The sequence below is a fragment of the Arachis ipaensis genome, chromosome B10 (genome assembly GCF_059453495.1).
Source record: "Arachis ipaensis isolate K30076 ecotype BB chromosome B10, ASM5945349v1, whole genome shotgun sequence".
NCBI lineage: Eukaryota > Viridiplantae > Streptophyta > Magnoliopsida > Fabales > Fabaceae > Arachis > Arachis ipaensis.
In genome coordinates this window covers 6,549,510-6,621,598 of record NC_142435.1, presented here as the reverse complement: position 1 = coordinate 6,621,598, position 72,089 = coordinate 6,549,510, and the positions used below count along the sequence as shown (strand labels likewise).

At 34.4% G+C, this 72,089-nt stretch overlaps 3 protein-coding genes, 1 non-coding gene and 1 pseudogene across 4 annotated transcripts; 4 read left to right on the top strand and 1 right to left on the bottom strand.

Moving 5' to 3' along the window:
• Nucleotides 1–12,155: 12,155 nt before the first annotated feature.
• Nucleotides 12,156–12,263, top strand: LOC148579050 (small nucleolar RNA R71). The gene has a single exon (XR_015894816.1). It is a non-coding gene; the product is annotated as a small nucleolar RNA R71 (small nucleolar RNA).
• A 9,048-nt stretch (nt 12,264–21,311) lies between these two features.
• On the bottom strand, nt 21,312–22,502 carry LOC148579049 (uncharacterized; annotated as a pseudogene).
• Nucleotides 22,503–31,569: 9,067 nt separating this feature from the next.
• Nucleotides 31,570–32,076, top strand: LOC107622100 (pathogenesis-related protein 1-like). Its single transcript, XM_016324021.3, has one exon. It carries the CDS (start codon nt 31,576–31,578, stop codon nt 32,074–32,076), a length of 501 nt encoding a protein of 166 aa, XP_016179507.1. The 5' UTR covers nt 31,570–31,575.
• Nucleotides 32,077–43,299: 11,223 nt separating this feature from the next.
• LOC107622336 (neryl diphosphate diphosphatase, chloroplastic) lies at nt 43,300–46,477 on the top strand. The gene is made up of 7 exons (XM_016324200.3): nt 43,300–43,509; nt 43,599–43,875; nt 44,128–44,506; nt 44,697–44,915; nt 45,385–45,523; nt 45,671–45,919; nt 46,027–46,477. The coding sequence occupies exons 1-7, from the start codon at nt 43,507–43,509 to the stop codon at nt 46,312–46,314; spliced, it is 1,554 nt and encodes a 517-aa protein (XP_016179686.2). The 5' UTR covers nt 43,300–43,506; the 3' UTR covers nt 46,315–46,477.
• Nucleotides 46,478–60,400: 13,923 nt separating this feature from the next.
• LOC107622335 (neryl diphosphate diphosphatase, chloroplastic) lies at nt 60,401–63,527 on the top strand. The gene is made up of 7 exons (XM_016324199.3): nt 60,401–60,581; nt 60,675–60,951; nt 61,204–61,585; nt 61,776–61,994; nt 62,348–62,486; nt 62,673–62,921; nt 63,029–63,527. The coding sequence occupies exons 1-7, from the start codon at nt 60,579–60,581 to the stop codon at nt 63,314–63,316; spliced, it is 1,557 nt and encodes a 518-aa protein (XP_016179685.2). The 5' UTR covers nt 60,401–60,578; the 3' UTR covers nt 63,317–63,527.
• The last annotated feature ends 8,562 nt before the right edge of the window (nt 63,528–72,089 follow it).

The window sequence follows — 72,089 nt, the reverse complement described above, 5'->3', positions numbered from 1 at the left end:
AAAATAAACAAAAACTAAGAAAGAAAAAAAACAAAAAACTGCTTAAGAAAGGCAGTCCCGCTGAATACTACTCTTAAACTCCTTCCAAGGCAATGGAAGCTCCACTTGGGGAGAAATAGTCCTCATCGCAGTCTTTGCCATGATGTTTGCTACTGTATTTGCATCTCTCAAGATCAACCGAAGATCAGCACGCCATTTTCAAGACATGGTATCTCGGATTTTTAACACCAAAGGATCAATAAACCCAGAGCAATTTTGTAAATTATTGACAATAATAAAAGCTTCCACACAGTCTGTCTCACATATAATGTCTCTTTGTCCCGAGTCCCATGCTAAAAGAAAGCCTCTCCAAATAGCGAACAACTCTTCTTGCAAAATGCTACGACTCTCAATTGTTCCCAAACAGCCTCGTTGCCACCTTCCCTTCCAATCTCTACTAACACAAGCAAAACCAACTCGAGCACCACTGCTAGGATAGCTAGCATCACAATTAATCTTAAAGGTACCCACTAAGGGGGGAATCCAAGAGCCACTAATGGTTGAGGGGATAGATAGTCGTTGCAACTCAAAAATATTTCGGAGCTCTTTTTCTAAGGACAAAGCCATACCAATCACCTTGTCTGTGGTCCAATGCTCGTGAGGATGAAAGATCTCGTTATTTCTCGAACACCAAATCCACCAGAGACCAGAAAAGAATCTAAAGGGACGCTGTTTGCTATTATGTAAGAACCAACTCATCAAATCCACTGGTTGATCGGAGATCCCTAAAGCTTGCCAAACAAGTTGGGCTTTTGGACAATCCCAAATACAATGTAAAACCGATTCCTGACCTGAGAAACATCGTGGACAGCTATCCGTGTGCGAAATGCCCCTCCTAAAATGAAATACAGCAGTAGGAAGAGCCTCCCGAAGACATAGCCAGGCCAAAAATTTGTGCTTTTCCGGAACATGTTGATGCCAAAGCCAAAGCCAATTACCCCTATCCTCCCAACTAAACATCTTACTGAGCCACAAATAACCACTATGAGCATCATAAACCTTTGAGGCCGCACCAGTCCAACACCAACCGACCTCTGAACCAGCTTGAACATCTGGGTTGTAAGAGTTAATGTTGCTCTGCAGAGACTGATTCAGAGGAGAATAGATATTCTCAAGGTTCCACTGTCCAGATGACCAAAGGTCCAAGATCCTGAGATCCGAATCAGAAATGTGAACATAATCCATCTCCTGACACAGTCGCCCCTCTCTTCTCCATTTAGAAAACCAAAAGTTCTGTTCCAAATCCCAATGCACCAACTAAAACCTTCCTTCAGGATATTCCAAGCTCAACATATACTCTTCCAAACATAAGATCCCCTTCCTCGAGATCGACTAAAACAATCATCCTTAGAAGAATGGTATTTCTCCGTCAACAGTTGAACCCATAGCTTGTCGGGATGGTAAAAAAGTTGCCAAAATAGTTTTTCAAGAAGAGCAATATTGGCACAAAAAGGATCTCTAATTCCCAGACCTCCAAACTTCTTAGGAGTGACCAATACTTTCCAGTTAACTAGATTCAGGCCTCTACCATCAGCTTGATCCTTCCATAGAAAGTTTCGCATCATGGATTCTATCTTATTAGTTACCCCTTTAGGGAAGAGAGATACTTGCATGCGATAAGTAGGAATCGCAGTCACTACCGAGATGAGCAAACAGAGTCTGTCTGCCTTATTAAGCAATCTCCCTTTCCAGCTGGCTAGCCTTCCCCGAATCTTCTCCAAAACATCGTTGAAACTTGCCCAAGTTTTGGACGAATCTGATGGAGGAGACTCCAGTGAAAATCTCTTTTCTTGTCGCTGAAACATTCTTGGAGCATAGCGCTTTAGATTTTTCCACATTAACCTTCATCCCAGAGGCTCTGCAGAAATTTTCCAAAGCTACCATTACAGTTTGAACTTGCTGTTTTTCAGCTTTACAGAAAAGAAGCAAATCATCGGCAAACATCAAATGAGAAATTCTTGGACCCCCTCTAGAAACCGCAACCGGCTTCCACAAGCCCTTATCAACTTGTTGATTAATAGAACAGGACAATCTCTCCATACACAACACAAACAGATACAGTGATATAGGATCTCCTTGCCTAAGACCCCTGCTCGGAGTAAAGCTATTTAATCTATCCCCATTCCAGAGGATAGACAGTGAGGAAGCAATGACACAACGCATAATCAGATTGACTGTCGGAGGAGGAAAGCCAAAACTCACCAGGGTTTGTTTCAGAAATCCCCAATCCACTCTATCGTATGCTTTCTCCAAATCAATCTTAAAGGCCAGAGTGCCTTTCTTTGACTTTGTCTTCTTCATGAAATGGAGAACCTCTTGTGCTACAATGATGTTGTCTGGGGTTCCTCTCCCCGGGATAAACCCTCCTTGAAGGGGCCCAATAATCTCTTTGAGATGGGGACGAAGTCTATTGATCAGGACCTTCGTTATAACTTTGTAAACCACATTACATAGACTAATTGGTCGGAAATCCTTCATGGAAACCGGGTTTTCTACCTTCGGAATAAGAACCACAAGAGTTTCCATCATCCTTGGATCCATATCCAAACCAGAGAACGCATGACGAACCATAGTTCAAACATCAAAACCAACAATCTTCCAGTATTCTTTAAAGAAGAAAGCCTGAAACCCATCAGGGCCCGGCGCCTTAAAAGAATGCATACTAAAAACAGCCGACTTAACTTCTTCCAGAGTAACTGGCGCTGTGAGGCTACAACAGGCTTCATCATTCAGGGAAGGCAGCGGCACATCACCAAGACAACCTAAGTCTACATCCTCCGACTGGCAGAATAGGCGTTTATAGAAGGATTCAGCTTCCCTTCTAAGGAGAGGAGATTATATATATCTACACAATTAAATTATTCTATATTTATTTAATTTTATTTTATTTTTATACTTTTTTTTTAGTTTACAATTTTTCAGAATTTATACAATTATTAAAATAAATATAAAATATTTTAAATATTTACATAAAATTTTATTTTGATGTATTAACCGTATAAAATATTTTAAATTCACTTATTTTTTCTTTTCATAATTATATAATATCTATTAATATTATTTTTTAATAATTATTTATAGTATATAATAGTATAATAAATATAAATTAATTAATAAATTATTAAAATTTAAAAATAATAGTTATTTTAATATAAAAATAAAATAAAATATTTATGATAGAGTAAAATTAACAAAATACTTATCGTTTCTGTTCCATATTATTTTAAAATAGTTAGATATTCTTAAAATGTTAGTGAAAATATGTATTTTAAATTTTAATTTTAAATTTTTGACTTTTTTTTATTTATATGGGACCGGATTAACCGATTCGGTGATCCACGGTTGAATCAATAATCCAATAACCCATTAACTTGACCGATTCGATCACTGGTTCGATTCTGACAACTATGGGTGGTGCCTCCTGCAGTGTGAGGAAAAATAATAAAACAAAGTTTATGTGAAAGCTGATTACCACTACCAAACCTCTAATCATCCAATCCAAGCTCCTCTGTTTTTCTCTGTTATACCTCTTCACAACTCTTTCTCGCTCTCTACACCATTCTCTCTCAATCCAAATGCATATTCAGATCTTCACCTTTGGATCCAATTTATTAATTTTAGTTAGTCTATTTATTTATTAATTTATTTATTAATTTATTCATTGTAAGTGTAATCTATTTATTTATTAATTTATTCATTGTCTATTAGTTGCAATGTTAGCTAAGTCCATCTAAATCCTTTTTTTTCCTACTTTCCCTCAAACTATGCTGAAGGGACAAAAGAAAAGGTATGCTTCTCTAGTGTCGTGTTTTTAGGCCTCTCCTTAATTATCTAACTCTTTTAACATTTTTGTGTGACTCATTATTACAATCTGGTGGGTGGATCTAAACTTTTTAAGCACCTTTTTTTTATATTATCAACCTCTTTGAAACACAAATTAACATATATACTTCGTCGACTCTATTGATGATTTGATAATTAAAAATATCAATCTTCTCTTACCCTTCCTCCTATGGGGAGCACAAGTATGCTGTCTCAACCACATGTTCTACGTGCACTTCTCCTATTTTCTTTTCAGGTGCTCTACGTCAATTCCTCTGTTCTGTGTGATTCTCTCCCAATGTAGAGAATACTGAATTTGTGTTGTTGTGATAAAGCTGAAGAATTTCCACTAATGGATTGTGATTATCGGATTCAGATTACTTGGATGTTGTGAAAGAGATCAAGATTTTGATCAAGGACTCTTCATCAGCTGAGGAGTCGAATGCTCTGCGCTACATGCAGGGGAATGCAGAGAGTTTTGGTGGGAACTTGAGCACCAAGGTGAGGTTCTCTTATTTCGATCATCAAATTGATAACACTCAAGTACCCTGTGGATTTCTCAAGAAATTTCCAATCAGTGATTCTGGTGAGTTCCGAATTTTCAATTAATTTAAGTGACAATACACAACTCATGCCTGTAAACAATCTGTATCTCAGTCAAAGGACTACTTAAGAGGCTTAGAGGACAAAATAAACACAATTCTATAGGAATCAGTATACTGAGAAATACACATGATGATGCCCAAATCAGAGCACAAATTTACATGAGAATTCCCATTTTCTGAACCAACTAGTGTTTCTTTCCAAATGTCAACATTTAAAGCAGAAGATAAAATTCCATAATATTTGTCAGTCACAAAGAGAAACGAGTCTTGACAAGGGTCTGTACCTTGCATCTCCCAGTTAGATTTGAAAGAAATTTGTGAGTATAACTAGTTCCAATTGAAGCTTAGTGGAAATACGAAGCCCAATCATTTTCACTCTAAGTTTGGCTAAGAGATGACAGAGAAAATTTCTCCCTCAAGATGGAAACATGTATTACCAACAAGTAATTTGGATACCTGTTGCAGTATCATTATCATCATAAGTTCATGACCAATCCAAACGACAAAAGGAAGCATAGTTAGAAACTATAAAGCTCAGAAAGAGGATTAAGCAACTAAATATTTATTATAAAATTTTAATTCTTTGCTGATTTACCAGAATATACAGCATAAAAAATATATACTGCACTTCTGTTTGGCCTATGAATTTTCTTCGGCTGCTTCACATCATATCAAATATCATACATACAAAGAAGCAACGATCATTATCATCTAACAATTATCGGCTATCAACTTCACGAGTTCAACTCTATATATGTCGTAAGGTATTTAATTTCCTTAGCAGCAAAGTGTATCAGATCGTTCTCTATAACTAATTACTCACCCTTGCATTGGCTTCTTCAATTTCTTCCACACAATGCTTTCATTTCTGTATTATCTTCTTCTTCTTGCAATTCCTCTAATGGCAGTAGTGTTATTTCATCACTTAAAGAAACAATAACACAGAAGAACCACTCTACCACCAGCATGCTTAGTTATTAGTGCTTTTCAAATAACTTCTGAATAGACCATAACTAAACAGGATTTATTTACTACCAATGCTAAATCAAGTGGTTCTAATCTTCTAGCAAAATACTACAATTTATGGAGCTGCCAACTCATTCATTATAAGTTGAGAACTGCAACCTGGAACCATTGACTACTCATATTACCATTTTGCCAAGCATGTTAGATCCAAACAAGTGAAACAATCATTCATCCGTTCAAATCATCGCACAAAAGAAATAAAATAAAATCAATCATTCTATCTAGCTCAGCTCAGCATATGCAAGTATGTAAGCCCACATTCAAATTTTAGCAATGAATAACATAGCTATAGAAAATCAATAACAGGAATATAGGCCATAAACCCTAACCAAAGAAGAAAGAGGAGAAACTGACCTCGTTGGAGTTCTACCTCGCCTTGGATTCGTTGTCACGCTTTTCTCGTGCGATTAGCTACCGCGCCGGACTACTGAGTAGTGGGTGCGACAGAGGCACTGGCCACTGGGTAGGGTTTATGGTGTGCTCGTGGTCACCGCTTCTTGGTTTGAGTGGGTGTTGAGGGAGAGTGTGTGTGTTGAGGGGGTGTTTGAGGAGCAACGGCGGTGCAACCGTCACGGAGCGACGACGGCAGCGGAGAATAACGTGGGTTGGTGATGAAAGGGGGAATTTGGGGTAAAACTAGAGAATTGTGTTTCTGAACTTTGACGCGGGAAGTGGGCGCAGGTAAATGTTTTTAGCCAAAAAATCGACACACTTTTGTCGATTTTAATTTTAAAAAAAATTGACTAAAATAAGAGTATTTTTGACTCTTGGTTCGTCAATAATGCGACAATGGTTAGATGAAAGTTAATGCATTATAAAATTATCGACGAACTAGCCGTCGATTTTAATATTTTATTTTGAGTAAAAGACAAATAGGTCTTTGACCTTTTTAAATGCGGACATTTTCGTTTCTCAAGACTGAAAAATACAATTAAATTCCTCACCTTTTAAAACGGCTGACAATTATACTCCTCTGTTTAGTTGGGGCTGAAAATGGCAACGGAGGATGCTGATGGTACGCGGAATCGTGATTACACTTTAACTATGTAAAATTCATTGCTCTTTCTTTCCCTGGCAATGGCACCAAAAACATGATGCCAATACCATGGTTCACAACTCCGTGTAACTGACCAGCAAGTGCACTGGGTCGTCCAAGTAATAAACCTTACGTGAGTAAGGGTCGATCCCACGGAGATTGTTGGTATGAAGCAAGCTATGGTCACCTTGTAAATCTTAGTCAGGTGGATATAAAATGGTTATGGAGTTTTCGAATATAATTAATAAATAAACAGAAAATAAGGATAGAAATACTTATGTAAATCATTAGTGAGAATTTCAGATAAGCGCATAGAGATGCTTTCGTTCCTCTAAACATCTGCTTTCCTGCTGTCTTCATCCAATCAGGCTTACTCCTTTCCATGGCTGGCTTTATGCAAGGGCATCACCGTTGTCAATGGTTACTTCCCCTCCTCTTGTGAAAATGGTCCAAATGCTCTGTCACAGCACGGCTAATCATCTGAGGTTCCCGATCATGCTGGAATAAGATTCACCCTCCTTTTGCGTCTGTCACTACGCCCAGCAATCGCGAGTTTGAAGCTCGTCACAGTCATTCAATCCCAGAGTCCTACTCGGAATACCACAGACAAGGTTTAGACTTTCCGGACTCTCATGAATGCCGCCATCAATCTAGCTTATACCACGAAGATTCCGATTAAGAGATCCAAGAGATACTCATTCAGTCGAAGGTAGAACGGAAGTGGTTGTCAGGCACGCGTTCATAGGGAATGATGATGATTGTCACGTTCATCACATTCAGGTTGAAGAGCGAATGAATATCTTAGAAGCGAAATAAGATGAATTGAATAGAAAAACAGTAGTACTTTGCATTAATCTTTGAGGAACAGCAGAGCTCCACACCTTAATCTTTGGAGTGTAGAAACTCTACCGTTGAAAATACATAAGTGAAGAAGGTTCAGGCATGGCCGAGAGGCCAGCCCTCAAACGTGATCTAAGATAGCATACAACTGATCAAAGATATCAAATACAATAGTAGAATGTCCTATTTATAATAAACTAGCTACTAGGGTTTACAGAAGTAAGTAATTGATGCATAAATCCACTTCCGGGGCCCACTTTGGTGTGTGCTTGGGCTGAGCTTGAGTGTTGCACGTGTAGAGGTCCTTCTTGGAGTTGAACGCCAGCATTTGTGCCAGTTTGGGCGTTCAACTCTGGTTTTGGATCCTTTTCTGGCGCTGGACGCCAGAATTGGGCAGAGAGCTGGCGTTGAACGCCAGTTTGCGTCATCTATTCTTTACCAAAGTATGGACTATTATATATTTCTGGAAAGCCCTGGATGTATACTTTCCAACGCAATTGGAAGCGCGCCATTTTGAGTTCTGTAGCTCCAGAAAATCCATTTTGAGTGCAGGAAGGTCAGAATCCAACAGCATTAGCAGTCCTTCTTCAACCTCTGAATTTGATTTTTGTTAAAGTCCCTCAATTTCAGCTAGAAAATACTTGAAATCACAGAAAAATACACAAACTCATAGTAAAGTCCAGAAATGTGAATTTAACATAAAAACTAATGAAAACATCCCTAAAAGTAACTAGATTCTACTAAAAACATACTAAAAACAATGCCAAAAAGCGTATAAATTATCCGCTCATCACAACACCAAACTTAAATCGTTGCTTGTCCCCAAGCAACTGAAAATCAAATAGGAAAAAAAGAAGAGAATATACTATAAATTCCAAACTATCAATGAAACATAGCTCCAATCAAATGAGCGGAACTTATAGCTTTTTGCCTCTTGAATAGTTTTGGCATCTCACTTTATCCATTGAGGTTCAGAATGATTGGCATCTATAGGAACTCAGAGTTCAGATAGTGTTATTGATTCTCCTAGTTCAGTATGATGATTCTTGAACACAGCTATTTTATGAGTCTTGGCCGTGGCCCTAAGCACTTTGTTTTCCAATATTACCACCGGATACATAAATGCCACAGACACATAATTGGGTGAACCTTTTCAGATTGTGACTCAGCTTTGCTAAAGTCTCCAATTAGAGGTGTCCAGGGTTCTTAAGCACACTCTTTTTTTTTTGCTTTGGACCTTGACTTTAACCGCTCAGTCTCAAGTTTTCACTTGACACCTTCACGCCACAAGCACATGGTTAGGGACAGCTTGGTTTAGCCGCTTAGACCAGGATTTTATTCCTTTAGGCCCTCCTATCCACTGATGCTCAAAGCCTTGAGATCCTTTTTATTTGCCCTTGCCTTTTGGTTTTAAGGGTTATTGGATTTTTGCTCTTGCCTCTTGGTTTTAAGAGCTTTGGCTTTTTCTGCTTGCTTTTTTTTTTCTATTTTTTTTTTTGCCATTTTTTTTCTGCAAGCTTTGTTCTTTGCTGCTTTTTCTTGCTTCAAGAATCATTTTTATGATTTTTCAGATTATCAAATAACATGTCTCCTTGTCATCATTCTTTCAAGAGCCAACATATTTAACATTCTTAAACAACAACTTCAAAAGACATATGCACTGTTCAAGCATTCATTCAGAAAACAAGAAGCATTGTCACCACATCAATATAATTAAACTAAGTTCAAGGATAAATTCGAAACTCATGTACTTCTTGTTCTTTTGAATTAAAACATTTTTCATTTAAGAGAGGTGATGGATTCATAGGGCATTCATAACTTTAAGACAAAGTTACTAAATACTAATGATCATATAATGAAGACACAAACATGGATAAGCACTTAACATAGAAAACGAAAAACAGAGAAAGTAAGAATAAGGAATGAATCCACCTTAGTGATGGTGGCATTTCCTTCTTGAGGAACCAATGATGTCCTTGAGCTCTTCTATGTCTCTTCCTTGTCTTTGTTGCTCCTCCCTCATTGCTTTTTGATCTTCTCTAATTTCATGAAGGATGATGGAGTGCTCTTGATGTTCCACCCTTAATTGTCCCATGTTGGAACTCAATTCTCCTAGGGAGGTGTTGATTTGCTCCCAAAAATTCTGTGGAGGAAAGTGCATCCCTTGAGGTATCTCAGGGATTTCTTGATGATGAGCTTCTTCATGTGCCTGTTGAGATCCATGAATGTGCTCTCTTATTTGCTCCATCTTTTTCTTAGTGATGGGCTTGTGAGATGAATCTTTCCATCTCCCATGGCTCAGAGGTGGAAGCAATTGTCTCCCCTTTCCTCTTTCTTGAGGTTTCTCTGGCCTTAGGTGCCATTAATGGTTATGGAAAAACAAAAAGCTTATGCTTTTACCACACCAAACTTAGAATTTTGCTCGCCCTCGAGCAAGAGAAGAAAGAATAGATGAAGAAGAAGAAGAAAATATGGAGGAGATGAAGGAATGTGTGTATGGATGTGAGTGGTGAATGGAAAACAGAAGGGATGACCATGAATGGAGAGAGGGAGGGTGAGGTGGGTGGGGATCCTGTGGGATTCACAGATCCTGAGATGATCCTGTGGTGTCCACAGATCCTGAGGTGTCAAGGATTTGCATCCCTGCACCAAATTAGGCATGTAAAATGCCCTTGCACGCAACTCTGGGCGTTCAGCGCCAGGTTGGTGCCCATTTTGGGCGTTCAACGCCCATTTGTTGCCCATTTCTGGCGTTGAACACCAGAACCATGCTTGTTCTGGGCGTTCAGCGCCAGCTCTTCTCCAGGGTGCAATTCTGGCGTTCAGCGCCCAGATGCTGCCCATTTTGGGCGTTCAGCGCCCAGCTACTGCCCATTTTGGGCGTTCAGCGCCAGAACCATGCTCTGTTCTGGCGTTGAACGCCAGACAGGTGCTTCCTCCAGGGTGTGATTTTTTTTCTGCTGTTTTTGATTCCATTTTCAATTTTTATATTTATTTTGTGACTCCACATAATCATGAACCTATAAAGACATATAACTAAGAAAAATATAGTTAGATAAATAAAAATTGGGTTGCCTCCCAACAAGCGCTTCTTTAATGTCAATAGCTTGACAGTGGGCTCTCATGGAGCCTCACAGATGTGCAGAGCTTTGTTGAGACCTCCCAACACCAAACTTAGAGTTTGGTTGTGGCCTCCCAACACCAAACTTAGAGTTTGACTGTGGGGGATTTGGTTGACTCTGCTTTGAGAGAAGCTTTCTATGCTTCCTCTCCATGGATGCAGAGAGAGATCCTTGAGTTGCAAACACAAGGTTGTCCCCATTCAATTGAAGGATCAATTCTCCTCTGTCCACATCAATCACAGCTCTTGCTGTGGCTAGGAAAGGTCTTCCTAGAATGATGGATTCATCCTCTTCCTTTCCAGTATCCAAGACTATGAAATCAATAGGGATGTAAAGGCCTTCAACCTTTACTAACACATCCTCTACTTGTCCATAAGCCTGTTTTCTTGAGTTGTCTGCCATCTCTAATGAGATTTTAGCAGCTTGCACCTCATAGATTCCCAGTTTCTCCATTACAGAGAGGGGCATGAGGTTTATCCCTGAACCAAGGTCACACAGAGCCTTAAAGATCATGGTGCCTATAGTACAAGGTATTATGAACTTTCCAGGATCCTGTCTCTTCTGAGGCAATGTCAGTTGATCCAGATCACTTAGTTCATTGGTGAACAAGGGAGGTTCATCTTCCCAAGTTTCAATGCCAAATAATTTGGTATTCAGCTTCATGATTGCACCAAGGAACTTGCCAGTTTGCTCTTCAGTAACATCCTCATTCTCTTCAGAAGATGAATACTCATCAGAGCTCATGAAGGGCATAAGGAGGTTTAATGGAATCTCTATGGTCTCTAGCTGAGCCTCAGATTCCTTTGGTTCCTCAGAGGGAAACTCCTTATTGATCACTGGATATCCCAGGAGGTCTTCCTCCTTGGGATTCACGTCCTCTCCTTCCCTTACAGGTTCGGCCATGGTGATTAATTCAATGGCCTTGCACTCTCCTTTTGGATTTTCTTCTGTATTGCTTGGGAGAGTACTAGGAGGGATTTCAGTGATCCTTTTACTCAGCTGGCCCACTTGTGCTTCCAAATTTCTAATGGAAGACCTTGTTTCATTCATAAAACTTACAGTGGCCTTGGATAGATCAGAGACTAAGTTTGCTAAATTAGAGGTATTTTGTTCAGAGTTCTATGTCTGTTGCTGAGTAGATGATGGAAAAGGTTTATTATTGTTAAACCTGTTTCTTCCACCCTTATTAAAGCTTTGTTGAGGCTTTTGCTGATCCTTCCATGAGAAATTTGGATGATTTCTCCATGATGAGTTATAGGTGTTTCCATAAGGTTCACCTAAGTAATTTACCTCTGCTATTGCAGGGTTTTCAGGATCATAGGCCTCTTCTTCAGAAGATGCCTCTTGAGTACTGTTGGATGCAGCTTGCATTCCATTCAGACTCTAAAAAATCATATTGACTTGCTGAGTCAATATTTTATTCTGAGCCAATATGGCATTCAGAGTATCAATTTCAAGAACTCCCTTCCTCTGAGGCGTCCCATTACTTACAGGATTCCTCTCGGAAGTGTACATGAACTGGTTATTAGCAAGCATGTCAATGAGTTCTTAAGCTTCTGCAGGCGTTTTCTTTAGGTGAATGGATCCACCTGCAGAAGTATCCAATGACATCTTAGCTAAGTCAGATAGACCATCATAGAATATGTTCAGGATGGTCCATTCTGAAAGCATGTCAGAAGGACACTTTTTGGTCAGTCCTTTGTATCTCTCCCAAGCTTCATAGAGGGATTCACCTTCCTTCTGTCTGAAGGTTTGAACAACCACTCTAAGCTTACTCAGCTTTTGAGGAGGAAAGAACTTGGCTAAGAAAGCCTTGACCAGCTTATCCCAAGAGTTCAGGCTGTCTTTAGGTTGAGAATCCAACCATGTTCTAGCTTTGTCTCTTACAGCAAAAGGGAAAAGCATGAGCCTGTAGACTTCAGGATCTACTCCATTAGTCTTAATAGTATCACATATCTGCAAGAATTCAGTTAAGAATTGAAAAGGATCTTCAGATGGAAGTCCATGAAACTTGCAGTTTTGCTGCATAAGAGAAAATAGCTGAGGTTTCAGCTCAAAATTGTTTGCTCCAATGGTGGGGATGGAGATGCTTCTTCCATGTAAATTGGAATTAGGTGCAGTAAAGTCACCAAGCATTCTCCTTGCATTGTTGTTGGGTTCGGCTGCCATCTCCTTTACTTGTTCAAAATTTTCAATCAAGTTGTCTCTAGATTGTTGTAATTTAGCTTCTCTTAGTTTCCTCTTCAGAGTCCTTTCAGATTCTGGATCAGCTTCAACAAGAATGCCTTTTTCTTTGTTCCTGCTCATAAGAAAGAGAAGAGAACAAGAAAAGAAGAGGAATCCTCTATGTCACAGTAAAGAGGTTCCTTATTGTTAGTAGAAGAAGAAAAGGAATAGGGGTGAAGAAGAATGAAGAATCCAAACACAAAGGTGATGATAGGAGCAGAGATGTGAGATGAAGAGAAGTGTTAGTAGATGAATAGATAAATAGAAGGGGATGAGGGAGAAGAATTTTCGAAAAATATTTTTGAAAAAGAGTCAGTGATTTTCGAAAATGATTTTTGAAAAAGGTTTGAAATTTTCGAAAAATTAAAATTTAAAAATTAAAATAATTAGTTAATTAAAAAGAAATTTTGAAAAAGATGGAGATATTTTCGAAAATTAGAGAGAGAGAGTTAGTTAGGTAGTTTTGAAAAAGATAGGAAACAAACAAAAAGTTGGTTAGTTAGTTGAAACAATTTTGAAAATCAATTTGAAAAGATAAGAAGATAGGAAGTTAGAAAAGATATTTTGAAATCAAATTTTTGAAAAAGATAAGATAAGGAGATATTTTTGAAAAGATATGATTGAAATTAGTTTTGAAAAAGATTTGATTTTTAAAATCACAATTAATGACTTGATTCACAAGAAATCACAAGATATGATTCTAGAACTCAAAGTTTGAATCTTTCTTAACAAGCAAGTAACAAACTTGAAATTTTTGAATCAAAACATTAATTGTTATTGTTATTTTCGAAAATTTGATGAAAAATTAAGAAAAATATTTTTGAAAAATATTTTTGAAATTTTCGAAAATAACTAAGAAAAATGAAAAAGATTTGATTTTTGAAAAAGATTTTGAAAAAGATAGGATTTTTAAAATGAAAATTTGATTTGACTCATAAAAACAACTTGATTTTAAAAAATTTTTGAAAAAGTCATCTCAAATTTTCGAATTTATGAGAGAAAAGAGGGAAAGATATTTTTTTTATTTTTGAATTTTTATGCTGAGAGAGAAAAACACTAAAAATGCTCAATGCATGGAGATTTTAGATCAAAACAATGAATGCATGCAAGAATGCTATGAATGTCAAGATGAACACCAAGAACACTATGAATGTCAAGATGAACACCAAGAACATATTTTTGAAAAATTTTTAATGCAAAGAAAACATGCAGGACACCAAACTTAGAAATCTTTAATGCTTAGGCACTAAGAATTCAAGAATGCATATGAAAAACACCATACAACACAAAACAAAAAATCATCAAGATCAAACAAGAAGACTTACTAAGAACAACTTGAAGATCATGAAGAACACTATGAATGCATGAATTTTCGAAAAATGCAAGATGAATATGCAATTGACACCAAACTTTTAATTTGACTCAAGACTCAAACAAGAAACATGAAATATTTTTTATTTTTATGATTTTATGAATTTTTTTTTTTGTATTTTTTTTAAATTTTTTCGAAAATCATTTTGAAGAAGAAAAATAAGGATTCCAAAATTTTTAATATGAATTCCAGGAATCTTATGCTCTTTAGTCTAAAGCTCCAATCAAAGGGTCAGGCATGGCTTAATAGCCAGCCAAGCTTTAGTATGTAACTCAGACATGACACGTCTAACATGCCCTACAGTCGTATTAGACATGGCTTTACAGCCAGCCATGCTTCATGAAACACTAGAATCCATTCTTAAAAATTCTGAAGAAAAATATATTTTTGAAAACATTTTTTTTAAAATTTTTTCGAAAGCAAGGGAGAAATTTTTGAAAGATTTTTGAAATTTTTTTTTTTGAAAATAAAACAAAAAGAAAATTACCTAATCTGAGCAACAAGATGAACCGTCAGTTGTCCAAACTCGAACAATCCCCGGCAACGGCGCCAAAAATATTATGCCAATACCATGGTTCACAACTCCGTGTAACTGACCAGCAAGTGCACTGGGTCGTCCAAGTAATAAACCTTACGTGAGTAAGGGTCGATCCCACAGAGATTGTTGGTATGAAGCAAGCTATGGTCACCTTGTAAATCTCAGTCAGGCGGATATAAAATAGTTATGGAGTTTTCGAATATAATTAATAAAAAGTAAAGATAGAGATACTTATGTAATTCATTGGTGAGAATTTCAGATAAGTGTATAGAGATGCGTGTGTTCCTCTGAATCTCTGCTTTCCTGCTATCTTCATCCAATCAGTCTTACTCCTTTCCATGGCTGGCTTTATGCAAGGGCATCACCGTTGTCAGTGGCTACATCCCTTCCTCTCAGTGAAAATGGTCAACGCACCCTGTCACGGCACGGCTATTCATCTGTCGGTTCTCGATCATGCTGGAATAGGATTCACCCTCCTTTTGCGTCTGTCACTAACGCCCAACAATCGCGAGTTTGAAGCTCGTCACAGTCATTCAATCATTGAATCCTACTCGGAATACCACGGACAAGGTTTAGACTTTCTGGATTCTCTTGAATGCTGCCATCATTCTAGCTTACACCACGAAGATTCTGATTAAGAGATCTAAGAGATACTCATTCAGTCAAAGGTAGAACGGAAGTGGTTATCAGGCACGCGTTCATAGGGAATGATGATGATTGTCACGTTCATCACATTCAGGTTGAAGTGCGAATGAATATCTTAGAAGCGAAATAAGATGGATTGAATAGAAAAACAGTAGTACTTTGCATTAATCTTTGAGGAACAGCAGAGCTCCACACCTTAATCTATGGAGTGTAGAAACTCTACCGTTGAAAATACATAAGTGAAAAAAGTTCAGGCATGGCCGAGAGGCCAGCCCTCAAACGTGATCTAAGATAGCATACAACTGATCAAAGATATCAAATACAATAGTAGAATGTCCTATTTATAATAAACTAGCTACTAGGGTTTACAGAAGTAAGTAATTGATGCATAAATCCACTTTCGGGGCCCACTTTAGTGTGTGCTTGGGCTGAGCTTGAGTGTTGCACGTGTAGAGGTCCTTCTTGGAGTTGAACGCCAGCATTTGTGCCAGTTTGGGCGTTCAACTCTGGTTTTGGATCCTTTTCTGGCGCTGGACGCCAGAATTGGGCAAAGAGCTGGCGTTGAACGCCAGTTTGCGTCATCTATTCTTTACCAAAGTATGGACTATTATATATTTCTGGAAAGCCCTGGATGTCTACCTTCCAACGCAATTGGAATCGCGCCATTTTGAGTTCTGTAGCTCCAGAAAATCCATTTTGAGTGCAGGGAGGTCAGAATCCAACAGCATCAGCAGTCCTTCTTCAACCTCTGAATCTGATTTTTGCTCAAGTCCCTCAATTTCAGCCAGAAAATACCTGAAATCACAGAAAAACACACAAACTCATAGTAAAGTCCAGAAATGTGAATTTAACATAAAAACTAATGAAAACATCCCTAAAAGTAACTAGATTCTACTAAAAACATACTAAAAACAATGCCAAAAAGCGTATAAATTATCCGCTCATCAGCTGACCTGAAGGGGTAGAGAATGACGTGTCCGTTTTACTTGATGATGTGGACGGGAACAAATTATTAGTGGATAAATTCGTCCTTTAAGTCCAAAATGACGCTGTAAGCTTGACTGAGCCCTATTTCATCAAAATGCATGGTGGAACCCATGGCCGCTGATGGTGCGATCGTCCATGACGAGTGAGGGGGGTTCTTCATGCACAAGACCTGGAGGGAGATCTTCATGCGCTGTTGCAGGAGGATGGGATCGAGATGGGATTGCACCAAAGTGCTTATACGGCGTATATGCCATTCTTTACAAGTCAAGAACAGCAACTAATCCCAATAGAATGTTTCTCAGGTGTCCATTCTTCAAGGTAAGTGACTATTTTGTCAATAGTTGGATGCAAGGTTCTGAAAACTGAACCGGTCATCGAACCGCTCTAGCTACTGGTTTACTGGTTCATAGGTTCAACCGGTTGAATCGTGGTTGAACCGTAAAAACCGTTTTATAATAAAATAATAAATAAAATGTAAATAAACAAAGTGATACTACATAGTGGTACTACATTTATATCGGCCTTCTTGGTAGTAAGACATACATGAACTTCAAATCTCTCTGCATGGTGGTACTACATAGTTTTACATAATCATTTTGACTCTCATACAATGAAATCTTGGACTAGGATGAGTTATTAATGAAGGTAAAATTGACACAAAGAAAGTGTGCTGTACCTTTGATTTCTTTGATCTGCTTTGTTTTTATTTTCTTAATCGAATGATTGTCTTAAACCAATGGCTTGAACCCATTCTTGATGTGAACTAAGTAACTTCTTTCAAATGGACATAACCCTGGTAGTAATTTTAGTTGAAAATATGATCTACCTACCATACAGAACAACAAAAAAAGCAATAACAAAAATGCTGACTAAAAATAAAAATACATATTAAGAACTTATTAATGAAAGTATGAAACCAAATACATGTTGATCCAACAAACTAAACCAAACTAAAAGGAGAAAAACTATGAAGAAAAAGATACAAACTAAACTAAACAAAAAGGAGAGAGAACAAACAATACATACACAAACACACAAAAATCAATTAAATCTAAAATTTTCAGCTCACAAACAGTAATAATGTTCTCATAATTCTTCAACCAATAATACTCAGAATTGAATTTAATTGATAATACCTGCTTCTTTTCTATTTTTTTGATTTTTTTATTCCTGAGAAGCAAGAAATTAGGGTTAGTATCAAAATCCAACATTAAAACTAAAGGAAATAACATTAACTTGCAATCGATTTACCAGGACATGGACAGCAACTCGCACAGACTTGAAAGGTCTGCTTTTTATATCTGCTTCCTATTGAAACTACCGAGATTTATAATGGAAGAAATATTATTAAACAGCAAGTTTATTTCTAACCTGTTGAATTACTCAAAAAAATCACACAGTACAGAAATTTTCATTCAAAAATAGTACACAAACACAGCAGAGCATCCGGTGCTAATCAAGAATCAAATAATCATTCAACTAAAACACAAAACATTCAATAATCATTCAATAATTTCTGAACAGAGCATTAAAAAACCGAATTTAGGGGAGGGTTTGGTGCAAAAAAAGCTTTTTTTCCTCAATTTTTCGAAGTATTTTTTTAATCCAGCAACAAGTAAGAACAACAAAGTTCACAGCTTAACTAACAATAATTATTTAACAAAGTTCACAGTTCAGTTCACAGAAAAATAAAAAAAAAATCACAGTTCACAGTAACCTTTGAACGGGTTTGAACAGAACTTAACTAATAATAATTATAAAAAATTATTCAATTATAGTTTAAAAAAAATTACCTAGAAGCTAAAAGCCTTGAACAGAGCATGCAAGAGGGAGAGACCGAGACAAGGAGCAACTTCGAACAGGCTTTCAAAAGGGACAGTGGCTACGGTGGAACAGAGCTGCCGCCGCTGGAACCGTGGCTGCGCGATGGAGGCTTCCACGTTTGCAAGGGAGCAGCGCGATGGAGGGGTCGGAAGGTTGCGATGGCTGCTGCGCGATGGAGGGGAAGTGAGGGAGAAGGTGGTGGCTGTTTGAAGTTGGAAGTTCCGACGGCGGCGATAGCAGGCGGTGGCTGGATGGAAGTGAGGGAGGACCAAGAGCTCGATGAGAGGAGCTCTGGACTGAGTCTGAGTGTGAGAGAGGCAGAGTTACGATTTTGGAATCTGGAGTTGGGTTAGGGCTGGAGTAGTGGAGTTTTCAAATGACGGCATTTGGATCCGAATTCAAAAAACCGGCCGGGTCACGGTTCGGTTCAATCGACTGGTTTCTGGCCGGTTCGACTTTTCAATAGATTTTTAAAATCAGCGGTTTTAACATTTAACCGATCCATTTTTAGTAACGGTTTACGGTTCGACCGGTTCGATCGTTCGGTCTGAACCAATTTTCAGAACTTTGGTTGGATGAGACTGTAATGTGTATAATTGGGTGATTCTCTGAAAATTTTCTCCAGGTTAAAGAGCAGTACTGCCGGTACTTTGTCTGACTTGATGAACACCTGAAAAAAATTAGGGCCATGAAGTCTCAAGCATTGAGTGTTGTGGATGATGTTGGGGGAGTAGACGTTGAAGATCAACTGCTTCAAAGTCAGGAATTGGGAAAGAAAATGGAAGAGTTGGAGAGGAAACTGTTATGTATTGAGAAGAAAAAAAAATATGAGTTTGTGGCATATTACATTGATTAGTGTAGTTATTATTATTGTTGCTGTATGTTTCTTAAAGTGCTGAAGATGATTTGATGTACATGGTGATGTTGTAATGAAAATTGCCATTGCTAGCTATTTAATAGGAAGTCTATGTTGGACTAAATCCAATTTTGTATGAAGTTTGAACAAGTAAAAAAAACTGCAAATCGTCTATTATATAAGGTAGTAATTCTGCATAGATTATAACCAAAATAGAAACAACAATGTATCTGGCTTAATCCCAAACATATCAGTATAAGTTTTCCACAAAATAACAAAATATCTGGTTGGCATGTAAACAAGTTTGCCAAACTATGATAAGTAGACAGTATTGTTCAATTCATATTAATGACTAGGACAAAAAATAGAAATTCATTCAGTTGTGTTCAGTTTTTCTGATTGTTGGATCCAGGAGTTGGGATGAACATGAAAATTCCTGTGGTTCCATTGCCAGCTTCTTTCAAGGTCTCCTTTGATGGTGCCCCACTAGTGTTGGTGCTTTGAGTCTGGGGATGGATTTGGTAGTGGATTTGAAGGTGGATTTGCACTTGTTCGGAGCCTGACAATTGTTTGCTTGGGTTTGAATTTAGAGGCAGTAGCTGGGATTTTGGGTTGCCCCATTCTTGGCAGCTAGGATGGAGGCTTGAATGGAGTTTTGACTAGAGCAGATGGTATTGTTGCTGAAGCTACTTGAGTAGTGAGTGGTGCAGCAACTGGTGCAGACCCTGATGCTGCTGCCTGATTTTTTGTGTTGGTTAGTAGTCCAGCACCATTATGCAAAAGTAACCAAAATATTCAATTGTTCAAATTCAGGGACAAGAATAAAGTGATTGGCATTATGAGTGTATTGTTTAGGGGGGTCTTACTGGAGACTTTTCTTGCACAGCACTAGTGTCAGCAAAATTTTCACCCTGTGTCTGGTTTTGATCCTATGCAACATAGATCCAGCAAGGTAACCAAATAGACAAATTAGTCCTTAAGAAAGAGATATAATGACATCATAACCACTGACAAAATTTAAAATGTACAAATGTATCCTAATGCATAACAGGAATAACTTACCTCTGGTTGAGGGGCTGATTGTGAAAGGGAAAGCAGCACCAAGGCTTGTGTATTTTCAACGGTCTTCTTAGCTTTTTTCCTTTTTGGTTTCCAGTTTGGGTTACTTGGTGCTCCCTTATAGGTCTTATAGTTATGGCCTTTCTCATTGTACTTGCTACACGTAACTTGAAAGCTTCTCTTAAGCTTGTCCCCTTGAATATGAGCCTCAGCAGGGTCCTTGTTGCGATTGTGTACCTTTGGCCTCCCAATAGGTCGCGTGATGGGTGGTGGAGCAGGCCTGAGCTGCTCAGTGGCAGTCCAAAATTCCTCACTAGGAACTGGTTTTATGCAATGTGCATATGTCTTATGAATGGATTCCATACACACCAGGGATGCACATAATCATCTGGTTGGTCATACCTCTTTCTGATTGCAGCAACAGCGTGAATGCATGGCATGCTTGAATCCAAAACAATTCACATATTACCTAGCGTTATATAAGAACAGATATAAAGAAAATCTTTCAAAATAAACCATGTACCGGTCAGTTGCCAAACATTGCATGAACATGTGTGTTTGATCAAATCCACATTCACTTTGGTCTTCTTTCTGCTAACTTCAAATCTTTTTCTTTCCTTATCTCCAACCCACTCAGCAATCCACCTGTTGCTGGGTTTTATCCACCTCTGTAACCTTTTCTCCTGGACTGGTGCAAGCTTTCCACTATGGTGCTCTAACAGCCTAATATACTTGGTCATTCTCCTCATTAGGTAGCACCTAATTTCTTCACACATAGTCAACACTGGCTTCATTCTCTACTTAACCACTTTTGCATTAAATACTTCGCACATGTTATTAGTTAGGTTATCCACCTTGGGTCCATGGCTGAAAAAAGCCTTAACCCAAGTGGTTGGTTCAAACTTCATCAGATACTCCCATGCCGCCTAATTCACCCCCTTCAGCTTCTCCATGGTCTCTTTGAACTCTGGTTCCGTTGTGCACCTAGCACACTCCCATATTATGTCTCTAATGTGCATATCTTTGAACTATTTATGAAATTCTTTCACATGTGTATGACACAGTTCCGATGATGTGCTCTCGGCATTACCTCCTTTAAGGCTGATAGCAGACACTACAAACACATAATGTTGCAAACACATAATATTGCAAAGCATAAATGCAGTAATTTAATATGCTACACTAATATGCTAACATAATTTACCGAACAAAATAAATCATTAAAAGTCTAACCTTTTGTTGGTCGGACATAAAGTTCCAACCAAATTGACTGGCATCACCCAGATCTTCCTGAAGCAGTATGAGGAACCATTTCTATGATTCCTTCATCTCCGATCTTGCAACTCCATATGCCACTACATAGAATTGGTTATTCGTATCATGTGCCACTGCTGACAGTAGTTGGCCTTCGTGGTATGTCTTCAGAAAAGCTCCATCTAGATGGATGAAAGGCCTAAATCCAGTCTTAAAGCCTTGCTTACAACCCTCAAAGCAGATATATATTTTGTCAAAGACAAGGAGGGATTGAGGGATAGGTTTCACATCAACTCTTGCAGTCGAGCCGGGATTACTCTTAAAGATCTCCATGCCATAGTCTCTGAGCTTCCCATACTGTTCCTTTTCATTTTCCATTATCCTCTCTTTGGCCTCTTTCACTGCCCTGTAAACCATCTTTGGATGCACCACCAGGTTAAACTCTTCTCTAAGAAAGTCAATTTCCTCATTAGTTGTCATATGAGGTTGACTTGCCATTCTCTTCTTCACTTTTTTGCTGATCTAGTGTTGATCAGCAACATTACTACCCAAATCTTTAGCACATGTATGCTCTGCCTTGTAACTCTTTACCTGGAAACATAACAATGTTTTGTTGTACGATAGATATGCCAGCCATGGACAGTCTTCACCCCTGCAGCCAACCTTCACCCTTTTCTTATCATTTTTTATCCACACGAGTTCCCTCCTTTCAGAAATAAATATATCTCTTACCACTTCTTTGAACCTATCAATGGTTGCAAACTTGGTTCCAATCTCAAATCTACCCTCTCCAAACCCATACTCATTATTAAAAATTAGAAATTCATGATTCTCTCTCTCATCCTCTGAAGACATTGGTGTGTGAAGATCCTCTGATTCATACTCATAAATGGGATCATCATCATCTGAAATCTCTTCACTCACATAGAGTCCAATTGGAGGCCTATCAGTGGGTTGCACAGTAGGCACAGCTTCTTCAGCATGTACAACAGGCCTACTTCTTTGGGGCTTTACATCAGGCCCATTTCTTTTGGGCTTGGCAGCGGGTCTGGTCCTTTTGGGCTTTACAGTAGGCCCAGTTCCTTTAGGTTTCGCAATTGGGTTGCTTCCTTTCCTTTCACTCCTACTTGCACTCCTTGGTCCAGCTCTTTTTTTACTTTCACTTGACTCTGCCCCTGTCCCTTCCTTGACATTGACATCACTCTGTGGCAGGACCTTCTCCTTTCCTTTCAGAGTTCTTTTTCTCTTCATACCATCTTTTCCTTATCACCGCTAGAATAATCATCATCAGACACAGTTCAGAGATAGCTGGGGAAGGTTTATACAGTTCGTCCTTCCCACTATCATCCCCATCATCTTCTTTGGATGGCGATGACTGAAGCTCCCTCATGATGCTATCAACATCAATGTGATCATCAAATTCTTTTGCCCCTATTTCTGCATCAGCATCTTCTTCTACTATTTGTGGCTCATCCACGGGGTGGTCGAAATAAATGTAAAATTCACCGGTGCTTGAATTCCTCAGCTTGTTCTCTCGCATGTCATTTATTTCTGCATCCCCTCTCAGAATGTACAGTCCAGACTCAATGTCACTGCTTGTTGGATCATACCAATAAACTGCCCTGTATGATGCATAGCCCAAACCCTTGAACAATGTCACTAAGTTCCCAAAATTCACGAAGTCCAAGTACATCTTCGGAAAATTTTCAACTTTCCCACAATATACTCAAGATTTCCACCAGGTCCTCTACCAAAATGGCCTCCGTGATGAAAAACAGGTATCACATATATATCATCCATCTGTATTATCCACAACAACATAAATCAGACATTAAACCCTAGATCAAGTGCCTCAAATTTAGAAACCAGTAAACTTCACATAGCTTTTTTCTCATTCTTCTACCAGAAATAAAACATGCAATCACCCCTAAACCCAACCCCATGCATTATATTGTCACAAACATTTGAACAACAACACAGGTATACATGCGACTATTACTCTTACCTCTGTAGAAGATGGCTGCTTCTTGCCAGGCGAAGCTTGCTATTCCCTTTGCCAGCCACGACGTCTACTAAGCACACCACCACCTTCAACTGAAGGAAGAAATTTTTTTAGGGAAAAAGAAACTATTGGGCTTCTGGTAGGGTTTTCTGTAATATCTGGAGAGATTTTTGGGTGTTATGGGGATTACAAAAGGTAAAATAAGGTGGGGGATGCTTACGGCGTCGTTTTGGACTTAAAGGACGAATTTGTCCACTAATAATTTGTCCCCGTCTACATCATCAGATAAAACGGACACGTCATTCTCTACCCCTCCAAGTCAGCATCCTCCGTTGCCGTTTTCAGCGCAACTGGACGGAGGGGTATAATTGTCAACCGTTTTAAAAGGTGAGGGATTTAATTGTATTTTTCAATCCTGAGGAACAAAAATGTCCGCGTTTAAAAAGGTCAGGGACCTATTTGTCTTTTACTCTTTTATTTTTAATTATTTTTTTAGCAATATCGACAGTAAACCGTCGATAAATATCGACAGCAGAAATAACCGTCAATTTTTAGTGTAGAAAAAAACACTTTTTCTTGTAGTGAAAATTATAGTTTGTTAACATTAATTTAATTTTTATTATTGTCTTCAATATTTTTACTTTTATTGAGTACTATTTTTGCATTGGCTAAAATTATTACAACAATAACAATAAAAATGAATCCTACAAGAAGATTAATTTTAAATTAACTTCAATATTTGTATGGGATAAATTTTGAAAAAGAATCAAACCCTGAAAAAGAAAAAATAAATATTAGAATTAAAGTGAAAAGAAATATACATATAATTGTATTTAAAAAAAAAAGCTGTTGTCATTGGGTTACAAAAATATTAATAACAAAGTTATAACTGATACGTAGTTTAGGTTGGTAGCCCAATAAAAAAAATTAATTCTATAATTAAAATTTAATTACAAAACAAATTATTAATATTTTTTAATTCATGTTAGTCATCTTATTCTTAAGATGGCATCGAGGATTAGAAAAGGTTAGACACAAGCAAAGGTAACAGAGAGGGAAGCAGGGAAAGATTTTCAATGTATTTTCTTCTTTATTCTTTGTTTACAATCACTCTCTTAATATAGAATTCTAGGAAACTAAATACAGAAAGTATTCTAAATAAATATAATTGATTTTCCTTGATTATCTTTGATATCCTGTGATTTGTTACTCTAATTATAATATTCTAACAAATATTCTAACACTCCCCCTCAAGGTGAGCAGTGGGATCACCAATGCTTAGCTTGCTAAGGACACGGGTAAATGCTCTGCCTACAATGGCTTTGGTGAGGATGTCTGCCAACTGGTCTTCTGACCTTACAAACGGAAGCTCAACACTGCCATCCTCAATCTTCTCCTTAATGAAGTGTCTATCAACTTCAACGTGCTTAGTTCTGTCATGTTGCACAGGATTCTCTGAGATACTGATTGCTGCCTTATTATCACACTTTAATTGACTTAGTAGTTGTGGTGGAAAATCAATCTCGATCATCAGTTTTTTGATCCATAAAACTTCAGTTATACCTTTGGCAATTTCCCAAAATTCAGCTTCAGCACTGGAAAGAGCAACCACTTTCTGCTTCTTACTCCTCCATGTCACCAGGTTACCTCCTACAAGAGAAAAATAGCCCGATGTAGATCTTCTGTCATTTGGATTACCAGCCCAATCAACATCAGTGTAAGCCTCAATGTTTAAGTGCCCATTCTTTTAGAACATGATCCCATTTCCTGGTGTCCCCTTCAAGTACCGAACAATTCTCATGGCAGCTTCCATATGATCCTCTTGAGGTTGGTGCATAAACTGACTTATCACCCCCACTGCATATGCTATGTCTGGTCAAGTGTGTGACAGATAAATCAATTTCCCAACTAACCATTGGTACCTCTCTTTATCTGCTAGATTAGCTCCTTCCTCAAACTTTAAACCGTGGTTAACTTGCATAGGAGTATCTGCTGGCTTACAATCGACCATCCCTATTTTTGCAAGTAAATTCATGATGTACTTTCTCTGAGAAATAAAGATCCCTTTGTTGGAGCGAAGAACCTCTATTCCCAAGAAGTACTTTAGTCCTCCTAAATCCTTCATCTCAAATTCTCTGAACAAGTTATTCCTCAGTTTTGCAATTACTTTCAAATCACTTCCGGTTATGATCATGTTATCCACATATATTATTAGGCACGTGATCATATCTCCTTTTCTTTTCAAGAATAAACTATGGTCAGAGTTGCTTTGTTTGTACCCGTACCTTTTCATGGCCACTGTAAACCTTCCGAACCAAGCACGTGGAGACTGCTTAAGCCCATAAAGTGCTTTCTTCAATCTGCAAACTTCATTTCTTTGGAAATCTTAAGAGAACCCTGAAGGAGCTTCCATGTATACTTCTTCTTTCAGATCCCCATGTAAAAAAGTATTTTTGACATCAAACTGATGGAGTAGCCAGTTTTCATTTGCTGCTATTGAAAATAGTACTTTGATGGTGTCAATCTTTGCAACTGGTGAGAAAGTTTCTGAGTAGTCAATGCCATATGTCTGTGTATAGCCTTTTGCCACCAACCTTGCCTTATATCGCTCAATGGTGCCATCTGCTTTGTGTTTGATGGTGAAGACCCATCGACACCCGACTGGTTTCTTCCCTGCTGGTAAAATGCACCTCTCCCAAGTTTCATTTTTTACAAGAGCCTCCATCTCTGTTTTCATAGCTTTTCACCATTCACCCTTCTTATTGGCTTCCTGAGCTGTTCTGAGAATGTCTTCAGCTAGAAGGGAGGTAAGGAAAGCTCTTGCAATGTCTACCACTCCTTCTCTGGTTGTCTTTATAGGATATTTTAAATTTCGAGGAACATGTTCTGGAGAATATCGGACAGGTGGTACCCCTCTGTTTCTTCGCGGCGGAAGTGTGAAAGGTTCTGGTTCCGATTCTAACCTGTCATTGTTAGTGACTTCATTCATAACAGGAGAAGACTCAGCAAAGTGAAGGTCACTTACCTCTTGTTGGACATTCTCAGAAGGATGCTCATTGGTTGTGTTGGTCTCTTCTTCGTTAACAGAGGCATGCTCGTTGGCTCCATCTACTTGCTCTTTTGGAGCAGTTTCTTGGCAACTCAGGTTAACCAACCAACTTGGTGGTTCACTACTAGTTTTCTCCCCCTGAACATCAAGTTGGCTGCTAAAGAAATATTCAGATTCCAAAAAATCACAATCCATAGTTACATGTACATGATGAGTGATTGGGTTATAACATCGATACCCCTTTTGATGCGTAGCATACCCAACAAAGACACATTTCTCAGCACATGGGTCAAATTTGGTTCGGTTAGCTCTGGGTATATGGACGAACACAAAGCACCCAAAAACTCGTGGTGGTAACATTTGGACAGGAGGGATGTCAGATTGAGTAGCTATGATCTGTAGGGGTGTTTTGTGATTGAGGGTCTGAGAGGGTAGCTTGTTCAGAAGATAGGCTGAGGTAGCAACAGCTTCAGGCCACAAACGTGTCGGAACCTTTGCATCAAAAATCATGGCCAGAGTCATCTCTAGTAACTTACGATTTTTCTGTTCTGCCACACCATTCTGTTGGGGTGTGTTTGGACAGGAAGTTTGATGAATTAAGCCTTTTTCTCTAAAAAACTCTTGCATCAATTTGTTCACAAATTCACCACCATTATCTGATCTAAGTACTTGAATTTTTTTTATCAAACTGAGTGAGAATCATTTGATAGAATGCATAGAACTTGTCGGGTACTTCAGATTTATGTTTTAGAAAATATACCCACGTCATGCGAGAAAAATCATCCACAAATAACACAAAATACTGAAATTGATTATTATGAGAATTAGGAGCTGGACCCCACACATCAGAGTGCACTAATGAAAAAACAGAATTGACTCTAGTGTTGCTAGAAAAAAAAAGTAACTCTATGATTCTTTGCCTGAATGCAAGTTTAACATTTGATGGGCTCAGTGTTACCAGTAAATAAACTAGGGAATAAAATCTTAAGGTACCCAAAGGAAGGATGTCCCAAGCGTCTGTGCCATAACCAGAGTTGCCTTGTAACCGTTCCGTGAGCAAGCATGGCATGTCCCTTGTGAACAACCTCATTAACGTAATAAAGACCTCCATGTTCAGTACCACGCCCAATGATCTCCTTCGTAAGAATGTCCTGTAAAAGGCAAAAAGTAGAGAACATGAGAACCACACAATTTAGTTCCTTTGTAACGTGGCTTACAGAAAGTAACTTTGATGACAGTGCAGGGACATAGAGACAATTTTTTAATTTTAATTTTTTTGAAAAACTAATGGAGCCTTTTCCTTGAACCGCAATTAATTCTCCACTAGCTGTTTCAATATGAGTTTTAACAGGTGTGGAGAGGCTGTCAAAATCATGAGGATCATGGGTCATGGTGTCAGTGGCCCCACAATAAAAAATCCACTGATAAGATTTTTTTGGGCTGGTATATTTTTCTCATTGGGATATTTTAAAATATTTTGGGCTTTCGGCTGGGTCATAGGGAGAAGGAATTTGGGCTTCCTTTTTTTAGTGGGCCATTTTGCTCAGGAGACCCATTAGGGTTCCCATTCTCTTCTGAACTTCCATTTCCTTCTCCCTTATGCGCCACCTCCTCTCTTCTTTTACCTCCATGAGCGGCCGCGGCTTTTCCATGAACAACTGCTGATTTTGTTTCTTCCTCTCTTCCTGCGTCACCACCGCTGCTGCTGGCGGTCTTCGGAGTGCCCACTATGGTGGCGGCTTTGCAATTTTTTTGTTTGGGATCTTCCCACCATTCGGGATAACCCATGATTTTGAAGCAAGTCTTCTTGGTGTGTTTTTTCATTCCGCAATGAGTACAATGGAGGTGGCTTTTGTCTTCTTTGTCTCGCTGTGATGAACGCCGTCCGGCAGTTTCTGAGCGATTCCATCCCTGTCCCTGTGGTCTGTTTCTTGCGATTAGGCCGATTCCGACCTTCCCTAATAATGTGTCCCCTCTGCTGCTGGTGGTAGGCTTCAAAATATGGAGTCGGGCCGCCTCTCTTCTGACGGCAGCATAGGCAGACTCCACTGAAGGGGTCTTCTCCTGCATCAAAAGATCTCTTCTAATGGCTTCAAATTTTTCATCTATTCCTGTTAGGAATTGATATAGTCTCTGTTCTTGTTTAATTTTGTTGAAAATTGCAATATCATCCGAGCACTTCATAGGATTCGGTTGTTTTCTGTCAATAGCCATCCATATAGCCTGTAATTTATTCCAGAATTCCTCTAGGGTATCCTGTCCCTGTTTTTGTGTGTTTACTTTTCGGTGTAAATCGTAGATTTGTACTGAGTCTGTGCTGCTCCCATAGGTTGTAGCCAATCCCTCCCATAAAGCCTTTGCGGTTGGGAATTGGGAGACATTGTTCATCAAACTCGTCTCAATATTTTGAATTATCCAGGTAAAGACAGCTTGATCTGCCTGTTCCCATTTTTCATATTCTGGTTCTCTCTCTTCTGGTGCAGGGGGAATACCTGTCAGATGGCTTTTCTTTCCTCTGCTACCGACAACTTTCTTCATAAGTGTTGCCCACAATGGATAATTGTCTCCATTTAATTTAAAACTAATTGACAAATTGTCAGGATTGGCTTGTGTTTGCTGAATTTGTAGGCCATTACGAAGCATATTTACAATTTGCAAAGTTAGCTCATCAGTAATGATTGAGGAGTTACTCTGGTTTTGGTTTTGGTTCATGTTGTTGCTAATTTCATCCCCTGAATATGACATTTTTTTTTTTGGGTTTTTTTTTTTTTGTGTTTAGGGTATTGGAACAATGATGTTGGTTTCTGGGTTCCCAGGATCTAACATCGCTCTGATACCATCTTAAGATAGTATCGAGGATTAGGAAAGGTTAGACACAAGCAAAGGTAACAGAGAGGGAAGCAGGGAAAGGTTTTTAATGTATTTTCTTCTTTATTCTTTGTTTACAATCACTCTCTTAATATAGAATTCTAGAAAACTAAATACAAAAAGTATCCTAAATAAATATAATTGATTTTTCTTGATTATCTCTGATATCCTATTATTTGTTACTCTAATTATAATATTCTAACAAATATTCTAACACTTATTTCATTTAAGAATTACACAAATTTCATAGTGCCAAATCTTAGTACAAAAATAATGCCACAAATCTATATTTATAGATAGAACATTCTACTATACAAATTAAAATTATATAGAGAGAATATAAATTTTTTTATAATTATTTTTTATTATTTTATTATTATTCAAAATATAAATTCTAACTTTTTTAATTTTTCTTTCATCCTATAAAAAAAATTATAAATTTATATTTTTATCATATAATTTAGTTTATAGATATTTTTTACAATCTATTCCCTAAAATCTCCCTGTAAATAAACCATTTACCATAGCAACTTGCATAAAAGTATGAGATTCTCTGAGCACATAGATTATATGATGCGAAGTAGAGTGGACCCATTGCATGTGGGTGTAAGTGTGTAACATGAGCTAAGGCCATCGTTTTTTTTTTTTTGTGTTTTTTATTTTTGAATTTCTTACTTTAAAATATAATTATTTTTATATTTTTTATTAATTTAATTTTTTTTTAAAATATAACATTATACCATAATAACATAAATTCTTACACAAAAAAATATAAAGATATAATTATTTATATTTTTTATTAATAAATAAAAAAATAATAGCATAATAGGAAATATAAAATAGAAGGACAAGCCCATAAATAAAGTATACTATATCCTTGAGAAGTTAATTAGTTAATACTTGGAAGAATCCAATGAAGGCGTGAATTGAATGGATCCACAATGCGTCAAGTTCATTTCTGGAATAATGCATGGGACCTCTGTATGATGTATCGTACCATTATCATAACAATCCAACCTATAGGGCTTGTTTGCTCCCCAATCACCAGACGCTACATGATGATGATCATCGATCGATCATAAAAGAGTGATTAACGGATGTTTAGGTGAAGAAGCGACAAAGCATTTAACACACACCATTTTCAAACTCATGGAGACATCTGAATGAAGAATGTCTCGCACAAAAGCATTTTTCAACATTATTTAAGGAGGTTTATCTATAATTTTAACTACATAAGTATGGTTAAAATTAAAATCATATTTTTTAATATTTTAATATTATTTTTTTAAATAATATTTTTTATAAAATGTTATTTAATAATAAAAAATATTATTTTTATTTTAATAACACATTTTAAAACATTATAATAATCACTGTAACATACTCATAATAAAAGGTATATATAGGTATGTATTTTAATTAACACCACACACACAAAAGTTATATATATGTTTTGAATTTGGAAAAGTATAGGTAGACAATGAAAATACTAAACAATATAAACAATAGATATATTAGATGTTCAATTTAATATATATGAAGATAATTATATTTATTATTTTTAATTGGATAGCTATTTCTTTTGATTCGATTTATTCATGCACAGTTAACAATGACTAAATGTTTATAATTCACTAAGTGTACAGATAGTTATTCTAATATTAAGGTTTAAGAGATAATTTAAAAATAGAGTATTTTTTTATTTTATTGGATCAATTTTAAAATATATTATTCACATTGTTTACAAAAATTATTATTTATCGTTTGAGTTTTGATGGGTCAAAGTCCCATCACATTAACTCCTCCACGAGTCATCAAATCTCTGTATTTTTAGCTACTCTAAACTTGCAAAAAATGCAGTATTACAAGATGCATGTTAGTTATGCTATTATATATTACAAAAATTTTTAAGTGTCCCGTCATACCGGTGTTTCAGTTATTTTTAATTGTTGATCTTAATTATAAAAAATATATATAATATATATAATTAAGATCAACGGTTAAAAATTACTGATACACCGGTATGACGGTATACTTAAAAATCTTCTTATATATTAATCTATTCTATGCTGGATAGATTTGGAATTTCATACAACTAAGGATATGTCTTGTCATCCAGATAGAATCTTTTTTAGTTTCAAAGATATGATTTGCTGAGTTGTAGTTTCAAATAACTCAACCTTATGCATATATATTTATGGAATGTACAGACTACAAAGTAACAAAATGCTGAAAGCAGTAACAAATTCTTCCATTTTTATTATTATAGATAATCTTTTAAAACGGTGTTTGTTAATTACTCTTCCACATATTAAAATTAATTCTTATTATAAATACCTTTCTATAACTCGAATAGTTTCCATCAAACACCTTCCTACATTACACTACAAAAAGAAAACAAGAATATGAAAACATGCAAGATTTCATTTTCTCTTATTTGTATCTTATTCGGCTTATTATGCATTACGAATGATTATGTCTATGGTCATGATTCACCAAACGACTATCTTGATGCACACAACATAGCAAGATCAGAGTTGGGTGAACCGAATTTGGTTTGGGACGAAACCCTTGAAAAATATGCACAAAATTATGCCAATCAACGTAAACAAGATTGCCAGCTAATCCATTCACATGGTCCCTATGGAGAGAACCTTGCATGGAGCAGCAGCAATGATCTTTCTGGCGTTGATGCTGTGAAAATGTGGGTAGATGAGAAACCATACTTTAATTACTTGTTAAACATATGTGCTGATAATCAAATGTGTGGCCACTACACTCAAGTGATTTGGGGCAACACATTGCGTGTTGGTTGTGCCAAAGTCATTTGTGACAATAATGGTGGCAGTTTCATTACTTGCAACTATGATCCTCCTGGCAATTACATTGGAGAGAGACCTTATTGATTACAAAAATTTTACTATTTGTTATCATTATGTTATTATGGCTACTTGATTATGTAATAAGAAATATAAGAATTACGTAAAAGGAATAATACATATATACTTTTTTTTTTCTTTATATACGGGGCCAGGAGTATTATATATGAAAGAAATTAGGCACATGAATATTTTGATACCAGATTAATTAGTTTCTGAAAGAAAAAAGTATTAATTTAGTTTTTTATAATAATAGACAATAGATATATTATGTTTTTCTATTAATTTATCACGTAAAATTTACTGATGATATTTATTATATGTACTGTTAACTACTATGATGTGTCTATTTATGAAAGATTGTCATGTAGATAACAACTTTTAGAGCAAAACTTTACCTGTTTTAGTAGGATTCGTGATAAATAGAAACCAATTGATAAAGCTAAGGTTATATGGAAAGTTAAATAATAATAAATGCTTCATTGTCTAAAACTCAAGGTTCTGAAAACCGAATCGGTCATCAAACCGCTTTAATTATTGGTTTACTAGTCTAACCAGTCCAACCGGTGGTTCAACCGGAAAAATCGTTTCTTCATCCTGTGAATTCCACCTCCATTGAAAACTTGTAGACAAAATAAACATTGATATTGTGGTTTTCCATTCACTATTTGTAGAGCAACATATTTCCAAGCTAAATCTGTTTTCCCCGTAGGTTAGAAGAACCTTGTGACTGACTATCGTTAGCACTACGGGGATTAGGATTAGCAGCATCATTCGAAATAGGAAGATCGACAGACAAGTTATTATTCACAGAAGCATTGTTATCAGCCATTGCTTCTTGATTAATACTATTATCCATAACTGAAATTAATAAAACAAATATGAAATTAAAAACAGCCACAACACAATGAAAAATAACAAGTTAGGAGCCATCAACAATTAAAAATAGGAGCCACAACACAATGATTAACCATGTTCTTAACCTAAGCAGGAGCCACAACACAATTAAAAATAGATATGAAATTAACAAGACTATGTCTAAATTCTGCCTACAGCATTCAACAATATTGCAAAATAGAGTAAGTTTTCAGCATTAACAAAACAACAAAACACTAAAACAGAGTAACAGTTACATAACAGACTAAGTTTCCAGCATATTAGGTGTTCTAGACTAAAACAGAGTAACATTTACAAAACAGCAAAACACTAAAACAGCAATATTAGGTGTTCTGGACTCTGGTTGATACAAATGACATAACAGAGTAAGTTTCCAGCATTAGCAACCAATCCATACATACAAATTTTTACAGCAATCAGAACCATACATACAAAGAAGACCGAAGAACGAAGACCGAAGACCGAAGACCGAAGAAGAAGAATTGAAGAACCAAACTTCAAGCCAAGACCCAAGAAAAATTGAAGAAATATGGAACAGAAATTGAAGAAGAAGTTCATAGAAGATGAAGACGAAGAGCACTCACCTGGGTTCGAGAAGCCAGCGAAGACAAAGAGGACCTGCCGAGTTACTGGGTTCCGACACGGGGAAGAAGAAGAAGCAGCAGTGCTGAGGACCTGGGGACAACGGCGGCACTGACGACCTCAGAACGGCGGCGACGATGGAGGGCTAGGGTTCGAGGTTCCTTTGCTTCAGAGGGCTAGGGTTCGGCGACGATGGAGTGAGATGAATGAATGGGGGAAGGGGGGTTCACGAGTGGATCGGGTTTTCTTTTTTTGTTTTTTAAACAAATTAAAAAACGGCGTCGTTTTAGGGAACCGGCCGGTTACCAGTCTGACCCAACTGGCCGGTTCTTGGCCAGTTTGATGGTTTTCCACCGGTTTTCTTTCGAGCGATTATAGGAGGAGGACCGGACCTCTTGCATTGCCGATTCCTGGTTGAACCGGTTCGATCGGTCGGTCCGATCCGGTTTTTAGAACCATACTAAAATTACATCATTTTCATATTCATGTGTCAGCAACAGGACACACACTACTGAAAATAATAAAATATGTGGCCAATTCTGTTTTATTTGACACTATCCATTGACGGAAGGACGTACATGTCCATCATTCGCTATTATAAATGATTTAATTGATATTTTATCTTTAAGGGCTCATTAGTTTGAGATTGAAATTCTCGAGAATCTAATTATCACTTTACTCTATATGAAATAATCAAATTATCAAAAACGAAAATACTAGAAAAACAAAACAAAAAAAAATAGTCTAAAATTATCTTATTTAGTTTTTATTAATTCTAACAACAATTAATGAATATTAAAAAAGATAAATTTTAGCTATTTTTGATTAATTTTTTTTGTTATCAAATATTTTTATTATTAAAAATGCTATTTATACATTAAAATTAACTACTAAAATCAATTACTATATATTTATATATAATATATTTTATGTAACACCCTACCACACAGAGTCTTATGCTTAAGTCATAAAGTTGAGGTGGCAAGGCATTACAACCTCTAAAAGTATATATATATATATATATATATATATATATATATATATATATATATATATATATATATAGTTGAAAAGAATTTTAACTATAAGCATGTGAAGAAAAGTTAAGCAAAGCGTTAAACAGAATATCGCATCACTCGCGTAAGATATAAATGTGAGAGAGGAATTCCAAAGATACATATAGCGAGGCTTCTGATTCGGCTCGCGAAGCTAGAATCGGCCAAAGTAAATATATACATATACATATATATAACCCAAAAGAGTAACCCCAAATATATGACAAAACACCTGTTTCTCCAAGTCAACCTCTAGGAGGGACAAAATACAAAATACAAGGGTGGAGAATCTATATACATATATAAATATAAACAAAATACATCCCTAAGTCCTAAGAGTTCTTCGCTTCATCCGAGTCTCCAGAATACAGAGTGGTGCTTCTCAACCTGCATCTGAAAAATAACAATATTGTTTGGGGTGAGAACTGGGGGTTCTCACTATGGTTAAGGTGCCCACATATATAATAAATAAGGTCCCGAAAAAGCTAAAGGCAATCCTAGAATGCCGACACTCAGATTTGGTAACCTAAAGGAATAAACTGAATGATAAATTTGGTAAAACTCTTTAAGGTACCCAAATAATGATAAATCTCTATCCCTGCAGTTTACTTCCTGTCTCATTTAACTTTAACCCTTACCACTGACCCAACCAGTCATGGCCTATGGCCCAAATCAAACTAGTTCAGCCTCTGGCCCAATTAAACTCAACCCGACCTCTGGCCCATTTCAAATCAAATCAACATTATCACCTGTCCACCACCAAGGTACTCAAAACAGAAAGACAATCACAAACACAAGCAAATACAAGGCAAACATATTTAAAGAACAGTTACAGCAAGTATCACAGTTATCAGTTAAACAGAATTTATCAGATAGGCAAACCAAAATAATTATGCACACCCAAACGAAACAAACAAATGCAACATGATGCATGCCTGTCCTATTAGCCGTAAGCTCACACATCGGTTATATCGCCAGAACCCGACACATCTGGTAGCTAACCCAGACATTGGTCTCTAGGTTATGCATCTCTAGGAGGATCATAAACGAAGGAGATCAGAGAGTGCCTTTTCACATCGAAGGAACATGCCTTTCCACCTTCTCCTGGAAGATAAACGAAGGAGAGTGCCTTTCTACATCGAAGAATAAGTGTGCCTTTCTACCTTGCAACCAGAGAAGAATGTAGGGGAAACAATACGAAGGAGAGTGCCTTTCCAACTTTCCCACATCCCATCACGACAAGAGAGGGAACTTCCGTCCTCAACTTGTCATCCGAACACATTTTCAAGTTAACACGCAAGCGGGTTCACACCCCAAATCTTGCCATCTCGACCATTCCGGCCATACCAGTCATTGCCAGTCTCAACATTTACCCCTAAATTCTAATTCAGTCACATCTTCGCACTTTCCATTCTTAACTCATTATTTTCTAAGCTTACTTCACCCCAAATCAATAATTTAATTTAACAACTAATAATCAATTCAACTTATCCTATGGGTCAACTAGTCTAAATTTTCGCGGCACATTATATATTATATACGAGAAACCAAAACCATACCTTGGCCGATTTCTCGATAACCCGGAACACCTCAAGCATTTTCGAACCACAAGCTCCACAACTCCAGCCCCCTCACCAACGATACCCAGCCTCTAAAGCTAATTCTCTAGCTTCCAATTTCTCAAATTAACTCCAACCGATAACCAATTTCAATCTAACATCACAATTATCACTATAATCAATATAGAGTTCACTAAATCAATATCTCACAAAAGGTTGGAGGGTTCTTACCTGACCCACAGCTCAAACAAGCTAAATCCGACAATGCTCGCAGGTTAACTCGAAACTAAACACCGAAATCATGCAAAATTCAATATAATTTCACATTGGCTTTCGATATTGGGAAAGAAAAAATTGAAAAAAAAACGTGAATTTCTTATCAAATTGACCATTGGGCTTTATAGAGCTCAACGCTCCGGTCGCGTGGCTGCAAATGGTACGACAATCGGAGCTCCAGATTGAAAGTTACTTTAGATTGAAATTCTGGAAGGGTTAGATTTTGGGGTTCTTCAAACTCTCTCCCCCTTCAGCGTGATCCTCTTCATTGTGGGGGAAAATGGCTGAAGTGTGGCTTTATATACATGGGCCTTGGGCCTAATACAGGCCCGGTTTGTTCGGTTTGATTCGTTCGGTTTAATTTTGGACCAAATTTTTTAAAATTAGTGTCAAAATTCTTATTTTAATTTTCTTTATTTCTTAAACTATAAAATTCTATTTTCTAATTTGCTATAAAATAATTAATTTATTTACTAATTATTTACTAATTTTTTGAGTTTTATATTTTATATTTTATATTATTTTAATATATATTTTATTTTTATACATGTAACATGGTTAATGAAATAATAGATAGTTTTGGTATAATTAATTAGAGGCATTTATTAAGAACGACGCAATAATTAACAGATAGTTGTAATAAAATACAACCTTTTTCTTTTTTAAAAATATTTTTTTTATGTGCTTGTTTGGACGCTATTAAATCGATAAAATAAGATTTTTTTAATAAAAAAATATTTTTTATTTTTTAATGTGTTTAACAAATTTTTAATAGTAAAAGTAAAAATACTAAAAAAATAAAAAAATATTATTTTTGAGAAATTATAATTTACATCTTTTTTAAAAAGATATATTTTAAAAAAAATTTATATAAATAAATAAAAAAATATTTTTATTTTATTTTATCCAAATATAATTGATAGATAAATTTTTTTTATATAAATTATCTAAATATAAAATTATTTTTATTTTTATAAAAAATCTTTTTAAAAAATTATTAAAAAAAATCTTTTTTGAAAATCACATCCAAACAAGCTCCATATATGATACAAGTAGGGTTATGTTATTCTAACAAAATCTATCCCTCTCCATTATTGTTGAAGTTTGAGGACATTAACTCGAGCCACATAATTGTATCAAACTTTTCCTCATATGTTCACATTCTTGTTTTGTGGGTGACATTGAGGACAATAATAATATCAAGAAGCGCAATTCAATTCGAGCCAAATATTAGTATCTATATCCGGTGATGGATCCAAAAAATAAAAAATAAAAATAAAAATATATAACTTAAAATAAATTTTATTAAATATTATTAATTATATTAAAAATATAATAAAAATATAAAAATTAAAAAAAATTAATAAATATTTTTTTAAAATATTATTTATTATATATAATTTATAAAAAATATTTTTTTTAAATTTAAATTTAAATATTTTAATTAAATTATAAATAATTTGTTATTCTAATTAATTTTTTATTTATTTTTATATACATTTAATACTAAAAAATTAAATCAATGGGCACTTATTAATACACTATTATTATTTATAATTTAAAACTACAATTGTATTTAAATACCAAAAAAAGTAAACCGATATATGAAAATCAAATAATAAAAATTTAATTTACAATTATTTTTTTTCTTTTTTTGTAAAATAATTAATTTTTTTATATATTTTTTAATTTAATTTTAATATACTTTTAGATTAAAGAATTTATGTATCTATTTAATTATGTATTGTAATTAAAAAATATCTTTTACATTCATCACATAAATAATTATCTAAAAGAATAAATATAATCAAATAACTATGTAAAAAATACGCAATTTACGTCAATGAAATAAATGAAAAAAAAGTTTACCTAAATACAACAATTAAGAATTGTTTACTTGCTTGTCCTATTAGTACTTTATATAATCTGTGGAACCCCTTTCACGTTTTAGAAGTAACAAATAAATCGTAGTACCCCTACCACGGTTTATGAAAAAAGCAGTTTACACATCTCAATCACGCAATCTATCCAAAGAAAGACATACTGACACCACTCTTTGTTCCTTGGCATTGGATGTCTGTAGATATGTTGTCCATCTACAATATTCGTTGTGAGCATTGCATAAAAAACGGCACAACATCAAAATACACATGTATACCACACAAAACATTAATTCATACTTAGAGGCCAGCGGAAATTTAAACATGTCAAAATCACTAGGTTTTAAAGTGGAAAACCTCCAGAAAATCTAAGACTACAGTAGCTGTAGTGGTTCGGCCAAGTTAACAACGTTTCTATTTGTACTCCGACACATACATCTATATAACCAGTAGGCCAGTGCAGCCGAGTCCCAACTATGTTTTTCCAAGTCGTCCATTGATACTAGAAATGGCAACTATCGAAGGTGAACCCAGTTCGCGTTCTTGTCCCAAACAGCTGAGACGACAACAACATCATAACGTAAGCATGCGCGTATATACGCACTGTCTCTTCACTTGCATTTGTTGGGAGAATCCGAAACCTTTCATGGAACCATGTGAAGTGAACCGTCATCTGCTTGACTTTATTCGATGGCGGTAGCTCGTCGAACAATTCCTAAAACCATTCCCATGCTGGTCTTCCGTTGTCCATCAGATGCTCAAAGTCAGTGAGGCACCCACTAACGGCCTCTCCATCAATTGGCAAACTCAGCTGATTGATATGCCACATCCTGCAAAGTGATAGTGCATTAATTCTCCAAATGGCATGTGGAAGGTGTGCGTTTCAGGACGCCACCTCTCAATGAATGCACTAAGTAGAGCCTCATCAACCTAGAACCAGTGACTGTTCAACCTAACCAAGTGATACAAACCCGTAGTTTTTAAATACGGTATAATCTTATCATGCAGAGGCATATTCTGTTGTCTCCTAACACAGAAAATACACCTAGTCGACTGCAACATGTGGAAGACAACATTATTTCGACACTCGTAAAATTTTAAAAATATAGGGTTCATTAGCAAAAAAATTAATTAGACACATGAAACTTTAAAAAATTGCGGTTCATTAATGAAAAAATTAATTCGACACTTATCAAATTATAAAAAAAATGGTTACTAACGAAAAAATTAATTTGCAAAAAAATCAAATTAAAAAAAATGACTCTTTAACAAAAAAATTAATTTCACACATATTAAATTACAAAAAAAATATAGTTCACTAGCGAAAATATTAATTTGCAAACAATCAAATTTCAAAAAAAGTTGGTTCTTTATCGACAAAAATAATTCGATACATACCAAATTTTAAAAAACATGGCTCTCTAACAAAAAATTAATTCGCGAAAAATCAATTTTCAACAAAATTTGGTTCTATAGGAGAAAAATCAATTCCATACATATCAAATTTTATATAAATACAGTTGATTAGTGAAAAGAAATAATTCGATACTAATCACAATTTAACGTATAAAATATTACATAAATTACTTACGAATTACACAAGACACACATAACATTCTAACACATAAATTAACAAAAAAATTAAATCCTTACTAATGAGAAATTTTAACATATTTAAAATTAACCTCTTGGTCGATGTTTCCAGTCACGTGCGCAACATCGTTCAATCTATACATGCAATCTTGGTCTTCTATGGCTCCACCATGCCAGACTGAGATGCCCCCGGATTCTCTCTCAGCTGCTCACTACCAAAAACTCTAAACACCCCAACAATGTAATCCGTCACTTGGTTTTGCGAATTATGTATATATATAGCTACTCATAAACCGTAGAAGGGGTACTACAGTTTATGCCTACAATGTTCTCTTCATAAACTATTGAAGGAGTACCACGGTTTATGTTTATAATGTTTTATTTGTAAACCGTTGAAGTGTATCATGGTTTATGTGTTATTTCTAAAACATGAAAAAGGTTCCACGGATTACATAAAATATAAAATAATAACAGGACAAACAAGTAACCAATTTTCAATTATTGTATTTAAATAAACTTTTTTTCTATTTATTTTATATAGGTAAATTGTCCTAAAAAATATACATATTTTAATATATCAAAATTAACTTTTATACTTATAAATAATTGTTCTACTACTCATTATAATTTTCAAATATTAATTACCTCACATTTAATTAAAAAATTTTATTTGCTATAATATTTATGACGTAAAATACTTTTTAATCCAAAATAGTTATTACAAGCAAGATTATTAATTAAGATATAAAATTAAAAAATATTATATAATTTAAAAAATATTAATTAATAAATAAATACTATTTTTTTAATCTTAATAATTTTTGAAGACAACAAAAATACTGGTAATTTTATTTATATTTAAAGAATTGAGATTTAGTTTGATAATTAATTAGTTTATTAGATTTAAAAGAATTATATTATCATTATTTATTAATTTTTTTATTGAATTAATTTATTTAATTATTTTTTATTTTAATATTAAATTAAATTTAACAAAATAAATATTGTTACACGTTAAATTTAATAAAAAAAATTATTTTTAACATAAATTTTAAAATAAAATTTTATAAATTTTTGTAGAATAAAAATATAATTAATAAATATATTGATTTATATAGAATTATTACTTTTTTTTTTTTTCTTAAATTTAGTGGGGTCGTAAGTGTCCCCTCTTTCTAAACCTAGGTCCGTCGATTGTATCAATATCAACCCTTCCCTGCATACACGCATCAGACATCACGTTCCAGCCACACAAATTGGACCTCACCTAACAAAAATATGTCTCTATATGCTCAGGTGTGCGTCAACTCACTGACCTTAAAACTCCCTAGCTAACAACAATTTGTTTCGATATGCTTGAACAGAATTGTTGGAGGCCAAAATTTTTAAGGAAAAATTTGTGGTGGACTTTATTAGATGCGCTATATAGGAAATCTTTCATTTGATATTTTGAAAGAAAAAATTGTTGAATGAGATTTGGATGGGTATTAATCTTTAAAATTCGCTGGTTAGGCAAAATTCTAAAACAAAGACATGTCTAATTTGTTTGTGTTTTTAGAATTAAAAAAATTAAGAAGTCACTCAAATAAAGACGTTTAAAATGCTTTTTTTTAAGGATGTTTTTAGTAATTAAAATTTAATATATATAATTGATTAAATTATGTTATTTTTATCAAAATTAGATTAGACAAATTAATTTGGTTAAAAATCAGTGAACTACATCTTAAACAAGTTTAAATTAATATTTTTTTATAAAAAATGACTATAATATCCTTATTATAAAAAATAACTAAAATATTATTATTATTATTATTATTATTAATATTATTATTTTAAAAATCGTAAATCTTAACCCTTTTTTTATTCCTGTGTCATCATAGAATTAGGATTTAGAATTTTTAAAATATATATATATATATAATAGAAATATTTTAGTCATTTTTTAAAAGAGGATTATTGTAGTCATTTTCTATTAAAAAAAATATTAATTTAGTCGATTCAAAGTTTAGTTTACCGATTTTTCGGTTAAATCAATTTATCTGATTTAATTTTGACAAAAATAATACAGTTTAATTGATTATATGTACTGAATTTTAATTATTAAAAATCATCTTAAAAAAAAGACGTCTTAATGATAGTTTTAATGGTGTGAGATTAGTGTGAGATTTTATCCAATGACTCACTTTTCTTTGCTGGCTATATGCTGACCATAGAATTTAACAAAGTTGCTGCCCTCCCTAGACTTTTCAAAAAATTAATATGGTAACTATAGTATGCATTTTAAATTTTTAATGGTCAATTAGTAAAACCCAATATATTATATAGTGCAGAAATTCTCATGTTAGTGGTAATTCGTCATTATTCAGATTATTAAGAACAGTCATAAACCCTTAATCAATTAAATAAAACGACCTATAACTAATATTACTCCAAAGACTGTATGTACCAATTAACAATTAAGAAGAAAAACCACAACCAATAATAGAGAGAAAGAAGAAGATCAATTGTACTCCGTTAAATGTACGAAAGCTCTTGTATCTCCCTGACAATTACTTCCAATATGTTAGAACTCGTCCGGACAGGTATTTAAATTTTGCATAAGTAATTTTTTTTGTCTTATACTATTTTTTTTAGAATTTACCAAAAATCAAATTTTAAACATTTTAAACATAAAACCCTGATAGTGCTTTTTTTAAAAACTTAAACTAATAAGAAGAATTATCATAAATGATTATATCTCTACAAAAACGAGATAATATTCAATTTAGTACCTGAACTTGCATACAAGCCTCAATTTAGTCCTTAAAATTTTAATTGCCTTTATTTAGTCTCCAAATTTTATGAACATAACTCATGTTAGTCCTTTAAACAATTTTCAACGTACAAACTAACGTTAACGGAACACTATTGTGAACAACCGGATGCCACACTAAACTTTGTAAAATGATGTCGTTTTAGTTTTGGCACTCAAATAACTCAAAAACAACATTGTAAATAGTGTTTATTAACATTTTACCTAACAAAATAAGTGATACGATGCCATTTTTGAGCTATTTAAATGCCAAAACTAAAACTGCATTATTTTACAAGTTTTAACTAGTCTATAACAATGTTCCATTAACGTTTTTATACTAAAAATCGTTTCAGGGACTAATATGAGGCACGTTTATAAACTTTGGGGACTAAATCTCAGGGACTAAATTGAGACTCGCATATAAATTCAGGGACCAAATTGAGTATTAAGTCCTGCAAAAACTATTCATAAATTATATATTCATACTATGACATATCCATGATAAAAGCATGCATGTTTAAAATACACTCATTGATCAGTTCACACACACCTCTCAAGATTGTTGGAAAAATCAGCAGACTTTGCTTCCCATAAATATAGGGACCCTCATATGAATACACATTCCCAAATTCACCCAGCAAATTGCAATGCAAGTAGCTCTAGCTACAATAATATCTTGAATCATTGTCTTTATTATTCTCATTGTAAGCCATCATTATTCAACTTAATAAATAATAACTGCCAAGCTTCAATTCTAATTTGTAACATACACCAAGCTAACATACATACACTTGTATTTTACTCAAAGCACAAACTGCATCATGGTAAGAGCTCTCAACAACTTAATCCAACTCAACATGTTTTTCCATCAATATTATTCTTCAAAATTCCTTAAACTGTTTTCCATTTTCAGGATATTTTGTACGCAAAACAAACTGTGATCCTGAAGGAGGCTAAGCATGTAATGAAGAAACTTATTAACGAGGATCCAATGGAGAGTTTGTACATGGTTGACTTAATCCAAAGGCTTGGCATTGAACACCACTTTCAAGAGGACATTGAAGCTGCACTTGAGAAGCAACATTTCATAGTGAGCACAGATCCCATTGATTTTTTCCAAAGCCATCAACTTGACAATGTTGCACTCTCCTTCCGTTTACTCAGACAAGGAGGTTATTCCCTTAATGCAGGTTGTTATATAATATAAAATACACATTAAAAATAAAAATAATATTATATATTCAAATTTTTTTAAAATAAATTTAATTAAATTAGTTTAACATAATAAAAATTAATTATGATTAATATATTATTTTAAATTTTATTATTTAACTTAATTAAATTTAATTTATAAAAAAATTTAGATATATAATTTTATTTTAAAAATAAGCCAAACAACATATGTATTCATAGAGAGAGCTTATAATATCAACGTTGTGCAGATATATTTGAGAGGTTGAAGAAGAACAAAGTGCAGTTGAGAGAAGCATATGGTGAAGATGTGAAGAGTCTCATAGCGTTACATGAAGCAGCGCAGCTAAGCATTGGAGAAGAAGATACTTCTCTTGAGGATTCGGGGCGCCTCTGCCGCGAGCTTCTTCATTCATGGCTGTCAAGGCATCATCATCATCATGAAGCTCAATATGTTGCAATCTCTCTCCAGCAACCACTTCATCACAACTTGCCTAGATTCATGGACAAAACCATCTTGCTTAGGAATTTCAAGCCCGACAAGGAATCTGTGTGTTTTATGGAACTTGCAGAAATCAATTCCTCCATAGTTAGGCTCATGAACCAGCATGAAGCCCTTCAAGTTTCAAAGTGAGTTCTACGAGTAAATCATTTATCCATCAACTCAATCTTTTTAGTCTAGTATATTTAATTTAGTAATCCAACAACAGACTTTATATTACACTTTTAAACAATAAGTTTTGATGACTCTCTAACATTTTTCGTAATAATAACCGCTGTAAGATCTAAGTGGCCACTTACAAATATGTTCCCTTGATAGATGGTGGAAAGGGGAAGCTATGTCGAAGGAGCCGACATTTGGAGGGTATGAAGCTCTAAAATGGTACATGTGGCCCATGGCGTGCTTCACAGATCCGAGCTTTTCAGAGCAAAGGATTGAGCTCACGAAATGCATCTCGCTAGTATACCTAATTGATGACATTTTCGATGTTTATGGCACGTTGGATCAGCTTATTCTATTTACTGATGCGGTCAAGAGGTACACATCATCATCATCATCATATTCATTTTCTACAATTAATTTAGATTCTGTGGAGGATGGTTGCAGTGTTATTGTAGAGTAGTAAGGAAGTAATTATTATTCTAACAACTGGTTCCCATATTTGGGGAAAACAAGTTATTGCTTATTGATATGGTTGTTTGCGTTTTTTTATAAAAAAGAAAAAATTAAGTGAAAGTAACTAGAATTGTCTCCACGTGAAAATATAAACTACATGTTATTTGGCATTTCAACTAAAAAATCAGTTTATTTTTAAGAAACGATCATTTAAATCGTGCGAGATTAACTTATTTTTTCTTTCATATTACAACGAAATCGTTCTTTAAAGAAAATTTGGTTTTTAATTTGTTGAACTACCATATCACACGTGAACACACAAATTAAAAAATTGAAAGCCCATGTTAATGCTTAATTACAAACGATAACAAATTGATCTCTTATAATTCAGATGGGAATTGGTGGGAACAGAGCAGCTTCCAGAATTCATGAAAATTTGTCTGCGTGCTCTTTATGAAATTACCAACGATTTCGCTGAAAAAGTCTACAAAAAGCAAGGAGTGAATCCCATAGATACTGTTAAAAATTCGGTAATAAAGAGTTATTTATTTCATGATGTGTTTTTTGAGACCAATTATCATTAATTACTAATAAAAAGAGATAAAATTTATATAATTGATTAAACTAAGAATAAAATAAAATATTTCCAACTTTTTGATATTATGTATTAATAATAGTGGATACGACTATCGAATGCGTTCTTGGAAGAGAGACATTGGTTGAATTCTGGTGAACTGCCAAAGACAGAGGAATACCTGAAGCATGCAGTTGTAAGCACAGGAGTGCACGTGGTGCTTGTCCATGCATTTTTCCTTTTCCATCAAAATATAACACACAAATCTCTAGCAATTTTTGACGACTTTCCAAACATTATATACTCCGTGGCCAAAATCCTTCGACTTAGTGATGATTTAGAAGGATACAAGGTAAAATCAAATTAACTCTATCTATAATAATATCTAGTCCTCATCATATTGTATTTTATATTCTCTTTGCATTGTAACACATGCATACATTTCAATGATGAATGTAGAACAAAAATGAAACGGGGTTTGATGGGTCATACATTGAGTGCTACATGAGAGAACATCAAGAGGTTTCAGCTGAAGACGCACAAAAGCATGTTGAGGAGCTGATTTCAATGGAATGGAAACGTCTCAATAGACAAGTAGTGTTGAGCACAGATCACCAATTTTCATCTTCATATACCAAATTCTGCTTGAATGCTGCTAGAATGGTCCCTCTAATGTACCATTACCGCACCAATCCAAGCCTTTCCAACCTGCATCAATATGTCAAGTCTATTGCCAAATGCCAATAATGTTGCTGTCGTCAAACAAATCTAGTATGTTAGGTGGTTGTTTTTGTAATCAAATAATTTAAGTGTTTTCTTGTTTGTGTAGCTAGGACCTTTAGTTTCTTATCCAAAAACGACTCAATAATAGCGCTATAGCACTGTAGTGCACCACCAGTGTCAAATAAAAGAAGTAATAATATTCAGGGTACGTATCGGATATGACCGAAAATTTGATCCAATTCGCACAATTTTCATCAGATCAAATTAGATATGATATCCGCGTTTTTTAGTGTCGAATCCGATCCGATACGATCCGCAAATGTGCGGATCGAATATCGGATATCGGATATATCCGCATAATTGAATCTTCTCTTTTTAATCATATTTCTATGTAAAAAATTCAATAAAAATATTTCTTTCACATTTCTAAACTTATTTATTCCTAAAATATTTTTAATCAAACTTTTCCTAAATAACAAAAATAAAATAATACAATATATGAATAATAATTACTAACTAAAACATACAAACAAGTAAATATAATACCAGATATATATATATTTATTTATTTTTAATTATTATTGTGCGGATCTGCGGATCCGCGGATCGAATATGCGGATGTAGAACAGATATCCGCGATCCGATCAATGTGCGGATCGGATCGTATCCACAATTTTTAAATCGAATGCGAATATTTACTGCGGATCTGCGAATACGTTCCGATCTATGAACACCTCTAATAATATAGAGTGCGCGTCTATCTATTCACTTGTACCATATATGAAAAGTATGTCTATGTTATTTTTTTTTTTTGAACAAAAGAGCTCAACACGATAAGTGGAGCAACAAGGTCTCTAACAGTCTCAAACCAAGGTACAAAAGTAAAAAAATTAGCGCCTACAAACAATCCCTTGTGTCATCTCCGGCATTGCCATCAACAACAAAAGGGGTCAAAGTTACACCAATCCCTGTAACTGATCAAAGATCTGTGGAACACCTCTTCTATTCTAGAATCCTTGTTATTAAAAATCCGCCCATTCCTCTCTAGCCAGACATTCCAAATAACTGCAAAAAAACATATGAACCACTTGTTCCACTCCTCTTTCCTGTTGACAACTCCTGTCCAACTCTCAAAGTGTTCTTTCAACGAACCCGGGATAGCCTATTGCCGCCCAAGGTCAGATAGCCAAGCACCCCACACCTGCCAGGTAAATTCGCAACCAAAAAACAAGTGATAGATGTGTTCAACATCTTTCTTGCACAATACACACATGTGATCATCCTCGCTAAGAATTCCTAGCCTAAACAACCTTTCTTTGGTATTCACTCTGCCTATCAGAACAAACCAGACAAACAACTCCACTCGTGGCGGAACCAAGCCTTTCCATACTGTTTTGGTGAAACTGTAGCTGGATATGTCCTCCGGGATTGTTTCTGCTTGCATCACCTGCACAAAAGAGTTAGTTGAAAAGATCCCTTGCTTGTCAAACTTCCAAAAAACTCTATCCTGGTTATCACATGCTAACTTTACAGGCCGTAAGGTCTCATGCAAATGATCCACTAGTTCCAGTTTCTAATGGAATAATTCTCTCCTCCACTGGAAATTCCAAATTCACTCTAACCCGTCCCAAAACCCACATTCCCCTATGACCGATCCTCTTTGGTTTGAAACAGAGAAGAGTCTCGGAAAACTCGACTTTAACGTCCCACTTTGTAGCCAAGTGTCTTCCCAGAACCGGGTTTGCATTCCATCACCCACCTCCATAGACATTCCAGCAATCATCTTATCTCTCACATTGCAGTCTTTGATCTGCAGCTGATAGATATCATTCCAGGGACCTCCTTTACTAGGCAGTGTCTGCGATTGCAACGTTGGGGTTCAGGTTGTGGCAGGAGCACACAATCTTCTTCCTAACGGACACTCCTCTTTTGAGAACCGCCACCACCACTTGAAAAGAAGGGTTGTGTTCCTGACCATGGCATCACCTACTCCCAGTCCACCCAATTTTTTAGGAGCCTGAACTACTTCCCACTTAACCAACGCCATACCATGCCTACCTTCCTCCTTACTCCATAGAAATTTTCTCTGTAGTGAAATTAGCTTCTCTACCACTGCCTTCGGCATTTTATACAGGCTCAAGTAGTAGACCGGCAGGCTATTCAGAACAGCTTTAATAAGAACTAGCTTACCTGCTTTATTGAGTACTTTCGCCTTCCACAAGCTAAGCTTCTCCTCCACTTTATCAATTATCGGTTTCCACGTACTTACCTGCCTTGGGTTCGAACCTAAAGGAATACCAAGATATCTGACCGGAAGGTTAGCCTCCTTACATCCCAACAAATCACACATGTCTTGAGTCCATGGGGATTCGCAGTTGATTGGAATTAAGCTTGACTTATCAAAGTTGATGCTTAACCCTGACATCAGCTCAAAACTCCTTAGTAACCTGACATAGTTTCTAATGGTCTCCTCCTCCGGTGGACAGAATAGTATAGTATCATCATCAAAATGGAGATGTGATAGCACTATATTATCCTTACCAATCAGCAAGGGTGAAATCTATTTGTTCCTGACTGCCTCCCCTACCATCTTATGTAGGACATCAACCACAAGTACAAAAAAAATAGGGATAGTGGATCACCTTGTCTCAGACCTCTTTCCATCTTAAATGGCTTTGTCGGTGAGCCATTTATCAAGATCGACATTGAAGCTGTACCAACACACTCCTTCACCCATTCCCTCTACCTCCAACCAAATCCCATCTTCTGAAGTACAATATCCACGAAGCTCCACTCAACCCTGTCATACGCCTTCTAAAAGTCCAATTTTATAATCACTGCTTTCTTTTACCTCATCTTTAGCCATTGTACTATTTCGCACGCGATAAGTGCCCCATCATGTATCTTCCGACCCTTAACAAAAGCACTCTGCGTCTCACCAACTAAACCTGGTATCACTGCTCTCATCCTTCGAACCATGACTTTAGAGATTACTTTATAAACACAACCAACCATGCTAATCGGTCTGAGGTCCTTAATCTCCTTAGTTCCAGTGAACTTTGGTGCTAGGGCCACCCAGGTGATATTCGAGTCAGAAGGCAACCTTGATGTATGAAAAAAGTCTAGTACAGCTATCGTGAATTCTGTGCCGATCTCGTCCCAGCATTTTTTAATGAAGTTCATGTTGTAACCATCGCTTCCTGGAGCTTTAGATGACTCACAGTCCCAAACTGCCTCTTTAACCTCCTCCATCGTTGGGACCCTCTCCAAAGCTACTGCCTCTTCTTCATCAATCTGATTTACTAAACCATCCCTAAACCCCACAACCAGCGATCTCTCCTGACGATACAAATCCTTGTAGAACTCTCTGATGGAAATTTTGATCCGGGCTTGATTTCTTATCAGTCTTCCGTTTATTACCAAAGCATCAATTCTGTTATTCCTCCTTCTTGCCGACGCCAAGTGATGGAAGCACCTTGTGTTTTTATCCATGTCCTTCGCATGCCTGGACCGCGACATTTGCTGCCAGTGTATTTCTTTTCTCACATACCACTGCTTGAAATAGCTTACCAGAGCCTTTCTTCTAGCCTCGACTGTACCATCATAAACTCCATTTCCAGCCATCTCATCTAACTTCTTTATCTCTTCCTCAAAGCGTTGAATCCTCTTGTCTATATCACCAAATTTGTCCTTATGCCATCTCCCCAAAGGCAGAGTTAGAGCCTTCAACTTTTCTGTAAACTCAAGCTCTCCAAGATTCCTCCACTCCTCCCTAACCGTTCTTAAGAATCCCTCATGTGTAAACCAAGAATCTAGACTCCGAAAAGGACGTGGACCATCTCTGAATTTGGAATTCTCCACTACAATTGGGCAGTGGTCAGACAACCCTCTCGGTCCACCTTTTAATCGAATTTCCGGAAATTCCTCAAGCCATTCTACCCTCAAAAGGACCCTATCAATCTGGTTGCAGGAGCGGCCTCTGAACCAGGTAAATTTCCGATCATTCAACGGTAAGTCCACTAGTTGCATATCTTGGACCTAATCTTTGAACTCTGTTGCCGATGCTGGCAACCTATCCTGCCCTTTCCTCTCTCCAACCTGTATGATCTCATTAAAGCCCCCTATATAGCATATCGGATCTTGGCATAACCCAGCTACAAAGCTCAGTTACTCCCACATAGCTAGTTTTTCCGTTCTAGTATGAGCACCATATACCAAACAAATTGCACAGTTAAACTCGTTCTTTAAAAGCACTCCCTTCACACATATCCATCTTTCCCCTTTGTAACAGTTATTCATTTTAAATTGCATGTCATCCCACATTAACACCAGACCCCAGATGAGCCTTCCGATCCTACAAACTCCCACCCAACATTATCGCTCCCCCAAATACGAACTACGTCAAACTTGGTTACGACTTGCATCTTAGTTTCAATCAATCCTAACATATTCAACTTTTGCTTCTTTTTTAGATTTTTCACCATACTCACTTTTCCAACACCCCTTAACCCCCTAATATTCCAAGCGCTAAAAATCATTTTAAAACTGCTTTACACACCTTTTTGAGATTTTTGGTCTGCATCGTCGTGCTTTCTCTTTCTGCTTTGCTAACTTCTTCTTCTGAGCTAAGACCTCGTTCTGTTCCTGAAGGATTGCCATGATATCATCTTCTTCGTCATATTGCACGGCCCCTGATTCAACAGCCAGCTCCCACGTCATCCTATTCTCCAGCATCTGCTCCTCCCGTTCCTTGCCCTTCCCGTCGCTATTCGCCGGATCATCAGCACTAGCATCCACAGCAAGTTCAGCCCCACCACTACTTCTGTCAACCCCCTCAGCAACCATGTTCAACCGGTTCCCAGGTACATCATATGAAAGCTTCAACAAGCCAACCTTTGAACCGACGTCAGAACCCTGAGGTGCTGAGCAGCGCAGCTCTACTTCTGGTCCAGGCTCGTCGTTCCTGGGAGAGCGTGGCGACGCCATCGCCGGTGTTGGACAGAACCCCGGTGTAGATTGAGCTTCCATGGGAGGTCGTTGGTCGCAGTTTGACGCCAGTGTCACGGATCCAGCAACGCCCCTGCCTGGGTTACCATGATCACCACTCAGACCTTTCTCCTCGCCGGCTTCGGTGTCGCCTTTCATCCGTGAGTTTGTCACGCCATCAATCCGCGAGAGCTGCCCCTTCCTTTGCTCTTACAGCGCGGCGCACGGATCAGGATCCGGTAGGGCTTCAATCCGGATCACTCCTACCCGACCCAGAGGTTGCAGCCCTTCTCCTGTTGCATCTTCAGCGTGGGCAGTACGTGTTGGGCTAGTTGCTGAAGGATTGAGGCCCAAGCATACTGTCTTGGCACAGCTTGCACAATAATTCATATTGGGCCTCATAATAAGCCCTGCTTGGTTTCCTTTTTTCCTTAGCCAGCCTTTTTTCTTCAGCTTCTTATTATTATTGTAATCCCAGCTCATTGTTTTTTCAAACTCTGCATCATTAACACTCAAATCATTATTTCCCATACATTCCTCATTTTCCTTTGATTCGGGATCATTCGTTTCCCTTACTACACGCATTTGAACGGAATTGTAATTAATCCATTCATTCAAAATGTCCTCTGAATTTACGACTCTACCCTTATCCCTTTCCTCCTCCCTTGGCATCACCATCACTAACTCAGCCGTCGGAACTATGCTTTCTTCCTCATCCATGGCCTTAGAGCTGCTAGCAACCATTTCACATGCTTTAGGGAGGCACAGGCTACCGACTGCTTCAAATTTGCACTCCCCACTATAACTCTCACGACCAACTTCTTTAACCATAACATCAAACCCGCTCGTGCCAACTGTGACATGGATCCATTCGTGAATGACGTCCATGATACATGTATCAATTTGCACCCGTCCGACGCTAAAAGAGAGGCAGGACTCTGTGGCTTCGTCACATCCAATCACTTCTCCCCATTGGCTTCCTATAACCTTGAACGTCTCTGCTGACCACGTATGCAATGGAACACCAAAGCATTCTAGCCAGACCCTTTGAGTTTCACTACGCTCCTCCTCATCCCATCTCCATACGTTATGAAAGAAATGCAGCATGTTGTTCATTTTGAATGTGTAGGCTTCTTCTGCACTCAAGACACTATCAAATGTCATGAGAGCTTTGTACGGTCCTAGTTCTCGCACTTGCACCACTTGAGGCAGATTCTTCCTAATCATAGACTTTAGAGATGAGAAGTTAATAGCCTTTGTCGTCCCGCCTATAAGGCTCCTCTGTAGCCAGTCTAGGTTTACTTTTGCCACCGGAACTTCTATCTTCTTCGTCCACCCGTTGCCATGTGGATCTTCCTTTTTCCTTTCCTTACTCATCTCTTTAACATTTTTCTCCAGAAACCTCGTGCTATCCTCAGGTTGAGTTTGAATTTTCACAACATTCTGAGCATCACCCGCCACTTGAAGCCTCTTACTATTCTCATTTTCATTCTTGCGGCGATACCTAGCTTCTCTGACCGAGACAATCTTCCCTCTTAGCCTCATTCTGTTCATCTCTGCAATGGCCTTCAAAGCTCCACCCTTTGTTGTATACCTGATGAATGCAAACACGTACGTATTACCATGTTTTTGTTTTTGTGAGATATAGATATCATTTATACGTCCAGTCCAGTTGAACAAGTGGAACAATTCCCTTTTTGAGATATCATCCGGGAGATGATCTACAAAAATTGCGAACGATTCGTTTTTCAATCGATAGTACTCTTCTCGGTTCCAAACCCCTCTCTCTCTCTGTGTGATATATTTTTCCTTGTTAGCTTCAATTCCTTGTGATACTGTAAGTATGTCTATGTTATGATTATTATTATTATTATTATAATATTTTAAAAAATATAATTAAAATTAAAATAATATTTTTTATTATTAAACAATGTTTTTTAAAAGTTATTATATAAAAAAATATAATTTTAATTTTAATAATACTTATAATCATCTTAATTATTATAATATAATCGTACTAAAATTCACAATACGATAATATAGATATGGTTATGATTTAGTTAGTTTCTTGAAGCTAAGGTATAGTCAAATAGATACGACACCTTTTAAAGAAACCGTCGTATTGGTTTGATATTTTTAAAGAAACCTTTACATTATTTGCCTCACGAAACACGTTTTTGTCATACTGTTTTTGGTCAATAATTTTGTGATTTCACACCTATGTATATAATAAGAGGTCAATAACGTTTACTAATCGTACGGATAAGTATAGGGTGAACATTCATTTGCATAGTAATCTAATTATTTTTTACTATTTTTACATAAAAATCTTTACTTAAATATAAAATGGTCTAAAGAGGGACAACTAATTATAAACAGCGCTTATGATCAATAATATACATTTGACTTCTTTTATTGTTTTATTTTTTTACAAAAGTGTGTAATTTTTGTTTTGGACCGAAAGTGTAATTTTTGTTTTGCGATATTTTTACTTCTTTTTGTTCAGCTGATCCGAATTTATACTTAGAGGATTTGGAGCCTATGGTTACAGTTTTCATGAACCGTAGGTTCCAAAGGCCAGTAACTATGGACGATGTCAAAAGGGCTACATTTAGTGTTCATACTCAGAGTGTTCCTAGTGATGACGGATTTACAGTTAAGTTTTTTCACTTTTTTTGGAATATAATTGGAGGTGACGTTTTTAAGGTAGTGAGAAGTTTCTTTCACAGTGGCAGAATTCTAAAAAGCTTCAATCATACTCAAATTTGTTTGATTCCAAAGGTGCCAGATGCTAGTGACATGACTTAGGTACAACCGATCAGTTTGTCTTCAGTTATGTATAAAATTATTTTTAAAGTTATGATGCATCAATTATAAGGTATTATGAATAAAATTATAAGCCCAAATCAGAGTGCATTTCTCAAAGGTAGACTCATTTCAGATAATATTCTAATTGCCCACGAATGTATGCACTATTTGAAAAATAAGAGAAGTGAGGCAGAGCATGAGATGACTATTAAACTAGACATGAGCAAGGCTTATGATAGGGTTGAATGGTATTTCTTATGGTATATTATGGATAAGCTGGGCTTTGATGCTAAATAGATTAACTGGACTAAGGAATTGGTAACGACTGTTTCTTACTCTGTCGTTGTGGAAGGTAAACCTTTTGGCTATTTTAGGTCAAATAGGGGCATCCGACAGGGTGACCCCCTATCTCCATATCTCTTTCTTTTTTGTGCAGAAGGGCTTTCCTTCTTGCTACACAAGGCAGAGCAAAACAAATTAATTCAAGGAGTTCAAGTTAATCGGAGATGCCAAACAGTTAATCACCTTTTGTTTGCTAATGATTCAATCCTTTTTTACAAGAGCGCACCTAATACAAGCCAAAGTATTCTAGAATTGTTAGAGATATATGAGGGTTTCAGTGGGCAAAAAGTCAATTTGAATAAGTCAACTATCTTTTTCAGTCACAACACACCTCAGAATACAAGACTAGCAGTTGCTCAGACACTAAATATTGAACATATCGGAGTACAAGACAAATACCTGGGACTGCCCTCTATAGTTCAAAAATCAAAGAAAGCAACTTTTGGAGCTATCAAGGATAAAGTTCACAAGAGGATTATGGGTTGAAAAAGAAGTCTATTGTCATCAGGTGGCAGGCACACGCTATTGAGAGCGGTGGGGAGGCGATTCCTATTTATACACTCTCTTGTTTCAAGCTCCCGAACACGCTGTTGACTGAGATTCATAGCATGCTCTCGCAATTTTGGTGGGGTTAAAAAGGCGCAGAACGAAGAATGGTTTGGGTTAAATGGGACACAATGACGAGACCGAAGAAAGATGGAGGGCTGGGGATCAAGGACCTAAGGGCGCAAAATTTGACTTTATTGGGCAAGCAATGTTGGCGTTTAATGAAATACCCTAATTCTACTCTATCAAGAATGCTCAAAGTTAAATATTTCAGATATACAGATTTCCTACATGCAGAGATAGAAAGCGTACCGTCGTGGGTTGGAGAAATGTTCTTGAAGGGCGCAAAGTGATCGAGAAAGACTTGTTATGGAAAATAGGCTCTGGTACTAATGTTCGCATCTTCCATGACCCTTGGCTCCCACCACCAGTGCCCCTTAATGTCCCTCAAAATGCACTCACAATCCCGCCAAATCTGCAAGTGTATTACGTTAGTGCGTTACTAAATCCTGATAGAAGATGGAATAGAAATATGATTGAGTCAATTTTGTTAGTTGATATATGCAATAAAAATTTTTCAATCAAACCAACAGAGGAGGAGGATGAAGTTAATTGGTGCTGGACAAAATCTGGTATATATGAAGTTAGATAGAGATACAAAATTGCTTATTATGGATTCTTTCATTCTCCTATTTCATTGAGGCCCTAGAACATACAGAACAACAGAGTCTGAAATAGCATTTGGGAATTGAAATTACCTTATAAAATTAAGGTTTTTCTATGCAAAAGTCTTCATGAAAAGCTTCCAGTGTTGCAACAAGTTCATAGCCGGTTCGCATCCACTCCTGCCACTTGTCCAAGATGCATGTTGAAGGCTGAATCAATTTCTCATGCTTTGTTCCAATGCCCCCTGTCTTTAATAATATGGAGCCTAAGTTTAATAACCCCTGACCTATGGATGAGAGAAGAAGAGACCTTTTTCAATTGGTGGCAACGAGTCTTATCCTGGGCAGCGGTTCAATTCGACGGTAGACAAAAGACCCTCCTCATAGTGGCGCTGTGTTGGAGCACTTGAAAAGCAAGGAATCAGTGTGTTTTTGAGAAGGTAATAAGCCTGAGACCAGAGATAGTGAAAGAAGCCAGCAATTTAGTGCGTGAACTCGTGAGCCATACCTGATAGATGCTGCTAATTTTCTTTACTCTTACTTTACTCTTTTCTAAGCTCTTAGTTTTTCAGTCACAGTTGGTGATAAATAGAAATACCCAATTCTTTTGTACTTCCTTATGAAAATACTTTTATTTTATATTAATAAAATAACATTTATCTTTAAAAAAAAGCATAACTTATCAGTACAACATATAATTAACCAGAAACGATGAGTATATAAAATAAAATAAAAAATTATAAAATTCTTTTGTCTCATATTTTTGTAATAAGATTAAAATAGACATTTTTAAAAGATAAATATTCACATAAAGACATATTTATAAAAAAAATAATATTATGAATGGTTAAATATATGTAAAACGATCTAATAATTTATAATAGGTTTAATTATTCTGCAGGTCCTTATAGTTTTACCGAATTTTCAATTAGGTCCCTATACTTTTTTTCTTTTCAATTGGATCCCTATATATATATTTTTTTTCAATTTAGTCCTTGTTAACGTTAAACGACAAAAAACTGTTAGTAAATTGTAAAATTACTTATATACCCTTAGGGACTTAATTGAAAAGAAAAAAAAAAGCACAGAGACCTAATTAAAAATTCGATAAAACTATAAATATTCTATGAAAGATATTCCTATAATCCCTATTTAATGATTCTACAACATACAACATAAAAGATATTCCTATAATCGTTTTTATTTTGTCACTATCATATTTGCTTGTGTACCCTTAATCAATCTAGGTACAAATATGAGTTTCTTAAAACATTTTTCTCTAGTAATATATTTTGGTTCAAATGATACATGAGCTGATGAGCATTCTTAAAATAATTGGCCCAAATTCTTATGGTTCAATTGCTCGGTTTAGTTGCTGCATCTTGAATTCGACACAAGTTTCCGATCAATGCTCATGGATTATCTTCAAGATAATTGTTTGAATTGTCAACTAAAGAGTAATCATGAATTAAACCATACACACATTTTGTTAAAAAAAAAAACACTACATTATACATGTTGGGCAAAGAGCAATAATGAAATACTTCTCATAATGAATGAAATTGTTTCTATACCAATCATTTCCATTATTTTGTTGAATGGAACAAGAAGAAATACAAATTTGGACAAAGTTATGTTCCCACATAGGAACATAATGTAAAAGTAAAGGGACTAAATGAAAGTAAATTTAGAAGTAAGAAAAAGCTTTATCAGAGGGGGATGATCCTAGAAATAAAATCTATGATTCCCCAAATATGCAACCCAAGTAAAAGTCAAGTTTGTAGTTGTGGCTGTTTTGTTAATAGCTAGCTATACATGTGGCTGCTACAACAATGAGTTATCAAGAAGAAAATTTGTTGCTTCACATTTTGCAGTGTAGTTGTGCTTTGAAGAACAGTACTTCCGATGCACCCCTATAAGTTTCCCTGACCCAGCCTTCTGGTGGAAACCAACCATTAAACTCGTAAGTAAGTATCAATTAACAAGTTCGTAATTTTAACCATATCAATGATCATCATCATAATAAGAGAAATAAGAGTTTTTAACTATGAATTTTATCAAGCATGTTGCTACCTTTCTGTCTGCTTGTGCTGCCTTTAGGAACCTTCTAATGAAAACATATGCTATTGGAACAGACATGTTAAAGTGCAATGTGTTCAACATCAACTTCTCCTGAAAGGGTTTATCAGACAAAAATAAACAAATAAATATCAGTTTATTTTCTCTATAAATGCATGCATATATGTTAAGATAGTAGTACTAAACAAGGAAAACATATATTACCATATCCAGAACTTCATTCCTTGTATATGCCTTGTCTGATATAAGGATCAAGAACTCCAATTCCCTTGGCTCAAATACTCTTTGAAAGATACGAGTGCAATACAATACATCCTTAATTTTGAAGAATCCATGGATCATAGCCATCAACAAAATTTAGAATATAAATTTAGAATATAATTTGAGAAACAAACAGAAGTTGCAAATAATTAAGCAAAACTGAAATTGAACTACAAATTCACAAAACTTAAGAATTCACAGCTTAAGAGACAGGAACTAAAAATAACTAAAAAAACTGAAAAAAAAATAACACAATACGAATAGAACACCCCTAAAACATTCAGCTTCTCCTTATTTCCAATCTCAGTCAATCAATTCTTCCTCAAAAGCCAAGAGATTAAAATGGGACACCAAGATGAAGAAGAAAGGTTGGAATATCATCATATCTAAAATATCATTAACTATGTTGATCAATTAACTGACTACACAAAAGATAAGAAAATATAACAAACACCACAAGTAAAGAGCAATCACATTGCTCATTGCTACAAAGGTTTTGCCTCTTTCCTACTCCACAAAACCAGCAAACATGGTTAAGAAAAACTAATTGAAGCTTGCATAGCAGACCCAATAAAGGGATCAATGAGTAATCCACTAATCCTAGCTCAAATTGGGGGCGCAAAGCATCACATAACATGATATGAAATCAGATATTAAGGCATGAAGTAACAAAAAAGATTTATCATGATGAGAAGCTTCACGTCTTCAATGGTTAGTGTTACTTCAAGATTTGTCATAAACTTGCCACCATGATGTATGTCTATGGTAAAATCTGAGTCCCCCATCACTACAGGTATTAAAAACAGAAACATAATCCATTTAAAAAACATCATCACAGCCACAACAATCAACATTCAAGAATAAACACAATTTATCATTAGCAAAATTAATTTATATTTCAATTCCCCCTTTAACAAAATCCATGCATAGAGATATCCATATTGTAAATCCTAAATCAACCATTATCAAAACAATCCAAAAATCAATCCCAGAAATAGATATTCAACCAATGTCATTTTTATAAAAAAAATAAAATAAAATTAGCATACACATCAACTTTTAAAACTAACAAAAGAAGCTTTTTTTCCTGACCTGTTTTCAGAGAGAACTTTCGAGTGCAGGGAGATGGAGCAGACGCACAATGCGGGGACGGGAGGCCAGGTGCTACGAGACTCCGATCGATACGGCGCAGCGACGGTGATGGGCTTCACCGCGACAGACGGCGACGGGAAACGCGCTGACCACCTCCGAACGGAACAGAGTATAACAGACCGGTTCACAGGGAAGGTGGCGACGGACGGCGAACCACCAAGCGTTCCTTGCAGAAGCCCCCAGCGACGGATGTTGACGACGGCCCGAAAGAGGGGAAGCAGAGGACGACTTAATCGCATTCTCCACAGAGAACGTTAGGGTTTCTTTTTTTACTTGTGATAAATTGCAAGGGGTGATTTGTGTATTTTGAAATAATGCATGTTTCTCTAGCTAGCCACTCCAACCAAATTTAAAGAATATTCGTTTTTTATTAAGAATATTCTGTTAACTTTAATGTTATACACACGGCAGGGACTTAATTGAAAAAAAAATTCACGTATAGGGACTCAATTAAAAAGAAAAAAAGTATAGGGACTTAATTGAAAATTCGGTGAAACTATATGGACCTGCAAAATAATTAAACATTTATAATATTATCTTCGTATGAATGATACTATGACATAGAATTCTGATACTATATTATGATATTGTTTTTTCTAAAAATTTAAACTAATAAAAAGAACTACCATAAATGATTATATCTCTACAAAAATTATTCATAAATTATATATTCATACTATGACATATCAACTTAAAAATTATTTTTTTAATTGACGTAACAAAAAGCTTATAATTCTTTTGAATAAATTTTTTATTAAATATTAATTTTTTTTTAAATACAAAAATCTACTATCCTTCAATTTTTTTTCAAATGATATATGTGCAATAACGTTGACTAATATTTTTAAATTATTAATTATTTTATTAATATACTTTATATAAATTAGACTATTTATTTGGATGAATTTTTTATAAATCGAAATTATGGACCTAATAAATATTTTAATGTATACATTATACTAATTATTAATTATACGAAATAATATTTAGGTAGAGTCAATTTTGAGTTATTATTTTTGAAATTTATTATTATTAAATCATATCACTCCATTTTACAATTTATTTATATATTTATATATATATAATAATTCAATATATATAATATGATAAATAGTTAAATACACAATCAGCGCGGGCACCAAACTAGTATCCATGATAAAAACATGCATGTTTAAAATACACGCATTGATCAGTTTCACACACCCGGTGTCTCAAGATTGTTGGAAAATCAGCAGACTTTGCTTCCCATAAATATGGGGACCCTCATATGAATACACATTCCCAAATTCACCAAGCAAATTGCAATGCAAGTAGCTCTAGCTACATTAATGTCTTGAATCATTGTCTTTACTACTCTCATTGTAAGCCATCACTATTCAACTTAATAACTGCCAAGCTTCAATTCTAATTTGTAACATACACCAAGCTACTCAAAGCACAAACTGCATCATGGTAAGAGCTCTCAACAAATTAATCCAACTCAACATGTTTCTCCATCAAAATTATTCTACAAAATAAAACCCTTAAACTGTTTTGCATTTTCAGGATATTTTATATGCAAATCAAACTGTAATGCTGAAGGAGGCTAAGCAAGTAATGAAGAAAGTTATTAGCGAGGATCCGATGGAGAGTTTGTACATGGTTGACTTAATCCAAAGGCTTGGCATTGAACACCACTTTCAAGAGGACATTGAAGCTGCACTTGAGAAGCAACATTTCATAGTGAGCACAGATCCCATTGATTTTTTCCAAAGCCATCAACTTGACAATGTTGCACTCTCCTTCCGTTTACTCAGACAAGGAGGTTATTCCCTTAATGCAGGTTGTTATATAATATAAAATACACATTAAAAATAAAAATAATATTATATATTCAAATTTTTTTAAAATAAATTTAATTAAATTAGTTTAACATAATAAAAATTAATTATGATTAATATATTATTTTAAATTTTATTATTTAACTTAATTAAACTTAATTTATAAAAAAATTTAGATATATAATTTTATTTTAAAAATAAGCCAAACAACATATGTATTCATAGAGAGAGCTTATAATATCAACGTTGTGCAGATATATTTGAGAGGTTGAAGAAGAACAAAGTGCAGTTGAGAGAAGCATATGGTGAAGATGTGAAGAGTCTCATAGCGGTACATGAAGCAGCGCAGCTAAGCATTGGAGAAGAAGATATTTCTCTTGAGGATTCGGGGCGCCTCTGCCGCGAGCTTCTTCATTCATGGCTGCAGTCAAGGCATCATCATCATCATGAAGCTCAATATGTTGCAATCTCTCTCCAGCAACCACTTCATCACAACCTGCCTAGATTCATGGACAAAACCATTTTGCTTAGGAATTTCAAGCCCGACAAGGAATCTGTGTGTTTTATGGAACTTGCAGAAATCAATTCCTCCATAGTTAGGCTCATGAACCAGCATGAAGCCCTTCAAGTTTCAAAGTAAGTTCTACGAGTAAATCATCTATCCGTCAACTCAATTTTTTTAGTTTAATTTATTTAATTTAGTAATCCAACAACAGACTTTATCTTACACTTTTAAATAATAAGTTTTGATGACTCTCTAACATTTTTCGTAATAATAACCGCTATAAGATCTAAGTGGCCACTTACAAATATGTTCCCTTGATAGATGGTGGAAAGGGGAAGCTATGTCGAAGGAGCCGACATTTGGAGGGTATGAAGCTCTAAAATGGTACATGTGGCCCATGGCGTGCTTCACAGATCCGAGCTTTTCAGAGCAAAGGATTGAGCTCACGAAATGCATCTCGCTAGTATACCTAATTGATGACATTTTCGATGTTTATGGCACGTTGGATCAGCTAATTCTATTTACTGATGCGGTCAAGAGGTACACATCATCATCATCATATTCATTTTCTACAATTAATTTAGATTCTGTGGAGGATGGTTGCAGTGTTATTGTAGAGTAGTGAGGAAGTAATTAATGATTGTTTGCGTTTTTTAAGAAAAGAAAGTCTTACGTGAAAGTGACTAGAATTGTCTCCACCTGAAAAAATAAACTACATGTTATTTGGCATTTCAACTAACAAAATCAGTTTATTTTTAAGAAATGATTATTTAAATCGTGCGAGATTAACTTATTTTTTAATTTGTTGAACTATGAACACACAAATTAAAAAATTGAAAGTCCATGTCAATGCTTAATTACAAACGATAACAAATTGATCTCTTATAATTCAGGTGGGAATTGGTGGGAACAGAGCAGCTTCCAGAATTCATGAAAATTTGTCTGCGTGCTCTTTATAAAATTACCAACGATTTCGCTGAAAAAGTCTACAAAAAGCAAGGATTGAATCCCATAGATACTGTTAAAAATTCGGTAATAAAGAGTTATTTATTTCATGATGTGTTTCTTGCGACCACTTATCATTAAACATATATGAATAATTACTAATAAAAAGAGATAAATTTTATTTAATTGATTAAACTAAGAATAAAATAAAATATAGATAACTTGATAAAGAAATAATATTTCTAACTTTTTGATATTATGTATTAATAACAGTGGATACGACTATCGAATGCGTTCTTGGAAGAGAGACATTGGTTGAATTCTGGTGAACTGCCAAAGACAGAGGAGTACCTGAAGCATGCAGTTGTAAGCACAGGAGTGCACGTGGTGCTTGTCCATGCATTTTTCCTTTTGCATCAAAATATAACACACAAATCTCTAGCAATTTTTGACGACTTTCCAAACATTATATACTCCGTGGCCAAAATCCTTCGACTTAGTGATGATTTAGAAGGATACAAGGTAAAATCAAATTAACTCTATCTATAATAATATCTAGTCCTCATCATATTGTATTTTATATTCTCTTTGCATTGTAACACATGCATACATTTCAATGATGAATGTAGAACAAAAATGAAACGGGGTTTGATGGGTCATACATTGAGTGCTACATGAGAGAACATCAAGAGGTTTCAGCTGAAGACGCACAAAAGCATGTTGAGGAGCTGATTTCAATGGAATGGAAACGTCTCAATAGACAAGTAGTGTTGAGCACAGATCACCAATTTTCATCTTCATATACCAAATTCTGCTTGAATGCTGCTAGAATGGTCCCTCTAATGTACCATTACCGCACCAATCCAAGCCTTTCCAACCTGCATCAATATGTCAAGTCTATTGCCAAATGCCAATAATGTTGCTGTCGTCAAACAAATCTAGTGTGTCAGGTGGTTGTTATTGTTAATCAAATAATTTAAGTGTTTTCTTGTTTGTGTAGCTAGGACCTTTATTTTCTTATCCAAAAAGGACTCCATAATAGCGCTATAGCACTATAGTGCAACACCACCACCAGTGTCAAATAAAAGAAGTAGAGAAATAATATAGAGTGCACGATCTATCTATTCACTTGTACTATATATGAAAAGGTTTTTAGTATGATTATGTTACCATAATTACTATTATTATAACTAGCGGCTCAACAATGTTTAGTCATTTTTCTATTGTTTTTAAGAAATTAATTTTATTTTTTTAATATATTATTCGCTCTTCAAATTTATTAGATCATTATTTTTTTATTTTAATATTAACGTGATCTTATTTATATCATATTTTAGTATTGATATTAATGTATTATTTATCCTTTAAATTTGTCAAATAAGTTTTTTTTTCATCATTTCAAAATTAACATAGCCTTAATTATATGATATTTTGTTAAAATTAAAATTATTATAAAAAAAACTTTTAAAATGCTAAATTATAAAAGCACACATTAAATATATGTATATGTTATCGGAAAAAGATATAGTTAAAAAAAATGACAAAAATGTTATCCTAATTTAATATCAATAACTAGTGTATATTCCCGTGTCCTGCACGGGATAATACATAAAATTATATAAAAAATTTTTATTAAAATTTAGATGAAAAATATATATAATAATTATTATTATAAATATTTTACAATTTAAATATATTAAAAATAATTAATATTTATTTTAATCAATTTAGATTAGTTGAATGGTCATTTTATTTGTCTATTTAGACAAGTATTTGGAGTTCGAATCTCGTCTTGTGTGTATAACAATCCATTAGTTAGCGACAGACCTTTAATAAATAGAACATCAATATGTGGTAGATTAGTCATCGACTTGTCGAATTAAGAAATCCATAAAAAAATTGTGTTTGTCTTTAAAATAGATTAATTTTTCATTAATAGCAATACTTATGGACTTTTACCTTTGTTAAAATTTACTTTGGACAATTTTATTTGTTAGTATCGTATTCATTCTTGAAGTCAAAACCATGGTTCTGAAAATCGGTTCGGGCAATAAGCAAAACCGTAGATTTCAGAAACTGCCATCGAACCGATGAACCGGTCGGTCGAACCGAACCGTGACTCGACCGGTTTTTAGAGAAGGCAACTAAACGTTGCCGTTTCAATCCCCAAAAATCCCTAACTATTACTCCATCGCACAGCCAAGCCCTAATCGAGCTCGTCAGTCCTCTCAGTCTCGCACACACACTCAGTCAGGGGGAGGGTTCCTCAATCTCATCGAGCTCACCTTCGTCCAGCCACCGTCTCGTGCTCGCTCACTTTGCCTCCATCGCGCAGCAGCCAGCGCAACCTTCAAAGCCTCCGTCGCGCAACCTTCGAAGCCTCCGTCGCGCAACCTTCGAAGCCTCCATTGCGCAGCACCATCGCGACCTTCGAAGCCACCGTTTGCTGCTCTGTCTCCCTCGGTATCTCTCGGTGGCTCTGTCTCCCTTGGTCGCTCGGTGTCTTTGTCTCTGTCTTTCGGTATCTCTGTCCCCTTCTGTAACCACTGTCTCTTGTGTATTCTCCAGGTAATTTTTTTTTTATTAACTATGAATTTATGATTGAATAATTGCTTGATTCTGTGTGGTTTACTGATATAGTGAAGTTTTGTGAACTCTGATTCAAGTCATTCAACTGTGAACTGATATGGTGATATAGTGATTGAATAATTATTTTTCTGTGAACTGTAAAGTGTAAACTAATATAGTGATTGAATAATTGTTTGCCTGTTTCAACTGATTTTTCAACTGAATAATTAAAATTGAAATTGAAATTCTGCAACTAATTGATAGGTAGGTTTTGTTTGTTTATTTCTCTTGAATTGAAATTGAAATTATGCAACTAATTTTCTGGTTTGAGAGAGTAAGAGTCAGCTTTTTCTGCTATTTAACTTCATGTTATTTTATGGGAGTACAGTTTGATGGAGCTATTAAGGAAGCTTTTGATGTGGCCTACAACAATATATATGCATTCCATGCTGCTCAAAAGACACCTGAGAGAATTGTTGAGAACATGAAAGTATGTATGCCATTCCAGTTCTTATTCTTACTTTGGATCATCCATATTTTATTAAGTCAATTTTTTTAAACAGTTGAAAATAAATTATTTAAAGATATGTTAAGTGGTGTCCTTTTATGACAATTGTTGCTTGCCAATTTTATTTGGAAAAGGCTAGATATTCCTAGAAAGATTAAATACAAAATACGTGGAAGATTTATTTTGGTTCTAGTCAGATGTGCATTACTGCCCCTGATTTATGGATTTTCACCATTATATTTGTGCCAAGTCCTTTGATTTTGTAATTATGCTTATGTGTTTGTTCATTCTTGGGGTGTTACACCAATATTTTTGTTTTGAGTCTTCTGAAAATACTAGGGAGTTCAATGCAAGCGAGTTGCAAGAAGTATTAATTCTGTGGGTCTTTATGTTCTAGGAGGAACTGCTGTATTACCATCAACAGCTTTGATACTTTCTATTGTAAGTGAAAATTTTTATCAAACTTGAATCAGTTGGATGTTGGCATGTTTATGTTTGATTGGTTGTTTTTGTTATTTGACTTTTGAGTTTGTATTTAAATGAGATCTTAACATTATGATTTATGTAACACTTTTAATTGGGATTATATTTTAAGATTTATATTAGACTATAATTATGTTTTAATGTGTTTATTTATATTTTATTTATTATTTTATTATAAAATGATTTTTCCGGTTTAACCACAGTTGAACCTATGAACCAGTGAACCAGTAGCTAGAGCGGTTCGATGACCAATTCGGTTTTCAAAACCTTGGTCAAAACAATATGATCAACATTGTTATTTGTTAAAACTTCACATTTTGTGAAATGATTTTTAAATTTTCAAATTTATAAGCTTATGTCATTACAAAACTCATTAGATCGATTAATACTTCTTTGTAACATGGTGTACCGAAACACTATCGTTGAGTATTAGTTAGTGTGAAAAGAAATCAATAACAACTTTTGTTATTCAATATATAATTTATTCTATTGAAAAATAAATTAATATTTCCTAAACTTGTAAATACATTTTCTTCTAATTTCTTACACCATTTTATTTAACAATATTTATCATTAAAAATAACAAATGACCATACTATCCTATAATATATGATATACAAAGTAATTTCTTATCTTAAAATCAATTCTGGTTAGTGAGATAAAATTTAAAATATTTTTTTATTTTCTTACTCAAATTTAAATTTAAATTTAAAATTGATTAACAACTCATCCTTTTTTAATTTTAATAAAAAAATAAATTGGTTAGATACAAAATATTCAGCATTTAATAATTTCAATCATTTAAATTTTAATTACCGAAAATTAGATTAAAAATTAATTATAAATTTAATAAACGATAATATATATTATATTAGTACATAAATAATGATATCCAATGTATTGATTATTTATTTTTTTAACAGAATTAATGTATAATTTAGTGAGGATTGATTTATTAACCAAAATTTTTTTTCATAAACTTTGTAATATATGAAAATAGTGATCTTATTTTTTATTATTATTTAAAAAATTCTTCATAATTTTTTAATTATGTAATTAATTTAATTAATAACCTTTATTATTACTTTTATATTTAAAAAATATCAATTTATACTATTTACATATTTTTTCACTACTAATAAATAAATAAGTATTTGCACTATTATATTTATTATCCTAAATGATGACTTACATTACTTATTTTACATATTAAATAATATTTTTTATGTTAACTTTATTAAATATTAAGATAAAAAATCGTTCAATAAATTATATAAATCGTCACTACAGAAAAGAAAAAAAATTACATATCATATATAATAATCTTTGATATATATAGTGTCATGTATATTAAGATTATCTATTTTAATTATGTGAGTGATTATTGTTATTTTTACTTTTTCGTTACATTAAAAAATAATATTTAAAACTAAAAAAGAGATAATTAATTGTCTTGTAAATATATCCAACTTTACATATATTAAGTGTTATAATATTAAATAGTATAGTGTATTTGTTATAACAACTCAAAATATTAATCCAAGATATATTTGGACCTAGTAAAACTTCAACGCAAGCAAGATCAACTAAAATCCATTATTAGGGTCCCAAATCCGATTCAGGTTCATTACCTTAAAGGCCCAATGCAGATGAAGTCCACGCGTTCCTTCTTAAATGGGTTCAAATTGGATCTCTGTTGTTAGTTAGATATGGTAATGAATACTTGGGGGAGCGTGAGAAGCCCCCTTCCCATCCTTCACTCCTATTTAAAAAAAATGTTCTCGATCCTTCTCCGTCATTGCAAGTTCCTATTTAATTACCCCTTAGGGAACGCAGATCTTCTCGAATATCTATGAATATTCTTTGAAAACTTTTGAAAAAAATTAACACAAAAAGACATAATATAATAATAATAAAATAATCAATTTAATATAATTCAACACAATTTATAACATATTCATTATGAAAAATAAAATTTTAAAAGGAGAAAATATAAAAATATATTCCAACATAATAACATAACATAACATTTTTGAGATGATACTGAGCGACGTAGTGACGAACTTGAGAGGTAGAGAAAGTGAGTTAGAGAGAGAGGATCGAGGCTGAGAATGAGTCTGGAAGAAAAAGGAAGAATTCGAATTGGAGACAGAAATTAGGGTTACTAAATTTAAGAAATGGATTTATGTATATATAAATTAAGATAAATTAATAATTTTATATTTGTATATATTTAATAGGTTTCATGGGGCAGATACTTATGTCCGTGTCCCATTAGGGGTGGCAAACGGAAAAGCCCGCCCTGTCTCGCCAAAAGCCCCCATCTGGTGGGCTGGCCCACCCCGGCATCCCGCTCTGCCCCGTCTAGTAAGGCGATCCTGAATTTTTCTCCCGCCCCGCCTAATAGTAGGCTGGCGGATTGGCGGGCTCTCCTTTTTTTTATAAGCCATTAAATATTAAATAATATATAATTTCACAACAATTTCAATAAATTTATAATTTTTAAAAACATAAAAAATTATAATTTTTAAATTCACACGTATTAAAGTCTTTATAAATATAAATATGTAATAAACATAATTATAAACCAAATTTTTTAAAATAAAATAATAAAATCAACATTGTCCAAAATAAAATAAATATTGTCCAAAATATATAATTAAACATCTTTAAGTTTATAATTAATCAAACATAAAACATAATCCAAAATATAACTTAGAACATCTTCAATTATCATCTTCATCCTCTTATAGATCAATAACATCATAAAAAATTATAAAAAAAATTACCATGACAAAATAAAAGCTTGGTCCAGCGGGAAAGCCTGCCCGGCCCCGCTCCCCTCCCGCCAAAGCCAATGAATTAGGCGGTGCGGGTAGGCGGGCTTTTTAAGTTTGGCGTTCTCAAATTTCTAGCCAAATCCGTCTTTTTTGGCAGGTTATGTGGGCCAGTCCGACGGGTTTCGACCCGTTTGCCATCCTTAGTCCCCATCCATTTTCGTCTGGCAGGTCGTGAGGATTTCACGAGTCCCTGTCTATCCCAAAATGCGAGTAATCCCTACAAATACCCGTTTTGGCTGTTTTTGTGATCATCCCTATTGCTAATATTCATTAGTTCGTGACGTGGAGCTATTCTAGCCACTCAACAAATTCTCAGATAATCAAAGTTTAGGTTATATCATTTTTATAAAGTCACATGTATCCTTGATATAATAATATTAATAGAAGATAAATAGATAAATACTAAACTATTGTTTGGAGATAAGATGAAAAATAAGAGAAAAGAAAATGGAAAGAAGAAAAATGAAAGGAAAGAAAATGGAAAGAAAAATATATTTTTTTGTGTTGTTTAGATGAAGAAAAAATGTTATTTTTCTTTTGCTTGGATGGAAAGAAAAGTGAGAAGAGAAAAAATTATAATAGTATAAAAATATATTAATATTTTTATATATTATATATAAATTATAATTCAAATGTTAACTCTGTATTTTTATCCATATTTATTTTTTTGCATCAGTTTTCTTTGCAACTTTGAAGAAAAAAAATTTACATGAATCCCACATATACTTTTATTTTTTCCATTCAATTTCTTTGTTGATCCAAATAATGAAAAATTAATTTTTCTATCTATTTTATTTTTCAGCATTTTATTTTTCCACATACACATTTTTCATATATATAACAATAAATAATATCACATATCAGGTCAAATAATAGCGCTATAGCACTATAGTGCACCACCGCCAGTGTCAAATAAAAGAAGTAATCATATAGAGTGCGCGTCTATCTATTCACTTGTACTATATATGAAAAGGCTTTTAGTATGATTATGTTACCATAATTACTATTATTATAACTAGCGGCTCAACAGTGTTTAGCCGTTTTTCTATTGTTTTTAAGAAATTAATTTTATTTTTTTAATATATTAATTTATTAGATCACTATTTTTTTATTTTAATATTAATGTGATCTTATTTATATCATATTTTAGTATTGGTATTAATTTATTATTTACCCTTTAAATTTGTCAAATAAGTATTTTTTTTATCATTTCAAAATTAACATAGCCTTAGTTATATGATATTTTGTTAAAATTAAAATTATTATAAAAAAAACTTTTAAAATACTAAATTATAAAAGCACACATTAAAGATATGTATATCTTATCGAAAAAAGATATAGTTAAAAAAAAGACAAAAATGTTATCCTAATTTAATATCAATAATTATAAAAAATTATAAAAAAATAAAATATTTTAAGTTATTTAATATTTGTAAGAAATATAAAATAAATAAATCTAAATTAAAAAATAAGGAAAAAGGATTATGTTGTTATTATGTGTAATAAAATTAAGATAAAAATTTACTAACATTATTTACAAATTAGTTATTTATATATTAAATTTATTTATTTTCTCAATCCTATTTAATTTGAAGCAAATTAAAAAATTTAAATTCAAAAGCCACTCTATTTTTATGCATAATTCTAATAGATAAAAATATTTATTTCTTTAATCTTATATTGAACATATTTAATTATCTTTAATTTTATTATTATTTCTAAGTTATTAATTTTTATTTTGATTATATCATCTCATCATATCATACACTATTATTTTTTTATTATTCTTTTTACATGTATAACTATTATTGTTTTGTGGTGATTATTATGTTGCCTTGTTTTATTTCCCTTCCTTTTTTTCTTCTTCTATTAACCCCAACCGCAATCAATTACCACCATACCATTATCACAACTCTTATTTTTATTTATCACTTTGATCCATAACTATTCATTGTGCTAACTTTTGAGTTGTTAAAGAATTATTTTCTTGTTTGATTTAAATATCTAGATGTATAACTATTATATAGATACTTATTTTTCATAGTTGCTTTTTAAGTCATATTTTATCATTTTAAGAAAAAATTAAGATATCAAGCATTTAAAAATTTTGTATTGAATAATTAAATAAAAAAATTATAAGTTATTAAATTTTTTAATATATAGAATAATTAAATTTAAATTAATTTAAGTATAATACTAAAATCATTACGTTGTTATTACATGTGACAATGAAAATAAAAATTTATAAAAATTTATAAATTTATTTATTTCTCAATTTTATTTAATTTAAAGCTGATATAAAAATTTATATTGAAATCACTTTTTCTCTTGCATAATTTTAATAATTAAAAAATTTTTGTTTTTTATAACTTTATATTTAACATTTTAAATTATCTTTAGTTTTATTATTCTTTTAAAATTTTTAATTTTTATTTTCATTATTTTTTTCTTACCATTATCTATATCCACATGTCCATCGTTGGCTCACCACCACTTTTATATTATCTTGTTCTCTCCTCCTTCCTCCATTTTTATTCTCCTTCTACGTTCTCTTCAATCGTTATTAGTTACCATTGTATATTAGTTTGTAATTATTACACTGAAAAGTAAATACTACTTTAAAAATAAAGTTAGAAAAAATCTCGTAACTCTTATGTGAATTATCTACACTCCTATAAATATAACGAAGAAGTAAATTTAATTTTTTTATTATGAGTATTTTTTTTATTATCTAATGATACAAAGTCACATATTTTTATTTATGATTAAAAGTTAAAAATTAAAATTAAATTATATTAGTAATTTTATTTTAATAAAATTAAAATAAAGTATAAAAATAAGGATAAAAACTAAAAAAAAAAGATGAATCTAAAAAAGGATAATGTTATGTCATTATGTATGAAAACATTGATTTATTTTATTATATTTAATTTTACACCAAATAACAAAAAAAATAATTTTTATGTCCGTTTTTTATTATTTATTTTACTTATCTATAGTTGTTTAAATTAGACTTTACAGTTATTGAGTCATGTTTTCTTTCAACAACAAAAAATAGTTTCTGAAGTTATTTTCATTTTTTATATAGTAGTACATCCATTATATCATGATTTTAATAATTAATGTAAATTTTAAAAAATTTAATAAATTTATATTTATTTTAATTATATTTAAGAGTTAATTATATCTATTCCTATAATCAAAAAATAGACTTAACTTTTTTTATAACAAATAATTTTTCAATTATCTAATTTATAAAAAAGGTCCCATCTTTTTATTTATCCTAAAAAG

Bases quoted from the DNA above. Each gene is read 5' to 3' on its own strand.
- LOC107622335 (XM_016324199.3), top strand. The intron at 61,586-61,775 runs GTAAGTTCTACG...TTCCCTTGATAG, and splicing joins GAAGCCCTTCAAGTTTCAAA to ATGGTGGAAAGGGGAAGCTA. The intron at 62,922-63,028 runs GTAAAATCAAAT...TGATGAATGTAG, and splicing joins ATGATTTAGAAGGATACAAG to AACAAAAATGAAACGGGGTT.
- LOC107622336 (XM_016324200.3), top strand. The intron at 44,507-44,696 runs GTGAGTTCTACG...TTCCCTTGATAG, and splicing joins GAAGCCCTTCAAGTTTCAAA to ATGGTGGAAAGGGGAAGCTA. The intron at 45,920-46,026 runs GTAAAATCAAAT...TGATGAATGTAG, and splicing joins ATGATTTAGAAGGATACAAG to AACAAAAATGAAACGGGGTT.
- LOC107622100 (XM_016324021.3), top strand. From the start codon at position 31,576: ATGAAAACATGCAAGATTTCATTTTCTCTTATTTGTATCTTATTCGGC.